Source organism: Dipodomys ordii, unplaced genomic scaffold (assembly GCF_000151885.1).
Source record: "Dipodomys ordii isolate 6190 unplaced genomic scaffold, Dord_2.0 Scaffold227, whole genome shotgun sequence".
Classification (NCBI taxonomy): domain Eukaryota; kingdom Metazoa; phylum Chordata; class Mammalia; order Rodentia; family Heteromyidae; genus Dipodomys; species Dipodomys ordii.
In genome coordinates this window covers 1,481,926-1,547,785 of record NW_012267443.1, presented here as the reverse complement: position 1 = coordinate 1,547,785, position 65,860 = coordinate 1,481,926, and the positions used below count along the sequence as shown (strand labels likewise).

At 36.9% G+C, this 65,860-nt stretch overlaps 1 protein-coding gene across 1 annotated transcript; it reads right to left on the bottom strand.

Moving 5' to 3' along the window:
* Nucleotides 1-28,238: 28,238 nt before the first annotated feature.
* On the bottom strand, nucleotides 28,239-43,249 carry Pdk4 (pyruvate dehydrogenase kinase, isozyme 4). The gene is made up of 11 exons (XM_013035868.1): nucleotides 42,946-43,249; nucleotides 41,640-41,781; nucleotides 40,250-40,321; nucleotides 39,049-39,233; nucleotides 38,752-38,838; nucleotides 38,245-38,322; nucleotides 33,531-33,607; nucleotides 31,303-31,401; nucleotides 30,998-31,108; nucleotides 30,582-30,695; nucleotides 28,239-29,480 (listed from the first exon to the last, which is right to left on the bottom strand). Exons 1-11 carry the CDS (start codon nucleotides 43,073-43,075, stop codon nucleotides 29,337-29,339), a joined length of 1,239 nt encoding a protein of 412 aa, XP_012891322.1. The 5' UTR covers nucleotides 43,076-43,249; the 3' UTR covers nucleotides 28,239-29,336.
* Nucleotides 43,250-65,860: the final 22,611 nt, after the last annotated feature.

The following is a 65,860-nucleotide window of genomic DNA, read 5'->3' as shown; positions in this document are numbered from 1 at the left end:
ATGACATAGTTCTTAGGGTCCAATATACAACTTTGGTTTTTCACTGCACTTTTTTTTCATGTTTTTTTTTAAATTGTGAAAATACTGTACAGAGGGGTTACAATTACATGGGCAAGATAATGAGTACATTTCTTATCAAGCATTGTAGCCTCCTCCTTTGTTTCCCCTTCCCATCCCATCCTCCCTCTTCCATCCAACCCTCCTCCCCCCCACCAAAGTTGTAAAGTTCGTTTTCGACATAACGACTTGTACGTCTCATTGTTGCACCTACATCCCTATTTAAACGATTTGTTTTTTCCTTTCCCCTCCACAAATTATAACAACACCAAATACAGTGAAAGTAGAGGTTATACCATGGGGGAGGGACATACAAAGCAACAAAGGAATAATCTTATAAATGTGTTAGAAACAATCACGTGAAAGAAAAAAAAACATTTGAATACATATCTTAGGGTTCATTTCCCTAACATCAACTTATCTGACCTTTTCTGCTTGACTCAGACATATATTAGTTATTGCAAATAAGGGAAACCATGAGACTTATGTTTGTTTGCGCCTGGCTTATTTCACTTAATATAATTTTTTCCAAGTCTTTCCATTTCCTAACAAATGGGGCAATGTCATTCTTTCTGATGGAAGCATAGAATTCCATAGCGTATATATACCACATTTTCTTGATCCATTCATCTACTGAGGGGCATCTGGGTTTCACTGCACTTTAACAACAATATTTGACTATTCTCTCTTCGAAGCAAATGTTCCAAGCTAACTTGTTAATGCCTCTCTGCTTGTGGCAGTGTGGTCTGAAGGCGGCACTGTGGGAATATACTTTCTCCTATCATGAATCAGAGCCACAGAATTGCAGCCTGGAAGAAAACTAAACAGCAAATATTAAAGAAAACAGATATTCTATACCAAATCCAGACAAATCTGCTCTTTCCTTCACTGGAAAAAAATCTAGGTTTAAGGAAGATCTATAGCCATTAGTTTGTATACAGTCTGGAAAGAACAACAAAAATAACTAAAATATTGCAATCACTTTCTCTCTGTGTAGCTGAAAGAAACAATTTTGTTAGTATTTCCATGCTGGTTCCCTTTTCCTTTTCTTCACATTATTCTTTCTTTCTTCTCTTCTTTTTTACTTTCATTTTCTGTTTCTTGCCTTCTCTTCTTCCTCCTCTCCCCCACTTTCTTCCCTTGTCTTTTTCTTCTTCCTTCTTCTCTTCCTCCTCTTCCTTTCCTCCTCCTTCTTCTCCACTTCCTTCTCTTCTTCCTTCTCTTCTTCTCTGTTTGGATAGGATTTCAATGTGAGCAATATCGATGTCATGTTGAAACTTTCTGGGGATTGTCCACCACTGAGGAGACCAGCAACTGTAACATTTTTAATTTTACTAATAAGCCATTCTTAACTTGGAAATTTTAATACTTGCTTCTCCTTCTCTAATTCTTAAAAAAAAACTTTCTTTTGCTTCCAACTTGAAAGCCATAATTCTGGAAGAGATTGTTTTCATTCTAGCAATAAATTACAAGTGAGAGACAATGGCCAAACAAAAAACTACAAGCAAGGTAACAGGGGAAAAAGTTTCCAAAATGTAGCTGGCATGGTTCTGCCTGCCCCAGTTTAAGGGAAGAGGTCCAAATACCTGATCTGGGTAGCAGATGTTCCATATGTTGGCTGTGCAGAATCTATCCACTACAGGCTCATGAAAGTGTTCCTTTGGGGAAAAGCACCAAAAAATTACTTCCTGAAATAAAAGCATAATAATTAGCCATATAGACTAACAGGGTCATGCACAGATTTTTTTCTCTACTGCATAATCTCTGAGTTTGTTTCTACTTTGGTCATGAGGGCCTAGAGTTGCCTCATAGTTGATTGGAGAGCAAAGAAAACAATACTTCGATCATGCTCAGTACAAGGTCAGCGACATGGTCGTCTTTTATCTTTTGATGCTGGATATTGAACCCAGTGCCTTGCTTTTGCTAGGCAAATGCTCTTCTGCTTCCAGTCCTAGTTTTTGGTAAATTAATAAATTATAAATTATTCTAATACCACACTGATTGGTGTGTATGGTGTAGCCATTCACTGCCATTCCTTTAGTACATGTTATAGCCCACTGACACTTGTAGATACTGTCCACATCTAAATAAATTAACCGAGGCCCTACAATTCTGATATTAAAGTTAGTTTTCAAATCATTGTTAATAATTTTTTGTCCTACACAGGAACAGGGTTGCCTCATTCACTCAACATAAGCTGCCTTTGTATGAATAGCTTGCTTTAATTATTATAATAAATATTAGGAATTATTTAATTTTGAGCTGTCTCAGGTAGCAAAGTGTGGCACAGCATTTTCTATACCCATGGCAGGCAGTGTTAACCTGTTAGTATTGGGATGTTCTCTCAAGTTGAGTCCAGACTCACCCCTGAGAATCCTCCTCAACACAGTGTCTAGAGTGACACACTATCAATTTCTTGGCATTGATAGACAAGAGGAAACGAATTTTTGATTGCTGAGTTTCATTCTCATTGCCTTCCCAGGCTAAGGGTAGACATTCTGCAATTTGAAAGCTGCAAGAAAATTATCAGGCAGGTGATAATTATCAACAGGGGTTTTATTCTTTTGTTTTTGATGAGAAGAAACTGAATTTTAACATTTATTCAAGTAATATATGGAGTTATATGTAAATGTATAGATACAATTATATATGTATATAGAGGTACATACAATTATACATAAATATGCATAGTTAATTAATAATATGTATAACACATATAATACATAGCCATGTACTACATAATATTTTTATTTGCTAATGGACTTCATAAGTAATGTAAAGTTCCATAAAACTATAAGGAACTCAGCCAGACATTGGTGACTTATGCCTGTAATCCTAACTACTCAGGAGGCTAAAATTTGAGGGCCACAGTTTGAAGCCATCCTGGGCAGAAAGTATGTAATACTCTTATCTCCATTAACTACCCAAAAAGCTAGAGTGGAGCTGTGACTCAAGAGGTAGAGTTCTAGCCTCAAGCAAAAAGAAGCTCAGGAATAATACCCAGGCCCTGAACCCAAGCCCCAGGACCAGAATGAAAAATAAGAAAATAAAAATAAAATTATAAACTGAAAACTTCCCATTAAATAATGACTAACCAGAGCTTATGTAAGGTCATAATACCAGGCACTACTCATATATTCATTGTATTATCTCTTAAGATAAAATTAATTTTTGCTGTGTTGAATATGAGGGGGATTATGTAATAGAATGGAAAAAATCCAGTAGAGTACTGGGCATGTTAGTTTATAGCTAAATTCCAGCTAGTTAGCAATCAGGGATTGGGAGGATTGTGGTTTCAGGTGAGTTGGAGCAAAAAAAAAAACAAAAACAAACAAACAAAAAAAACAGTGGAAGTCCATCTCAACAATTAAGCTGGTAGTGATTCAGTCCTGTCATCACAGCTATTTAGATGGAAGAAGTTCAGTCAGAGATGGGCCTGGGCAGAAACACAAGATCCTATCTGCAGTATAACTTAAAGTAAAAAGGACTTAAAAACTTGAATTGATAGAGCACCTACTTAGTAAATATAAAGCTCCTAGTTAAAACCTCATGGTTAAAGAGAGAGAGTGAAAGAAAAGAGAGAGAATGAGAGAGAGAGAAGCAGGGAAAGGGAGAGGGAGGGAGGTGGGAGGGAGAGTATTGCAGATAAGGAAAATGGAAAGTGTGCAGAAACTCAGTGAAGTCAGTAACTATATTGCAAGACCTTAGTAAGAAAGATATGAGATGTGTTATGAGTGGATAGTGCAGAGTATTTTGGAAGAGGGAGAAATAGCACTAGTTTTGAGTCCAGCAAGTTAGTGACATGCCTCATATTTTTGGACCTATCTTGTCCATAACAAGCCTATAATGAAATCTTATGATTTTCAAGTCTACTCTGATGATGCTCTACAATACTTTGATTGCAGTTTTCTTCTATAACACAAAACAATAAAACCTATATAGTGTGTGCAAAAGTCTTAGGAGGTTTTCCTAGTGAACCCTATTCTATTTACTGGAAGTGCCAGGAGTTATCATGGGGGCCTCTCAGGCCAAGATGACTAACACCTCCCTCTGCTCAGATTTCACTGTCCTGACAAAGGAGTGTGAAGAGGTGAGTCAGTGCCTCCAAGCTGGCCTGGGCAGCATGGGTGTTAATCTGTGTTATCTTAGCTCCTACAGGGTGAGTAATCATGGAGAGGAGCTCTCCTGCTCGGAAAACAGGTGCAGCTTTCTAAAGGAGGCCTCTGTGACCCTAACAGGAGGTTAGCTGAAAACATATCTATATTTATGCTTTGCAACTGAATATTTTTGAACCAAGGTTTAGGCGCGTATTCAGGTTCCTGAAAAATTTATTTGTGTCCCAAATGCAAAGGCTTTATGAACTTATCAGCAATGTACCCTGCTTAGACCATGTGATCAGCCCAGCTTTCTCCTGACACTCCAGAAAGACAATTTGTGACACAGAGGAATCAAATAGGCCCTGCTGATTGGCTGTCCATACAAACATGTTTTCAAAGACCTTTATACAATCAGAGGGGAACACACTGTTCTCTCTGGGAAGCTGCCAGAAACTTATGAGAGAGTCCGATCAATGCCAAGAATAGACACTTGGGTCTCTTTCTGCTCAGACAGAGACAGTTCATAGTGCTTAGTTGCCACACTCTCCTTTCCTCCCAAACTAAGTCTGCAGACTGGTTCTCCGCACACTCACTCCTTAGTTAGTTTTAAATGGTTATTATAGGCCACTATTCCTCTGGGCAACTTTGATCTTGCAATCCAAAGCCAAATGTCAATATGTTGCTTGTACTTTCATTTGTTTTGCATCTCCGAGACTCAGATAGTGGACCTTTGAGGTGGAGCCCAAGGAGAATGCCCATCAATCTTTCCTGTTTCAAATAGGTGAAGAGAGTTTGATTTACTGCTGCCCCCCATTAGCCTTTGGCTCCAGCCTCCACATGGAAGGCAAAGGTTACTTGAAATTCAGCCAGTGCAGGCAGAGGTTAGGGTAAAGTCAACTCCTCAACCAAGAGAGGTACTAGGAACCTCTCTACCTCTTACCCCTGGGACGTCCTAAATCTCTGCCATTTCCACCATGGCCCAACTCAGAAGTTAAATCTTGACCAGTATTTCTTCCTCTATAATAATTCTAGGTAAGAATCAAACCTTAATGTTTAGATGAATATTCTGAAAGTGAGTTTTTCAGATATTACTTAGTTTATAGCTTCTTGTTTCCAAGACATTTCAAATTTTGAAGTTTAAAGTTTCTATAGGTACTATTGGTAGTTACTGTTTTCTTTCAGTTTATTCCCATTTGTCACTGTTTTTCTCTACCCTTTGTCTTGTATATAAGTTTATCTGATTTGGTGAGCGGAGGGGAAAGCACAGAAACTGTGGGACACAGGGTGAACCAATGCGACAATGATACTCACTAGATGCTACATTGGAAATGAACTATACAACTTAGGGAGAAGGAGGGGGTTGGGAGGGGAAAAACAGAGAAAATGAGGGAGAGGGTGACACTGTTCGTAAAGAAATGTACTCATTACCAGACCAATCTAACTGCAGCCCCTCTGTACATCACCTTTACTATAAAATTTAAATACAAATAAATAGTTTCTATAGGTAATCAGTCAGCTTTTATATGACTGAAACCGAGAATCTATAGCAACTAAGAGATGGAAAATTTCCTATCCATTCTTATGTCTGATTAAGCAGTTGAAACCAGGAAAGCTCAGAGGAGAATGATCTGTGTGAATGTTAAGAAGGCTGCCATGGGGGGAAAAATCACCATGAAAAATATAGGAAGCGGAGCCCAGGCAGGATCAACATATTCCATGCTAGTTGGTTTCACATGTTTGTGGGTGGAGCTGTCACAGAATTATATCCCAATATGGAAAGAGAAATATGGGGCTCACTCAAAGGTATATTTAAGTTCAATGGAAGGAGCTGTTACAGGACATGACTGAAGCTATCACCACCATTAAGATGATGATGATGATTACACTTTGCTCAGAAATGCTAATGTTCAAAATCAATGTTTTTGAATGCCAGTTCACTGGTTTTTGAGCATTGGCATTCCTATTTACATTATTTATTAATTCAAGCATGGTGGGAAATGATGGAAATCACCGTGAAGTCATAGAGTAACATCAGTTATTATTTGTACTACTTTTTCCTAAGGTATAATAATGCTTATGTTGCAAAATAGTTCACAATAGCATATTAAGAGGGATTTTTTTCTGTCTCAAAACTGACCACATTGTTCAGAAGTTGGTTATTCCTAGTGGTGATTAGGAAACACAGAGATAACTGATATTTGTCAAAAGGCAAATTCATTCTGCTACCCTAGTTATCACTGTCTAGTAAATAATTTGAGGGAACTAATAAACCCCAAAACCCCAGCTTTTTTCTTTTTTTTATTGTGAAAATACTGTACAGAGGGGTTACAATTACATGGTCAAGATGATGAGTACATTTCTTATCAAGCATTGTAGCCTCCTCCTTTGTTTCCCCTTCCCATCCCATCCTCACCCCCCAACATTCCTCCCCCCCCACCAAGGTTGTAAAGTTTGTTTTTGACATAACAACTTGTATGTCCCATTGTTGCAATAGGTCCACCTGTATCCCTATTTAAACGATTTGTTTTTTCCCTACAGTGAAAGCAGGGGTTATACCTTGGGGGAGGGACATACAAAGCAACAAAGAAATAATGTTAAAACCCCAACTTCTGAAGAGTTCTGTGCTTCTTCTTTTTACTCTTCCTCCCATAAGTCAATGTAGCGGACCATGAGGCAGATTTGTTAAGATTAGATTGGGCTGCAAGAAGTTGAGCCTCAAAGCTCATTTTTCAGTTAGGTGATTATTTGTGTAATTGATCTTTTGAACTATCATTTTTGACTGCTTGAGCAATGGGAAAAATGTAAGACTAGAACCCAAGGTATTTCAGGTATTTTCTTAACTGAAAATGAGCAACAGAAGAATGAAACATGCTCCTATCGTCTGAAAGAAAACACTGAGTAAGTCTTCTCTAGGGCAAGTGGATACAACAGAAAGTGCCTAGCTTGAACTGTTAGTATGGAAGGCTACCCTAACCTGTGACACACTAAGAGAAGAGACCTGTAGGTCTATAGGCTGGATTATATGGGAAGCAGGGAAGACTGTAAGAGGCTAACTGGAGCTGATTTCCTATGAAAGATGGCCACACAGTGAAGAGACTGCTTAAAGGCTTTGTAAAGAATCATGTCGTTAAAAGGCTCAACCTTTGGGTGCTTGCCTGGTCTAAGACAGAGATACAATGGCTACTGGTAAGTGAAAGCATTTCTATTCACTTTTGTAAATCCTCTCTCCCTGTCCTCCACATCGAAAGGGAAGCAGAAGATGGGGTGGGGGAGGAAAGAGAGCAAGAGAAGTTTCTTCCACTGGCTTCCAGGCCTAGAGTAAGATAAAGACATTGACATTGGATGAGAAATTGAAGTTTGTTTTGAAATACATCTTTTACATCTTGAAAAAGTCAGAAATCTAGCATCTGCTCAAGATGCCATAAAGTCTTAGGCAGGAGAGATTAAGCTGGTTAAAATCAGAGTGGGAGTAAAAGTAAAAACTTAAAGGGTTTGATCCTTATCCTTGTGGTGTTCACAGTGTTAATAAACTGCTAGCAAACCTAAACATCCAGCATTTCACAAATTTGATTCCTATTTTCCAAAGAAAATAACCATACAGAAAAATTCTACACATATTTTACTATCAAAGAGCAAATATGACATTCAACTGGGAATTTTGGTTTAGGAGAAAGCATAATATGCTCATTTGATCTTCAAACTTCCATTCTCCTGTGAAGGAGCATTTTTTGGGTGGGGGAAATGTTTTAGCAGGTTTTTTTTTTTATTGTTATATGCCTTTGACTATGTTTTATGGTCCTCCTTGCCTACCAGGGATGAATATCACAGGATCTGTGTGATCTGGTTAAGATAAAATGCTACTGAATTCCTATGAAAATAAGTTATTAAGAACAATGTGTCTTGCACAGTGTGCAAACAGCAATACCTTCAGGCTTATGAAAAAGAGATCAAGAGACTCCATGCAATGAAGTCGAAGAGAGAAAACACTGGGCTTAGGAAACCAGCATGGCTCCCACAATAGGAAATCTCATCATTATTTAACTACATTTATTGTTCATTTCCTTAACTGTAAAATAAGTTTTTTTTTTGACAAGGATTGCTCTAAGTTTTGTGACAATCAAATGAGATTTTGTCAAGCACCTAATACAGTGCTAAGTGCATGTTTGATGCTCAAGAAATAGCTGTGGTCCCCTTTCCAGGGTTATTGGATCAGAAGACAAATCTCAGCAGAAAAGAAGAGGATGCTAAGGACCAGAAGGAAGAAAAGAATATTGGAAGAAGAAGAAAGAATATTGGAAATAGTCAACTGAACATTCATTTGCATTTCAGGCAAGCTTGGTGATCAGTCATGTAGAATTATTGAGAAGAGCCGCAGGAAAACATGCTGACATTATCGGAACAAAAGGACAATACTGGAATTTTCAGTGATTTCAAAATGTAATAATATATTTTATTTTTTCCAATTTTTTATTGTGATTACTTGGTTACATAATTAATTTTATAAAATAATATATTTTATAATAAAATAAATAATATAATAAATAATATAATATGTAATAAAATGATAGAATACATGATATCTTTGTATCCATGCTTATAGTTCACTTAAAATGGTGACTACAATTTACAAAAAAAATCACTGAAACTAAACATTTTATGTTTATACATACATAAAATGTTTAAGCCTAAAACATTAAATATTATTTAAATATCAAAAATACATAGTATCTTAGTTTGAATCATCAGGAGAAAATAATGAATAAATGTATAAACTAAAGAAAGGAAAAGTAAAGAATCCTAAGAACTGAAAGTGAGTTAAGTGTTTAGATTTATAGTGTATTCATAAACTGCTTTGCCAAACAGCAATTCTTTTGTACAAATGACTTATAGATAATAAAAATAATGGAAAAATATAGTTTTGAGGATGAATAGTGTCCATCAATACACAATTGCACTATTATATAGAAATCTTAGTTTGGGGAAAGTTTTTCATCACCAGAAAACTTTTTTCATATTTTCTGTAGCCAAGAATAGTGCAAAGATACATAGTAACCAAGTCCAAGTATTTACCTCCATATGTTTTACTTATAAATATGGTTTTTTAGAAGTTTTCATTTTAAAATATAGCCTATGTTAGTTTTATTGATAGGTGTTGTTTTTGTTACTTCAGGCTCAGGGGTCAGCACACTACATGCTGGGTCCATAGCTTCTGCTATGAAATTGCCTTTGTTCGAACCAAACCAATCAATCAGACAAATGAGTTTCCATCACTAAAACATGGCTTGTCTTTCAAGCCACCTGATCTTATTGGAAGGGAGTCTTGTCTTGAGGTGGAGTCTTTGTTTCTTGTCATTCTCTTTTAGGGAGGCTGCGCTTCTTATCTATTCAGGCCAAGTAGAGCTAAGGTAAATTTGATCTGTGAAAAATCTGGGTTAGTGTTTCAGTCTTCTTCCTTTACCAGCTCAGAGGGCTGGAGGGATCCAACAGCTTTTATGTTGGATTTCACTCTCTGGATACTGCTCGAAAATAATTCTGTAAACAATTCTGAACTCAAAATTTTAAAATACAAGAATTATGGTATTACACTAAAAAATATTGGATTTCTGATATTTACCCAACCAATAACATGATACCTTGAGATTCTAGAATGTTGAAAGTTGAGATTGTGGTCACTAATTAAAATCATCTTCTCAAACCATGCACTGATGGCTCACACCTGTAATCTTAGCTACTTAAAAGGCTGAGATCTGAGGATCGCAGTTTGAAGCCAGTCCAGGCAGAGCACTAGCCTTGAGCAAAAGGTTAGGGACAGTGCCTAGGCCCCAAGTTCAAACCCCACAACTAACAAAAAAAAAATCACCATCTCAGTAAGTTTTTCATAGTATATTATGACATTTGCCTTTTTAAGAGTATATCTACTTTGATTTAAAGCAATTGTTTTATAGGATAACCTTAAGTAGATGCATACATCCCAAGGTTCCTTCTTAGATGTTCATAACTTGATATGAATTATTTATTAGCTAAGTACTTAAAAATAGGATTTATTACAAGTCTTAATCTTTTTTTTATTGAAGCTTTGACAGAGGAAAGGGAGCTATTTGTAAGGAGGATAGTTAGAACTTGGAGGAAGGATCTAGGACAGGAAGGTGTATTGATTGTCCCTGTGTGTATATATACATATGTATGTATGCATGTAAAATATGTATGTTCCCTTAGAAAGGCAAAGTGGGCTTGGAAGAAATGCTAATGGAGCTCAGGTGGGAACTAGAAAGTAGACATTTACTTGACTTCCAAAGCCACTTGCATGTTCTTCACTCCAATTCATATTTCAGAACCCTTGAATTAAGGGGTGACTGAGTATTTCTTTAAAAGAGTGTCTATGTTCTGACCAACTTGAGGAAAAAGGAGAAATCACTCCCATGAAAAGTAAACAAGTAAAAAAAAGTCTTAAATGAAAGAGTCACAAATGTATACAGAAAAAAGTAGTGAATGAGACAACCAATGAAACAATAAATAAAATGTGAAGTTCTGTGGTAGAGAATATTTTAAGAGATTTTGGAGAAAGGTTGGATGTGGATTGATAAAGTGAAATTGTCTAACCTTTGCTCTATGCAAAGATCTTGACTTAGACCATGTCCTAAGTAAAGAACTTGACCTCAATCGTATGAGAACTTGTGTGATTTGTGAAGTGTAAGTCCAGAATTGCAAGAGGGGGATGTGGGGATTTGGGGGAGTGAGGACAAGAAACAAATGAAAATTCCTGTGACTGAACTCTGGTCAGCAGAGACAGACAAAAAGAGATAAGGGTACCGGAATGGGTCTCCAGATGTCCTTTCTAAGTTATATTTAACCTTCTAAAATTTCCATCTGTTGAGAAAAACAGGTCTCTCAGCTGTGGACAAAGCCTTTGATGTATGAGCTTTGGAGGGACATTTAAGATCCAAATCATGACACAAGGTCAGCATCAAATCCCAGTGCCTTTAGGGCTTAAAAAGGAAGTGGGGGAGGAGCTAAATTCTGGGGATTTTCCTTCCTGTATTTATATGAAGAGTTTTCCAGAAGGTTTTCAGAGAGCTTCCTATAAATGTAAACTTAACTGCAGTATTCTCCTAGTAGCAGTTTTTTTAAATTGTTATTTTTCTTTCTCTATTGGAGATGAAAAGGAAACTAAAGCTTTTCCAAAATTTTCTTTCAAATCATTTGCCTTTGTTTCCAAGATAAACAAAATATTATACTGAATTAAAACTAATTCCCTGGAATCTTTATTTTCATAAAATATTTAAAAAGAAAGTTACATTTACAAAATATGTAACAACTTAGCACTTAACATTTTCAGTCTAGCAAACACTAGGTAAAGCCTAATGTAGATTTATTCAAACATCCAGGCTTAATTCACAGGACTATAGGAAACAAGCCTGGTACTGAAACCAGTACCTATCTTGTACATTCAAGGCAATTTCTCTACTACTGAGCTATAACTCCAGCCCTGCTAAATGTATTCAAAGAATTTGAATCTTTTCTGCTCCTCTGATAAAATTATCCTGGACATATACTAACAGAAAAGCTCAAAAGCTATGTACATATGACCATATAAGGAGATCTAAGCAAAATGAACCCCAAAATATGGTCACAAGAGGTCTTTTTGTTGTTGTTGTTTGTAATGTACTATGTGATTTTTTTGTTTCCTTTGTATGTTTTCCCCCTGTTGTTACTATTTTTGTTTATGGTGCCCTGCATCTTGTATATACATTTGTCTAATTTGGGGAGGGGAAGAGGAATAACAAAATGCTGGAAGAAGGACACAGGATGACCCATTGTAACAATGATACCCACAGGACCCTATATTGGAAATGAACTTTACAACTTCAAGGAGGGGCCAGGGAAGGAATGAGGGAGGTGGGGGAGGTAAGGGATGGTAGGCAAACAACAAAGGACAGGGTAACAATGCTAACAAGATATGTATTCATTACCTTATCTGTAACTGTAACCCCCTGTATAGCATCTTTTCAATAAAGTAAAATAAAATAAAATAATTTGAATCTGTTCCTTTGTTCTCATTGTACTTTGTATTTTCTGATGCACTTTACTTAAGAGCATGGATTTTCTTGGTGCCAGAATTGCTTTATGGTTATTGGTCAGGTAGTTCATTTGGGTTATGTGCTTCTCTGAAACAGACTGAAGTTGTCACCCCTAGCTTTATTACCCCAGCTGTTATCATTATCTCCTTATTTGGAAATCAAGTTAAGACAGGTGTTAGGGTGGCTGTGGTCTTATAAAAGAGAAGTGTGCTCAAAGAAAAAGCAGGGTAAAACTATGGATAAGTCAAAGAACACTTGAGGCCATGGAATCCAGAGGTAGGCAAGAAATAGATTCTTTTGTACAACTATGGAAGAATCAACTTTTCTGTTACCTTTATTTTGGACTTCATCTCTTCAGAGCTGTGAGACAATGCATTTCTGGAACATTCTGCTGGCAGCCCTTGGACACACTGTCCTGGGGGAAGAACTTCATGGCTCCCATCCCATTACAGGAGTTCCCAAACGGTAAAGTATGGAAACCAGTACTTAAAAATATTAATCTGTCAAAAACAGATTCAGTGGGAACAAAGGTAGGAAACATATCTGAGTGGCTAAATATATCTGTTTCTCAAAAATTTCAAAATTGTGTTAGCCCCTTTCTATAGATTCCCCCTAACCTAAATAGCTGGTTTTGGGATGCTAAATATATTCAAGGCTAGCACTCTACCACTTGGCCCACAGCACTACTTCTAGTTTTTGAGGAGTTAATTGGGGATAAGAGTGCACAGGGACTTTTCTTTCCAGGCTGGCTTTGAACCATGATCCTCAGATCTCAGCTTCCTGAGTAGTTACCTGGCTCAATGGAATTTGTCAAAAAGAACAAACCTAAAGTTTGTATAGAGCAACAACAACAAAAGCCCTGAATATCCAAAACAACCTTGAGCAAATAAGAAAGTTGGAAGAAGCATACTATTGGTTTTACCTGTTTTTAAAATATTCTACAAAGCCGTAGGGATGAAAACAGCATAAAACTGATATAAAGCAGTTAGATCAATGGAACTGAATTGAAAGCTCCTAAATAAAGTGAACAATTCCAGTAAACCGATGTTCAGCACAATTCCCAAGATCATACAATGGGGAAAGGGTAGTATCTTTAGTGACTGATGTTAGGATTCATAGGCAAAGGAACTCAATTGGACTCGTACCTCACATAAACAAACGTGCTCATATACACTTCTATTTTCCATACACAAAAATCAACTCAAATTTATAAAAGTCTAATAAAAGGACTTGAGACATAGGGCTGGGAAGGTGGCTCAGTGGTAGAGTGCTTGCCTTGCATGCATGAGGCCCTGGGTTCAATTCCTCAGCACCACATAAGAAAAAAGCCGGAAGTGGTGCTGTGGCTCAAGTGGTAGAGCGCTAGCCTTGAGCTGAAGAGCTGAGGGACAGCGCCCAGGCCCAGAGTTCAGGCCCCATGACTGACAAAAAGAAAAAAGACTTGAGACATAAACACACAGGAATGTCTTCTTGACATTTGTCTCAGCTAAAATTCTTTGGATATGACCCAAAAGCCTAGGAGTGGAGTATTGGAAAGGAAAAATAGACAAATAAGGCAAACAAAAAACATGTATAGCAAAAAGCAAGCAAGCATGCAAGCAAGCAAGAAACCAGGTTGAACAGACCACCTATAGAATAGAAGAAAATACCTGTACACTATACATCTGCTAGGGGTTAATATCCAAAGTACTTAAAGAAATGGAACAATGATAATAAAACCAAATAGAAAAATGGACAAAGAATCTGAGTAGACATTTTTGGAAATTAAATGAAAGGCCAACATGTAAATGAAGAAATTCATGATCACTACTTGGGGCTGGATGTGGTGGCACATGTCTATAATCCCAGAAACTCTTGAGATGGAGACAGGAGGAAGGTGCATATCCTTCCAGACAGTCTGGATATCCAGACAATCTGTGAAACCATATCTGAAAAATGAAGTAAAAGAAAAAGAAAAAATAAACCAAGAGAAAAAATAAACCATGAAACATGAGGAAAATACAAATGAAACTGACAGTAAGATATAACCTCATAACTTTAAGAATACCTTTCATCTAAAAGATAATATATGCTAGTAAAAATGTGAACAGTCATGCGAAGGAATCAAAATAGATTTTTCAATCTCACTTCAAAATATATATATATTCAGCCAGATGCTAGTGGCTCATGCCTGTAATCCTAGTTATTCAAGAGGCTGAGATCTGAGGATGATGATTCAAAGCCAGCCCAGGCAGAAAAGTCCTCTGTGAAACTCTTATCTTGAATAAACCACTTAAAGATTGGAAGTAAGTGGTGCTGTGTCTCAAGTGGTAGAATGCTAGCCTTGAGCACAAAGAAGCTCAGAGACAGCACCCAGGCCCTGAGTTCAAGACCCACAACCAACAATTTTATATTATTTTTTCAAGGAAAACAAAACCAAAATGTTGAATACCTGCATTCCCATTTTCGTTGTAGCATGTCACAGTATCCAATACACGAAATCAACAAAGAGTTCATCCAAGACTAAATGGATGAAAATGTACCGCAAGAAAATACTATCTAGTCTTCAAGAAAAAAAATAAATCCCATGTTTTCCAGCACATGGACAAACCTGTGAAATCCAAAAAACTCAAAGAAACACAGAGTAAATGAAGATGTTATGATTTTATTTAGACAGGTAGAATAAATTCTCGAAATGTATGTCAAGGTAACTATAAGTAATATTATATTGTAAATTTGTAAATTACTAAGAGATTTGAATGTTCTCATTCCCCAAAACCATTAGTGTTTGAGATGACAAATTAATCATTTCACATTAACATACATGTATATAACAAAACACATTATATATATATATGTATGTATTTCGTTTGCCAATAATATGAAAGCCCAAATTATAACCCAGATTTTGATCTCTGTCTCTTCTCTCTATAACTTTAACTTCTACATATAATTTTAACTTTTCCCCATAACCACATGTTGTATAATATATATATTCATTTGTTAAATAATATGAAAACCCAATTATAACCCAGATTTACCTAGACTTCTGCCTCTTCTCCATATAAATTTAGTCTTACCTAATGCAATAATATTTCTTAATTATCTGCTCCAATGTATAAATTACTATAAAAATTCTTCTTGGTGTTCCCTTTGGAACTGTGCAGACATGTTTAATGCAAGAGGAATAACTGAGAACAAGGCACTGCATGTACTTATTCATGCATTACCTATAGAAGGAGAAACACAGATTATCCTGAGGACACATCGATGTCCATTGGGTGAAAAAGTTTTAAGTTATTCCACTGATTTTACCAAATAACCCTCATTCCTCTCATCATAACACTTTTAATCTTAAGCTTTTAGCTTCCAACTTTTACTCATTTGAATTCTTGGGGGAAGATCTCTCACTATTTTTCCCATCTTAAAATTTAAATCACCCAACTGGAAATGAAATTTTAAGACATTGAGCAAAATAACCAGCATGCATTTTGAGAAGAAAACCTCCAGCAATATGACTTTTAGATAGAAATTAAAGTCTTTATACACTGAGCTAGCCAGATTAAAAGAGCAAAAACAGTTCTTAAACACTGCTTTTTAAAAGTATAAAGTCTTGATGAAACACTTTGCTTATCACATTAATATTCCTTTGGGAAGAAAAAAAATGGCGAGTTGTTCAGAGTTATTCAACTTAGCCCTAGAAAGAGTTTAAAAATATGTTTTGACTTTCAAAGATACTTTTATAGACTTGTAAAGCAGCCGGTCTTTTCTCTAGGCGATTGTGTACACATAGTGCAATTCTAATTTTTATAAAATACTCCTCTGATCGTTCATCCCTTTGGTCAAAATCAATAATGGCTTCTTATGCTGTGTGCACATGTCTATATTTTTAAGACCTTGATAATATGTACCTGTCTTACTTAAATTTGATTTTACATTTCCCAGTAGTGAACTTTATCATTATCTTATTACATTTATTTCAGCTGCAATACACATAGGCTCACCTATAAACACACATAATGTGCTCTGAATATTTTCTGGTCTTAGAACTTTGCTTAGCATCTTTCCTCTTTCCTATTGTTTATACGCTTTTATCTTATAATCTAATTTTCTGTAAATACCACCTCAAATTCTGTTTTCTTCTGAGAAGCTTACCTTGTATATCACTTTCTTACTTTTTTAGCATGATACTACCTAGCAGTTGGCTAAATATCCTTATGCAGTGCTTGTTAATTTTTAATGAACACAAAGTCTGGGTTATAGGAAATGGCGCTGTGGCTCACGTGGTAGAGTGTTCGCCTTGAGCTGAGTAGCTCAGGGACAACGCCCAGGCCCAGAGTTCAAGCCCCATGACCAAAAAAAAAAAAGTAGAAGCAAAGTCTGGGTTATAATTTTATTGTTATTATTGTTAAGAAGTATGTAACTACAATGCATCTTGATTTGTGTCTTCCTCTTTAATAGTCTCTTCCCTGTTCGGCCAACCTCTCCCTTACATTGTAATTTTGTGGTATAATACAATGAATTATTGAATGCATTCTTCCTCCTTGTCCCCCTCTTCATTGTCTACTCCTTTCCCTTTGGTCTCACCACCACCTTTCAAGTACCCATTTCTTGGGTGCTAATCTTGTTGGGCTTTGACTTCATCTTTCTAAAAAATCATACCATTGGGAACTGCTTGCATGCCCCCCAGTGTGTTTCCTTACAGATTTAGAAACCAGGCAACCCTTGTTTCTCTGACTCTGGCTTACTTCACTTATATAATTTTCTCCAAGACTTTCCATTTCCTTAGGTACCTTCCTTTTTTATCTCCCACAGGCCTTCCTGGCACATAATGGGATATCATAAACAGACCTTCCATGTCAACATCCTCTTTCCACTACTGTGGAGAATCTAACCAATGACTCCATATGAGTAACCTATATGAGTAACCTTTTTGGCCAAAATGCATACCAGCCACCTTTTCCTGGTCTTTTTTTTCCACCATGTCACAGCTCCTCCACTTTTTCATTTTAAAAAAGTTCTATAACATTGCAGTTTATATGCCAACCTCCTTGTCATTTTCCCCTCTATCTGCCAATATTGTATTAGAGCATGTTTGATCAATTCGTGTGCTCCACAAATACAAACACTATGCTATCTGAAGTAAAACTCAAAATCTTTATTTTCTTTCTTAAAATTAATAAAGGTTTGTTGCATTTGTTACTATTTCAGAAAGGTTTTCACCATTCAGCTGGGAATCATTTTTGAGACTTAGTTCCTCCTCACTATGTATATCTAGTCATTCTACAAGTTCCTTTAGAAGATTGTTTATTGTGCATGTACTTTAAAAATTGACATTACAAATGATATGTAAAGGGCAATTTTTTTTATTGTGAAAATACCATACAGAGGGGTTACAATTACATGGGCAAGGTAACGAGTGCATTTCTTATCAAGCATTGTTGCCTCCTCTTTTGTTTCCCCTTACTATCCTTTCCCTCCTCCCCAACTCCTCCCGCCCCCACCACCCTGACATTGTAAAGTTCATTTTCAATATAGTGTCATGTTCATCTCTTCGTCACAATGGGTCAGACTGCATCCTCATTTAAGTTTCTGCAAAATCCCTTACCCTCCCCAAATTACAAAAATATATATACAAGGTGCAGAGCACCAGCATCAAATCCAGTGAAAACAGGGGTTATATCTTGGGGGAAGGACATACAATAGAAACATAAGAATCACATAGTGTATAGTAAGTACTTTAAAAACACTAGCAAGAAAGAGAAAACAACAGCAGCAACAACAAAAACAACAACAACAAAAAAAACTCTTGTGTCCCTGTCTTGGGGTACATTTTGCTTAACATTATCTCATATGCTTGTATATACATAGCCTTTGATCTACTCTGCTTGTCCTAGACATGTACTAGGAACTCCAAACAAGGGAAACCACAGGACCTATGTTTCTTTGGGCCTGGCTTACTTCATTTAATATGATTTTTTTCCAAATCTTTCCATTTCCTAACAAAATAGGCAATGTCATTTTTTCTGATGGAGGCATAGAATTCATACACACACACACACACACACACACACACACACACACACAATTTCTTAATCCATTCATCTACTGAGGGGCATCTGGGTTGGTTCCATATCTTAACTATGGTAAATAATGCTGCGATAAACATGGTTGTGCTGGTAGCTTTGGTATGACCTTGTTTGTGATCCTTTGGGTAAATATACTAAAGTGGGATTGCTGGGTCATAAGGGAGCTCTATGTAAAGTCTTTTGAGGAACCTCCATACTGCTTTCCAAAGTGGTTGAACAAGTTTACACTCCCATCAACAATGCAGTAGGGTTCCCTTTTGGCCACATATACCCTCCAGCATCTGTTATTAGATTTCTTGATTTTAGTCATTCTAGCTGGGGTGAGGTGGAATCTCAGTGTTGTCTTGATTCGCATTTCTTTTATGTCTAGAGAAGTTGAGCATTTCTTTATGTGTCTATAAGCCATCTTCTTTCCTCTTCAGAGAAGTCTCTCCTTAAGTCTTTAGCCATATGAGGCCCTTGTCTGTTGTATGCCTAGTGAAGATCTTCTCCCGGTCCGTGAGCTTTCTGTTGATCTTGCTAGCTATGTCCTTTGCCTAGCAGAAGCTCTGGAGTTTCATGCATTCCCATTTGTCCAACCTATCTAAAACTTCTCAACAAAATCTTGGTCAATTGACTTCAACAACTCATCAAAAGAATCATACACCACAATCAAACAGGATACCTTTCAGGGATGCAAAGCTGGTTCATTATACGCAAAACAATATAATTCATCACATCAACAAAAGCAAGGATAAGAACCACATGGTTATCTCAATAGATGTATTTGACAAGATCTAATACCCCTTTATGATGAAGGCTCTGGAAAAACTAGGAATCCGTGGAACATTCCTCAATTTAATAAAGGCTATATATGACAAACCTACAGCCAGCATTATACTCAATGGTGAAAAACTAAAGCTATTTCCTTTAAATTCAGGAATGAGACAAGGATGTCTGCTCACTCTACTCCTCTTCAATTTAGTATTAGAATGTCTAGCTACAACAATAAGACAAGATGCAAACATAAAGGGGATCCAAATAGGGAAAGATGAGTAAAACTCTTCCTCTTTGCAGATGACATGATCTTGTATTTAAAGAACCCATGAACTCCACTCCCAAGTTACTTGAGCTGATTCAAAACTTTGGCAAAATAGCAGGATACAAAATTAACCCTCAGAAATCAATGGCTTTCATATGGAACAATAAAAGACCACGAACAGAAAAACAATCCTTAGTAGAAACAACAGTGTTGGAGGAATATCAATTCCAAACTTCAAACTCTACTATAAAGCCATAGTAATCGAACAGCTTGGTACTGACACAAGAACAGACCTGAGGACCAATGAAATAGGACTGAATACCCAGAAATGAACCCACAGACCTACAGCCACCTAATCTTTGACAAGGTAACTAAAGAAATAGAATGGAAGAAAGACAGCCTTTTCAGTAGATGGTTCTGGCAAAATTGGTTAAACACTTGTAGAAAACTAAAGCTAGATCTGCATATTCACCCTCCACCAGAATCAACTCCAAATGGATCAAAGACCTCAAAATAAAAGCAGACTCCATGAAAACATTACAGGATGGAATAGGAGAAACTCTAGGGCTTCTTGGCACAGGCCAAAATTTTCTTAGTAGAGACCCAGAAGCACAATAATTTGCACTTCTCTAATGACCAATATGCTATATGTAGGTTACCAATAGCCAGTTCATGAGACCATTAGCTATTTACATATTTTTGTTGAACTACTATCTAGTCAAAATTTTTCTAGCCCTTTTCCTTTTTATCAGATTGTATAATTTATTATTAGTGAGTTCTAGGAACTTCTAGTTGATAAATTCTCTCTCTCTCTCTGTCTCTCTCTGTGTCTCTCTGTGTGACTCTGTCTCTCTGTCTCTCTCTCTCTCTCTGGCAGTAGTACTGGGAATTGGATTTAGGGCCTTGTGCTTGTCAGGTAAGTGCTTTACCACTTGAGCTACCTTTAAGCATTGGTTACTATTTTCAAAGTAGGGTATTGTTTTATTTCTGGGCCAGCCTTGATTGATGATTGATATCCTTCATTGTGTCACCACTGAGAATGTCAGGTGTACAACACTGTATCTAGACATTGGTTGAGATGGAGTCTTTTTAACTTCTCTTTACCTGATCAAAAAGTAGCTAGGAGTAGTAATAGCTGAAGTAGCTAGTATATAAGCTTGAACCACCATATCCACTTCATATATAAATATTTATTCCATTATGTTTTATCTTTATATTCTTTAAAAAAGTACAAGTTTATAATTTTATCCATTCCAACTTATCAATTTTTAAAACAGTTCATTTTTTTGTTTCTTTTGTGAAGTGTCTAAGAAATCTTCTCTAACCTAAGGACTTAAATATTTTTTCTTCTATATTTTCTCCCAGAAACGGGTTTGAGTTTATATTAAGGTCCTTGATCCATGTGAAGTCGATTTTTATATCTGTGTGACTGAGAGCTTGCTGCATTAAATGTGGATATCTGATTGTACTAATATATATTTGCTGAAAAGATTGTCCTTCCTCCACTTATTTCTTTTTGCAACTCTGTCAAAAATTCATTCTCATTATATGTGTGGGTTTATTTTTTAACTTTCTATTCTCGCCAATTGATTTTTTAAAATCATGGTGCCAAAATCAAATGGTCATTATTACTATAACTTTATAACAAGTTTTGAGGGCAGATACTGTTGTCTTTTGAGTTCTCTTTTATTGAATTTGTTTGGCTATTCTGGATCTTTGCATCTCCATTACAATAATAGGATGAGCTGGTCAATTTTCTCTGGAAAACCTACTGAGGTTTTTATTATAAATGCATTGCACCTAAAGACCGATTTGAAGAAATTGATGTTATAAAAATAACAAGTCTTTTGATATCTATGCACGATATATCTCAATAACTGGCACACATGTCTCAATTATTTTTTCAACACTCTAAACTTTATTGTCTACTAATGTTCATCTACCATACCAAGGAAATTTACAACAATAATTAGATGTAACCATCCATGCTTCCTTTGCTGGAATTAAGTCAGGAGTCAGCCTGGTAAAGGAGTTAAGAAGTTTATGCATTTCTAAAAAGTTGTTAAAATAGCAAGGAAGATTATAATAGAGACCACATATGTTGCATTAGGTACAATGTATTTTCTGTTTGCTCTCTTCTAGAAAAAAACGTTACTGATCCTGAATCCAGACTACTCAGCACATTATGAAATATTTCATACAACTGAGCAATTAGTCGATAGTTTCTCCACTCTCCACCAATCCTATATTAAATCTTCCTATTCTGTTACTATTTCCAAGCCATTTACTATCTTCAAACCTCTGACCTTCTCATCTTCCCCTCCTTTCCTAAAGATAAACTTCTCAAGGATGTGATCTTCCCAAGAATATATACTATATAATCTACCCACAGCCCATACTATTCTTATCATAATAGAGGTTAAGTTTCCTGTAGCTAGGAAAAATCTAGGAATTGCACAATTCCTTGATCATGAAAATGGACAACCCATTAATGATCTATAGAGAAGAGGAACTCTGAGCTGCAAGTCTCTGGAGTTCTTCAAATCTGATCAGAAAGCATTACCTACATGCTGAGCCATCAGAAGCATGAGACTGCTAGGCCAGTCCTTGTGTCCACTGACTGACATGTAACAACTCTCTGAGGATTGAGGTACTTCACTTACTTGTTCAACAAGCAATCACCAAAGATTTCTAAATCTCACATGCACACAGGCAGCGGGAATACCATAAACTACAGAATGTCTATTCTTAAGCATAAAAACGAAGCATGTAAATATTGGTGCTTTAATATCTATACGTATTAAGATGATTCTACAAATAAATATAAGACTATGGGGGCAGGGACAAAGTATTTGTGGTCTGGTAGTAATGACGACATCAGCAGTCTTTGCTCTAAGCTCTGCCCCTTCTAAGGTGAAGCAGTGAGAGCCAGGTGACACATTATACTTGCTGGAATCCATATTATAAAGAATTCAAAGCAAATCTGTTTGTGTAAAAGAGGGAATGCTGCTGAGGCAGAGAAACTTTTGCCTTCTATTGTACACAAACTCTTGGAGACAGAATAAGTAGGATTCCATGTTCTCATAATTTAAAATGTAAATGAATGTCTACAGGCTAGGCACAAGCCAAGGTTTTTCTTTTTCTTTATCTTTTTTAGTATTCAATTTTTTTATTGTGAAAATACTGTACAGAGGGGTTACAATTACATGAGCAAGGTAATTGGTACATTTCTTATCAAGTATTGTTGCCTCCTCCTTTGTTTCCCCTTACCATCCCTTCCCACCTACCCCCACTTCCCCATGCCAAAGTTGTAAAGTTCATTTTTTAACATAATGTCTTGTACATCTCGTTGTTGCAGTGGGTCCACCTGTATTCCTATTTAAACAATTTGTTTTTTCTTTTTTAAAGTGTAACTCTTGGAATGCCTCCATGCCTAGAGTTCTCATCACCTCTTAACACATAAACACATAATTTCACAGTTATTGGGAAGATACAGGAACTGGTTTATTCAAGTACATATAAGTATGATGTTTGTTTTTTTACCTCCTTGATATTTGATTTAAAAACACTTCAAGAAAAAAAGAACACAGTTCAAGAATAGCCAGATGCTGGTGGCTCACACTTGTAGTCCTAGCTATTTGGGAGGTGGAGATCTGAATAGTTCAGTTCAAAGCCTGGTTATAAAAGTCTCTGAGACTCTTACCTCCAATGAATCACCAAAAGCTAGAAGTAAAACTCTGGCTCAAGTGGTAGAACTCTAGCCTTAAGCAAAAAGCTCAGGGACAGTACTCAGGCCCTGGATTTAAGCCTCTGGACTGTCAAAAACAAAGAAAAAAATGAACAAAACAGTTCAGAAGACAAAAAATAAGGCTAGGGAAAACAAATTTTAATCTAATAAGGGAATATTTATAGCCATTGAAAAATATAGTTGAAAAACTCATATTAATGGTTAAGAAATTGTTTATTCAAGTTCAACAGCAAATTTCATCCTTAAAATAAATTTACTGAAGTTAGTGCATGGTGAATGGAGATCCAAATGGAAACTATGTGGATAAGGTAAAAATTAGAATGACTTCTGTCTTTGTACAAAATGAAAGATATATTTTTAGTTACAAAGAACCATTATTAGATATTCTAAGGAAAACATTCCAACATGCCAGGATACTGTTTTCAAAGGCTTTCACAAAATAATGTCTTGTGTTTGTTTTTGTTATCATTTGGAGGTCTGTTTTCATGAGATGAAATATAATATTTAGTGGAAGAAAGACACTGCCAGGGAACAACTGAGGCCTAATTGTTTTTCTAATGACTTAAGATGCTTTTCATTCATTCCACAAACAATTACCGAGTGTGCTGTGGATAAGTGCTGTGTTAGATATCTACATGTTTGTTTCTAATGTTCAGTGTGCAGCCTTCTCAGTGTTCAGGCAAATGTAGCTTTGAGGTGCTCACAAAGAATCCAAAAGGAGTTAACAGATTAGGTAACACACAGATACCACCATCTACCTGGCTTTTGTTGATACAAAAGAGGGCAAGGTCTGGGTCTCATGTCTGCCTAAACAAACATCAGCAATGTCAAAGACCATTAAAAATCTAACTGCAGTCTGGCAATGGGATGCAATGGAGTAAATTCTGTATCTTCCATGCATTACATACTCACATTGCAGAACTTCTTATCAAAAGGAACATACATTATTTTTATTCCTATCAACTAATTAGTAAATATTTTAACATAAGGATCCATTCTCCAATATATCCATTATCTAATACTTATGTAGCATCTTTGATCAAATGTATAATATTTATATAATATATACTCTATGCCAAGTATGGGAAAATATTTACATATATTAAGTCATTTTAATTTTCACAGCAATCCTACAAAGAAGAGGTGATAACATTATCTGCATTTCACATATCAGAAAACAAGCAGGCTACATACTCTCCCGTTGCTGCTCAGTGGCAGAAACACGAAACTTAGGCAGAGTCCACATGGCTGACAGCTAATTTAGCACCGACCTAGTTTTTATTCAACAATCAGCATTATCAAAAGCTCTCTTTCATTATTTCAGTATCAAATTATCATTTATATACATTTTTGCATTCCATTTTGAAAATACATTGACAGAAAAACATATATCTTGTGGTTTTAGCCAGTGAGACAATTTTGATCATCTTGCCATTCTAGTAAATAACTCATGGATGCCACAAACAATACATCTAGACTTCCAGATTAATCTCCTCTTGCCCTAACTTTACTTTCCAGTGGTCTCCCCAGAAACTTTATTTAATGGTCCTACCATTTATCTATGTAAATGTCCTCTTTTCACCCAGATAGTAGCCTGATAGCACTTTTGCTTCACTATATAGACTGAACAAGAATTTCTATTGTTGACTTGTGCTGCTGTTAAAGTAATTTAACTTCTCGTGTGTGTGTGTGTGTGTGTGTGTGTGTGTGTATTCATGTACATATGCATACATATATATATGCACATATATACACACATATATATGTATATGTAATAGCTGTATATATGATAGCTGTGGTCTGTGTGAACATAAACATGAATCCCTTCAAGATGGACAAAAAATGCTGAGGATCAAAAAATAGTTAAGATGAGTTTCTTTGGCTTAAGCCTAATAAAATAAACTCTTTAAGAATTGTTTGGAGTTGGATGCATGGCTCAGTTGGTAGAGTGCTAGCCAATGAGCAAAAACATAAGGTACAGAAGTTGAGTCCCAGCTTCAGACCAAAAAAAAAGAAAAAGAAAAGAAAAGAATTGTCACATTGTTTTCCCAAATGACTAAAAAAGCATTAATCAAGATTTTATGTTTAGTTTTATAAAAAACAAGTTGTATTTCTGATTTTATGTCTCTCTATGATGTTTAATACCAACCTTGAGAATTACGTGGTACATTTTATAATGGTCCTGATCAAGTGAGAGGTTAGTTGAGATTAGGATGTCCAACATATGGAGGAAGGATTTAAGATGGGCCAAGAAGTTTAAGCAACATTTAGGAAAAAGAGAAGAGATGAAGGAAAATTTCAATAGAAGTAAATAATATTTCCTGGATGTTTAGAAGACATAATGCTGAGGACAGTTCTTTTAGAGAGAAATTATAAGGTTGGCTATTTAGGTTAGATGTTTAAGCAACTATAAATAATATATGAATAACAGCTTCTTACAAAGAAGCCAGTGATGGCTGGCTCCTGGATTTTCTTTTTTTTTTCTTTTTATGCTTGAGAACTGTAAAAACATCTCAAGAAAAGATAGTCTTCATTCCCATTAAGGAATTATAGTATATAGAATTAGAATAGTATCATAAACCAAGGTAAACAAGAGGAATAATATTCATGAAATCTAAAACACTACCTCATATGCTTGAGAAATTTCCTTAAAAACATTACTGTAACTATTGTGTTCAATCTCTTATGAAATATGTGGCAATAACTAATAGCTAAAGACAATTAGTAGGGAGTAATACTGAACAAAAATCAATTGGAAAGTAATTGGTGTTGAACTAGACTTTCAGATTTATGAAATATTGTGAAAGTTCTTGAATAATATTTCAAGTATAAAATCCTACAAATGCATGTATCATTATTTAACAATGAATTTCAATCTTCCTTTAATGTCAAGGGTGGAATAGTATTCCTCAGTCAGAAGTACAGTAATGTCTTCATGCATGTATTTATCCATGAATGATTATTGGGGGCTTAAATAACTGTTTGTAAATGATAAAAATATTAAAAAGTGGTAAGTTACAAAAGAGATCATGGTAAAATGTTAATGAAGACAGAACTCCACTGCTCTATGTAGTCATGGGAGAGATTCAGTGACTTCTTAAATGGACTCCTGTGCTTTTATTAAAGTCTCTCAACTCTTTAATCAAGACAGATGAGTGACTTTGTGGTTCCACATAGCTTTTGGTGTTGGCATAATCTAAATGCAAATGCAACTCCTGAAAGTGTAATGGAAGAATGAACAAACTATCAAATTCTGCTCTCTCTTTCTCTCTCTCTCCCTCTCCCTCATCTCCTTCCTCTCCTTCTACCTCTCCTTCTCTCTCTCTCTCTCCCCTCTCATTTGAACCCAGGATATCATGTTTTCCAGCTAATCACTCTATCTTTTGAGCTACACGTTCAGCCTTTTGTTTTGGTTTTGATTTTGAGATAGGTTTTCATTAACTTTGCCTGGACTCAACTCAGTCTTGTTAACTTAAAAATTAGTAGTTTTGGGGGTAAATATATTGATTACAGACAAAAAGATGCATGTGGAGATCATGGACAACAAAGTTTTATGCTTCTGGAAAAATGAAGGAAGGCTCTGAATGTGTGCCCATTGGACTTATTTCCCTTACTCTGATTTCTGTTCCTCCCTCCAAAAAGTTTTTGTTTTTTATATGTAGAGCCTTACTAGTGAGAACACTATGAAAATGGGTAAAGATTGTAATCTAAAGATGAAAAGGATTCAGTTAGTAAGGAAAGGTACTAAGGATAGCAAAATTGATGCATGCTACAACTGAATTTAGTAATTTCTATCCTATTTCTACCTTATTATTATACAGATATTTAATCCAAAAGTTATTTGCTACCACAAGTTACCTAAGTAATTATTGTGATATGCCCCCATATTTACACAAATATCACACAAAGTGGAACTTCAAATACACAATATAAGAACAGAGGTATAATATACAATACAAAAATAATTACTGAATAAACACACAGAGGTAAACACATTCTTATATTGTGTGTTAGCAAGAAATTTGCAAACACAAAAAGGAGAATCCAAAACTCCAAAACCTGCCATAAAGCACTTACCTTCTGATTAAAGTTGTTGTTCTGTTTAAAGTTGTTTTTTATATTGCATATCAGATGTAAATAAATTATAACAATATAGGGTGAGGAATCTCTTTAACTCAAAGTATTTATTGTAATTTGAGGGAAAAAACTTCAAAAGACCGCATCCACTATTATAATAAAAATATTTATTATAAAAATTATCATATCTCTGTACATTGGCTAAAGACAAAAAAAAACACAACTCATACATTAATAACTTAAGTAGGCCTGAGCATTCACCATGCATCTACTGGAATCCTAAGGGTCTTCCATAGATTCACAAATACCAGGGAAGGCCAGCTCTATTCAATTGACCAGTTAATGAAGTTGAGATACTAACATTATTTTCTCTAGTATTTTAGAGACAGTTTACCATGTTTGGGTAAATCAATATGTCAACTGCTTTGTCTTTGATAAATACAAGAATTTACATGCAGAAGTGTTTTTTCAATCTCCAATTTCAATAAAACTGAACCAATAAGTAACCTATTGCAAAGTGTTGTAAAATCAATAAATGCATGAATCAAAGTTCTGCCATCAAGAAAAGCCATTGTAAAGGACTTTGGATGACAAAATGGGAAATCCAAAACACACAGTTGAAGCTTTTAAGCACTATTGCACCAGGTTGACACAAAATCAAATACAAATATCAAGTTAAATGTATAGTACAGTACAGATTCTTTTACAGTGCAGAAAAAAATCCTAGTTTTTTTTCTTCCTACATGTCAGTTGAAACATTAATTTAACACAGCATAATTTATTATTTCACAAAGCCCATTTTCTGTAATAGTAATAGCCATTTAAGAAAGCCACAGTGCTCCAAAAGACATCAGTTCATTCTCTTGCCAATAAGTTCTTCATGAAAATACACATGATTCCTTGGGATAGTTTGTGGGGAAGTAGAAAGGTGCCTGCCTTCTGCTTCCATATCTTCCCATCTCCTTCTCTTTTATTCTTTCATTCCTTCTTTTCTAAGAGTAATCTGCATGAGTGACCAGTCAGTCTGCAACTTTCATCTTAATCCTCTCAAAATACTAGCAAATTACCACCTTGCTTTCTTTTTCTTTTTTCCCCATTCACTGGTGCTCGAAGCATAAATGCAGCCTGGCATGAGAACTTCTTACTTGGCCTATTTGTTTAAAAAAATACTCTAAGAAGTACTTTGAATTTTCATGTTCTTGAGCCATTTGAAACCCAGAAATTTATTAATGAACAAGTTTGTGTTGGAGTATACAGAATACAAGTAAATATATTAAAGTACATCTTCTCAAGCCTAGAAAATGTATGCTTTTCAGTTGCCATCCGTCAGGTTTAGAGAACAGCCCCTATGTAATGCATTAGATTCTCTGAGTACATGATTTCTTCCTTTAACACAAGTCTTCCCTATCTGCTACTTAATTTAGAAACAAGTTAGGGAAGACAGAGTTCTAAGCTCACTTTGGCAGTCTTTCCCTCACTCTAACCCAGTACACATTGAACAATTCCTCTGAGATTAGGCACCTGGCAATAAGCATTCAGTTATTGCTTGAAGCATGAACAGGAAAAGCAACTCATAAAAGAGCTGTACTGATCAGAAGAGGCTTTTTTCTGATATCTCACATTGGCCCCGATGCCTTGGTTGCAACTTTGAATAAGATGTTTTATTCATTCCCCCACATTCAAAGTGAACAATATTTTAGTCAGTATCTTTTCCTCCCCAGAGCCTATAAATATATGCGAAATGTATTTTTACATACATTTCTAATCATATGTGTAAACTAAACTCTAATCTTGGCATGGCAGGAAAATGCTGGTACCTTGACAACTGAGATTGGTTAAATCTCAATATATTTTGATGTCTAAAATATGAGCCTATTGCAGTTGCTAATTTCTGTCTTCATGTCTGCTCTCCTCCCCATGCTTGTTGGCAAAGAGATAGAAAGGAGACTTGACTACTTCAGGATTTAGAGTAACTCACAAACTATTCTATGCTACCAAACAAGGAGCAGGCCACACATATTTCCTGTAGTTCTGCTCTGTCTTCTCCTGCGTCATACATCTCAACTCCATTCCTCATTGGAACAACATTTTTGTTGTTTTCGTGGAATCAGGAGCTCACACAAAAAGATTCAAGAAGCAGCATTACCATAGGCCCACTTTGATCCCATAAAGTGTCCCCAGTGTCCCTCTTCACATGGCCACTTTTTCCTTTCCCAGGTTCTTTGGTTCCCTACTTGGGATACACCAGTCATCGGCCTCAGAACACATCTGATAATGTTTGAAAGCTGACTTGTTAAAGACAGGGAGTTTTTCCACAGACTCAGAAGATAAAGCCTGAAAGAAGGGGAAAATAATCACACCAAAGAAAGTATACAAACACATTCAGAAGTAAATATTGAATATTTAGCTATATTAATTTAATTGATTGGGTAGGAAATCCACACCAATGCCCACAATGCACTAGCTACTTAAAACAAAACTGAAACATAAATTTTGTCTCCATCCAGTAGGAGCAAAAATGGTACATGGGCAAACTTAAATTAGAGAATTGAATTTATGCTTGATATTTAAATATCACATTTGTTTGTATAGGCTGATATGGGTAAGAGCTGAATTGCAAAGTAATTTTTTTTCCTGTGAAAAATCTCTATCTAATTAAGTTTAGAGTCCTAATCTAATACCATTACTCTATTAAGAAAATCTTTCTCAGTAGTGTAAAGATTTTTTTTGCTAATTTCAGAAACAATTTCAGATATTCCAAGGACATTTGTCATTTAATTCCAATACACAAAGGAAAGCTTTTAAGTTTAATATTTAGTCACTACTATCTGTAAATATATTTGCAGTTGAAATAATTGGCAAATGATTAATAGAATCAGGACAGTTAGCAAACAGATCAAGGCCTTTTCTTTTTTTAGAAATAGAAACAAATCAAAACATGGGCCAAGTTTTAAAAGTTTAAACAGGAAATACTTGGCATCCCAATGACTATGAGCAGTCCAGTGTCCTTCCTCTGGGTTTCTAATAAGGTCACTTTAAGGTTTCAAATGTCTTGATAACGGTTATGTTATTTCATTTTTTAATGTTACCACATTATTAACATATTATCCACAAAATTAATACCACAATAGTTTATCTATTTTCAGAAATGCCAGGAGGATTTGCCTTAAAGTTCACAAGAGCATGTCCTTGCTCGAAAATTTTGGTAGCCTGCTTGTTGGTAAACAATTTTGCTTTACTTGCTGAAGGTAGCATGGCCTAGAGTTCTCTTTGGGCAGCAAGCATGTGTGTGCACACAGATAGAAAACAGAATGACTTCTGCTCATTGATTGCATTAACTTGGGTTGGGGAACTCATTGTGGGTCACAGCACTGAAAGCTGTAAAAGAAGACATTGTTTACAAAACATGATTTTTCTACTACATTCAAAGGGTACCTTTAAGTAGATGATTGCATCTGTTCCATATCCTGACAGAGAGTACAGATTCAGATCTCCTTGAAAGTACTTGGCATAGAGACGAGAAATTGGCAAGCCATAACCAAAACCAGCCTAAAAAGGAGAAGATGAGTCATTAATGAAGAAGAAGAAGTGATCATTACAACATAAAATGTAGGAAAGAAAGAAAGGTCATCCCTGGTACTGATTTCCTAGAACTTATATAAATATCTTCTGCTTCCAATTAGAAACCTTGGTGAATTACTTCACCCTATTTATTGTCTTTAATCATTTTTTCCTCATCTACCTCATACCTAATTAATTTGGTTTAATTTGCCTGAATATCTCCTTGTAATCCTTGCTGAACATTTAGCACTATCTGACTGGGATAAATTTAGCCATCTTATTGGTCTCACCAAAGGAGCATTCCGGGAATTATCCATGACAGGAGTTGGCGCTGTGGAATATGTGTAACTAAAGAGGCGATCAGTAATCCGCAGAGGAACACCACCTCCTCGGTCAGAAATCTGAAACAAGCAAGCCATCAGTCATCAGAGGTACATGTGGAAAACAAGATCTATATAAAACAAAATCTATCTAAAAATATCTTTCCTTCATTTTATATGATCTTGATCAATTGCTCAAAGCTGAGCATCTTATTAATACTGACCCCTTTTAGTTCACTCAAGAGAGAACCAAAAGAAAAATGGAGAATGGTTACCTTAATGGTAAGGTCTTCTTTCCCCAGGACGACAATCACCTCAATTGGTGTAAGGGAAGAACAATTTTCCTGGTGTTCAACTGTTGCCCTCATTGCATTCTAAAGAAAACAAACCCATAAGAAATTCAATGACAGAAGCCTGAAGAACCATAAATAACTTTTTTATGTTTAAAATAAAGGCAGCAAGAAGGTAATTCAAAGTTTCTATTTTTTTAAGTTAGTGGTAAAATGGCTCTGTAAATAGCCATTTATGAATGTGTCATGCAGGATGTATAATGAAAAATATTCATTTACTATGTAATATAGCTCCTGGGAGTAATGTCTAATGGAAAAACAGTTCTGCTAGCTGTCAAGTTCTTATTTGTAAGCTTAATTTAAATGTAGAAATTGGTTTTTATAGTCCATTTCCTAGCTCTCCCTTTTCTGTCTTTCCATTACATTTTACATCCAAGCAGCGAAGACTATTACATAACAAATGAACAGTGAATCATTGAACCAATTTATTGGCTTTTATAAAATTTGCTGTAAAAGGTTGTTCCTATTTAAAAGGACAGTCAATAATTCTAAATTAAATTTCAATTTGCATTTGATTATCATCTTAACTTTTACCAGTGACAGCAAAATAACTCTATGAGTTGAACAATTCAATTTAAAAATAAACCAAATCAATGAAAAAGTACAATTTGTTCTTTTAACACAGAATAAGCCAAGCTTTCTGTTTACTGGTTGCATGTCTTACTAATAAATTCTTGGGTATTTAATGTATTTTCCTCACTAGCTAGCTTATTAAGTTCTAGTCATTAGTTAAAGTGAAATTTTAAAAAGCTGAGATGTTTGTAGTTCAATCAATGTCACTACTAGAATAAATTAGGAAATAATACTTTCTGGAATTATGTTAGAATTAGAGGCAGATTTTACTTGTTTAGGATTTTTTTCCTTTCCAATCCAGAATACTCTTTGGAAGAATCATAATGCTTCACATATTTCCTAGTGGGTGTGTTTTATTTTGCTATTATTATTATTATTACTATTATCATTATTAGGGGTTTGGGAGTTAACTTCAAAGTTTTAGTAAAATTTTAGACCCCATAGAAGAATATTTAGCATCTGTTTATCCAAAACCAGAAACATGGGAATACCCTGAGAGTTTTGTCAGAAATTCAAATTCTCACAGTTACCCAGTCCAAATGTCTAGGCAGAGCTCATGCATCTGTGTCTTAACAAGTCCTGCTGATGATTCTAGTGCCCACTAAAATCTGAGGAGCCTTGTTTGTTAGGATTTTTAAGCAACATGTGGACTATGAGCTATAGCATGACAAGTTAGCTCATTAGAAAATCGGGGTCTAAGGCCTTAGGCTAGACATACTGCATCAGATTTTTCATTTTAATGAAGTTTCTGTATGCACTTTAATGGAGATCATTGAAGGAACTGACAGTCCTTCAAGCAAACTTTATGCTCTCTCACCACCTACAATGACTCTGGAATTTGGAGCTGGAACACCCTGTAGGTGTCAGGGTTACAAATCTCATTCACTGCAACATTCACCTTTTGACCATTCTAATGAATACATAAATGATTAGTACTTTGCTGGACACCTGGAAAAATAAAACATATCCTCTCAGCTCTAAGACATTAAAACATCACGAATTACATTGTAGCACCATGAATCATATTGTGGATTCTATTTTTTTTTTCCTGGTCTTGAACTCTGGGCCAAGAAGCTATGGCTGAGCTCCTTTTGTTCAAGGTTAGTACTCTACTACCACTTGAGCCACAGCACCACTTCTGATTTTTTTCTGTGATATAATTGGAGATAAGAATCTCACGGACTTTTCTGCCCAGGCTCACTTCAAGCCATGATCTCACCCACAGTAGAAGCTGGGATTATAGGCATGGGCCACTGGTTCCATTTGAGGATTCTTAAATATATGTTGATACTGTAGTGTTCTAGGTATACTTTTCAAATATTATCTGTGGTGCTAATTAGCTGTGTGCTACTTTTGATCAGGAGCAAAGAAGTTTTACTGGGAGAAGATACTGAAGCTTTTGTTTATTGGGGAGTGATAAATAAAAATACAACTAGTGAACACAATTTTCTTGGTGACACTGTGGTTTGAATTTGGGCTGACCTTGCATTTGCTATCAAATACTCCATGACTTGAGTCACACCCCTAACACTAGTGAGCACTTTTCAAAGATGTAATCAGAACAACTGTGGAAAACATACCTTGAAGAGTTCAAAGAGCATATGATGAAGGTGAGAAGGAACATAAACAATATGAATTGGCTGGCCTGGAAATTTTCCTAGAAAAGTAAACCCATTTAGAATCAGGAAACAATACTTTGCCACAAAAGTGAATTTCCCTATCTATTTGAGCAGTATTTTAGATTTCAACAGGTTTGGAAAAAATCCTTACTTTCCTCACCTGAAAATCCTGACCCAGAACTTTCATACCTCAATTGTAAAGATGACTGGCTTATTTCCAAAGTATTCCATTCTCTGCCTAGTGCTCCTAGGCTAATGTTTGCATTTTTCTACAACTCTATAAAGTTGAATGAGGTGTGAAACAATGATGATACAAATTAGGTTATAGGCATTACTTGCTTATACTTTGAATGAGTTTATACTAGACAATTTCAATTTAAGTCACATGCATGCTAAGTTAGAAAACAATAACTGTGCTAATAGAATAATATTAACTTTAGTACAAGCTATAATTTTTTATATTTTATGACACAATGAAATAACACATCTGATTTACTTCCTTGATTATTTTTCCTGATTTTTCTTCACCCCAACATTGTCTTATATGCTAAACAGATATAAAATTCCCCAGCAGCCTAGAGAAAAACAATGAAACAAAGACTTCTTGGTATTGTTTGACAAGAAAAATATAGCTATTCTTTGGTGTCCCAGGTCTTGGCAAAGTCTGAATCAGAAAACACAAAGTCTACGACAATCTCATCCTTATTTTATCAGGCAGTTCGGTTTATCTGCAAGTGTTATGCAATGCTGCTTATGTTTTGAGATATTTTTCAATCTTTCTTTGTGCTACTTTTAGTTCAATATTTATTTACCTTTTTATGTTCCAGTCTATGAGTTATGCTATACTTAATCTGAGCTACTTGATTTTAACTCTTGCCATTCAAAATAATTGTTTTTTTTGTATAAATGGTATTAGGATGAAATATTTAATTAGAGTGAAAACGAGAAATTGATTCCAATCTACCTATGTTCTTTATTTTGAGAAATAACATTTTTTGTCAATTGTAGGGTTTGAACTTAGGGCCTGAGTGTATCCCTGAGCTTTCTTGCACAAGGCTAGCACTCTTCCACTTTGAACCACAGCTCTTCCAGTTTTCTGGTGGTTAATTGGAGGTAGGAGTCTCACAGACTTCCGGGCCTGCGCTGATTTCAAACTGCAATTCTCAGATCTCATCCTCATGAGTAGCTAGGATTATGGACATGAGTCATTAGCACCTGGCAAGAAGCAGCAATCTTCTCAGGCAAAAGAAATAGGGCTTTGCAGAACCACGTGGTTATCTCAATAGACGCAGAAAAAGCATTTGACATGATCAAACACCCCTTTATGATGAAGGCTCTGGAAAAACTAGGAATCCATGGAACATCCTTCAATATTATAAAGGCTGTATATGACAAGCCTGCAGCCAGCATTATACTTAATGGTGAAAAACTAAAGCCATTTCCTCTTAACTCAGGAACAAGACAAGGATGTCCACTCTTCCCACTTCTCTTCAATCTAGTATTAGAATGCCTAGCTACAGCAATAAGACAAGATGCAAACATAATGGGGATCCAAACAGGGAAAGAAGAAATAAAACTCTCCTTCTTTGCAAATGACATGATCTTGTATTTAAAGAATCCAATGGATTCTACTCCCAAATTACTCAAGCTGATTCGAAACTTTGGCAAAGTAGCAGGGTATAAAATTAACCCTCAAAAATCAATGGCTTTTCTGAATGCCAAGAATGAGAAGAGCGTGGCTGAAATCAGGAAAGCAACTCCATTTGTAATAGCCCCACAAAAAATAAAATACCTAGGAATTAACTTAACTAAAGAACTGAAGGACCTCTATAATGAAAACTTTAAAAACCTGAAAAAGGAAATCAAATCAGAACTTAGGAAGTGGAAAAACCTCCATGCTCTTGGATTGGAAGGATCAACATGGTGAAAATGACAAGGCTATCTACAAATTCAGTGTGATATCTATCAATATTCCAACTTCATTCTTCAAGGACATAGAAGAAGCAATCCAAAAATTCATATGGAACAATAAAAGACCCCAAACAGCAACAATGATCCTTAACAGAAAGAATAGTGCTGGAGGAATATCAATACCAAATACCAAATGCTACTACAAAGCCATAGTAATCAAAACAGTTTGGTACTGGCACAAGAACAGACCTGAGGACCAATGGAATATAACTGAAGACCCAGAAATGAAAGCACAGACCTACAGCCATCTAATCTTTAATAAGGGGGCTAAAAAAATAGAATCGAAGAAAGACAGCCTCGTCAGAAATGGTGCTGGCAAAATTGGTTAAATACCTATAGAAAACTAAAGTTAGATCCTTATATATCACCCTGCACCAGAATCAACTCCAAATGGACTCAAAGTCAAAGCAGACACCCTGAAAACATTACAGGACAGAATAGGAGAAACCCTAGGCACAGGACGAAATTTTCTCAAGAGACCCAGAAACATAGCAAATCAAAGAAAGGTTGACAAATGGGACTGCATGAAGCTGCAGAGCTTTTGCATGGCAAAGGACATAGCTAGCAAGATCAGTAGAAAGCCCACAGATTGAGAGATGATCTTTACTAGCCATACAATGGCTACAATGGACAAGGGTCTCATATCTAAAATATACTTGGAACTCAAAAAATTAAATCCCCCAATAATAAATCCTCAAAGAAACAGCTGCCCAATAAATAAGTGGGCTAAAGACTGAAAGAGAAACTTCTCTGAAGAGGAAAGAAGAATAGCCAATAGACACATGAAGAAATGCTCAACCTCTCTAGCCATAAAAGAAATATAAATCAAAACAGCATTGAGATACCACCTCACTCCAGTTAGAAGGGCTATAATCAAGAATTCTAATAACAACAGATGCTGGAGGGGATGTGGCCAGAAGGGAACCTTAAAGCATTGGTGGTGGGAGTGTAAACTTGTTCAACCACTTTGGAAAGCAGTATGGAGTTTCCTCAAAAGACTCCACATAGAGCTCCCCTATGACCCAGCAACCCCACTCTAGTATATTTACCCAAATGATCACAAACAAGACCATACTAAAGCTACCAGCACAACTATGTTTATTGCAGCATTATTTACCATAGCTAAGATATGGAAGCAACCCAGATGCCCCTCAGTAGATGAATGGATCAAGAAAATGTGGTCTATATATATATATATGTATGTATGTATGTATGTATATATGTAATAAAATTCTATGCCTCCATCAGAAAGAATGACATTGCCTCATTTGTTAGGAAATGGAAAGACTTGGAAAAAATTTATATTAAGTGAAGTAAGCCAGGCCCAAAGAAACATAGGTCCTATGTTTTCCCTTATTTGCAATAACTAGTATATATCTGGGACAAGCAGAAAAGGTCAAAAGCTATGTACATATGACCAGATAAGATGATATTAAGTGAAATGAACCCAAGATAGGGACACAAGTGTTTTTTTCTTTCCTGCTATTGTCCCTAACTTATTTGTCCCTCATGTATTTATAATGTACCATGATTTTTTGTTTCTTTGTATATTCCTCCCACATGGTATAACCCCTGTTTTCCCTGTATTTGATGTTGGTGCCATGTATCTTGTATATGCATTTCTCTAACTTGGGGAGAGGAAGGGAAAAAACAAAATGCTTAAATAGGGATACAGGTTGACCCATTGTAACAATGAGATGTACAAGATACTCTGTTGAAAAACAAATTTAGGTGGGGAGGTGGGGGGAGTATAGCTGTGGAGGTGGGAGGGAAGGGATAGTAAGTAACAATGCTTGATAGGAAATATACTCATTACCTTGCTCATGTAACTGTAACCCCTCTGTACAGTATTTTTACAATAAAAAAACACATTTAAAAAAGAAATAAGACTTTGCATACATCAGGTGATCATTTCAATGTGGGAAGACTTTGTCCCATGAGATACCCTGGAAATGAAGTTCTTAAAGTATGTTCTGCTCCCAAACAATAGTATATGCTGGTAGCATAATTTTTGAATTTAAGAACTTTTATTAAAAAAATTTAAGAACATTTAACATAAGATCTACCATAGACAAATTTTAAGTGAACAATACAATATTGTTCAGGATAGGTACTCTGCTGTACAGCTGATCTCTAGAATTGATTCATCTTGGATGACTAAGGTTTTATACCTGTTAAATACTGACTTCCCACTTCTTCCTCCCCTCAGCCTCTGGCAAGCACTCTTCTACTCACTGTTTTCTTGATAACTACTTTGAATATTTCATTTAAGTGGAACCCTGCAATATGGGTCTTTATGTGACTAGTTTAATGTATTTCTGTTTAATTAATGTATTTCTGTTTCCAAGTCTTATGGATAATCCCTTTAGGAAGATAGCTAGTGGTTCTCCTTACTGCTGGTTTCCTTTTCCTTCAAATTTTATAGCAGCAATTTCTCCTTGATATATTGTAAATCAGGTACTGCTTTTAATTTAAAATTACTTGTTCAAGCTGATCAACCATCATTATGGACTGAATATACACAATCAAAACTTGCATACCTATAAAGGATCCTTAGCCTTAAAACCTTTTATGCAAACACTAGGCAATTTCAGAAGAGAGAGAAAAAAAAGAACTCCAAAGATGCTTTGTGTTATATCAAGTAATTATACTGGCAGAATGCTGAGTTTTTGATAAGTTAAAACATATTTTATTTATAGCTTACCATTCACTTGCGTGAGCTTTAATTCAGGAGATGTTAAATAATACTGATCGCAGAGCATCTTTGAGCACTCAAAGGCATCTAGAATAGATTTTTCATAACAGTGAAATGAATTTACACCAACCATAGTTCTCAAGTGATCTCATTGTATATATTATTCTTAATCTAAAATATTCCCTAGAGTATGGGTTTGTGTCGATGAAAAAAGTCTTTTAAATATTTTATTGAAGAATAATATTTCAGTGAGGTTGTAGCAATAGAAATGCACGTGTTTCAGCGATCAAATGCAGCACATGAGAATATGGCACATGAGCTATTCACGTTTAAATTTTTTATAATAATACACATGAATGTTTATACTTTTGACTCTTGAAAGCAAAAGACTTTGATGGCAATATTTATAAAGTATAGACAGAACACCCTGAACACAAATCCATTCATAGAGTCACTTCAATTACAGACACATCAATCATTTGTATAAATTTTCAATAAGGAAAATGTAGACATTACCTTGAATAACTGCCACCACATCACAGTTTGGATCAATGCTTCCAATATGGCTTGGGTTTCCTGTTTTTGAGTCACTGAATATCAGAACTATTGAAAAATGAAAAAGAAAAAAGAAGCTTGTTATAAAAGTATGCATAATGATTAGAACCATCACCAACAACAACTGTGACCCATTGAAAATTAGAACTGTTTACAGTTCCATAACCCTTTCTATATACAATTCCATGTATAAGTCCTACTAAAAACTTATAGTAGGGCCTATACCTGCATCCATGTCAATATGAAGTGCGCACTTACTGTGCTGGTTCATCAGCATTCGAGTAGAAATACGGTTCATGTAAAAGCGATCCAAAAAGTACTGAAGGTTTTGATTGGTGTTTGGGTCCACTGTGCAGGTGTCTTTATACTCTATGATTCCTTGGGCCATTGTAGGAACTACATTATGATGCCTGTTTCGAACTTTGATGAGAGTGTCTGCAAAGCTAAATTATTTTCACAGTTAGTGAAACTTAAGTAAGTTTTGCCCAATTTTCTATCTTAGATTGCTTCAAGTTCTTTTTGTGGCAAGCATCTAAACAGATCAGATGATAAAATGGAAGCATGAAGCTTTGCTAAAGTTTCTCAGTGCACATTCTGCTATTGTGGGAGAGATAATTTCATTTTAAAAAGTTTTTGTTTTAAGTTACATATAAAACTACTTGTTCTAGGACTGGTGCAGCCATCATAAATATTCATGAGGCCTTTTCTTTAAAAATAATTAAAATCAAAAGTAATTCTAGAATGTTGTCATTTTTTTAAAAAGCTTGAAATTGTCAGATTTAAGGAAGATCCTGAGTTAGATACTTATAAATTGCCAAGTATTCTGAAAGTATGTAATCTTCAATGACATAGAAAGCTATCAAAATTAAGTCAAAGTAAATACTCCTGTAAATCTAATCATTGGGTTAAATTTGCAGTAAAAATAAATTTCTTGAAAGAAAACAAGTCCCCTGTATTTGTTCATAATAAGTATCTATTTCCAAAGCTGTATTTTTCTCTTCTAAAAATGAAACAAGCCAAACTTTGATATCTGTAAGGAGATAAGAATGTATTATTCAGGGTTGGCACTACTTTACTTCAAATCTAGCAGTACTTAGTGTAAAGTCCGCTCTGGGAAGGCAGGGCAGGCTCCTTCCTTCTCTTGGCTAAGTTTCTGCCCAGTACCTGTGTCACCAAGGTAACTGGCACACCTGGAGGTTACATCCTGGGCCGCCTGGGGTTATGCCTCCTTCTGACTGAGGTGGAGGGGTAAGGGGGGAGGGTCTCAGGCCCTGAAGTCACATCTGCATGGGCTGGGGGGAGGGGTGCAAGCAAGCAGTTTGCTAAAATAAAGTTCTCTTCCTGCCTGAATACTGCGTGGTGTTCTCTTTATCAGCTATCTAGTTAAACCTACCTATCTAATTACCTAACACCTAGGTATATGTAGAAATAGCCAAGGTTTTAAACACGTAGAACTTACTCTGATAAAACTTTCTGGTCATCTGGGCTTTTCTCCTGGAATTCTACTAAATCCATCAAGCTTTGGATATACCTGCAAAGTGACAAATAGTAATTAGATGCAATGTCTGAAAATAAAATGCTTTTTCAAATAATTTTAAAAGGAGAAGATAGGTGCTGGTGGCTCACACCTGTACTCCTAGCTACTCAGGAGCTGAGATCTAAAGATCTAGGTTTAAAACCAACCCTGGTCAGGAAGTCTCTGAGACTCTTATCTCCAATTAACATAAAACTGGAAGTGGAGCTGTGGCTCAAAGTATTGGAAGGCTAGTCTTGATTCAAAGATCTAAGGGACAGCACCAGAGCCTGAGTTCAAGCTCCATGACCCCCACAAAAAAGAAGTGAATATTACATTTCAAACTAAAACTTTCTTTCATAATATTTGGAAAATAGTATGTTAAAATGTTAAGTTTTTCTTAGCCCTCAATTTTCTAACTTAAAATTTAATCATTTTTAAACTCTCCCAGGACTGTGGTGATTTTCTTTACCATTTTGTGTTTTCATTTCTTCTAGAAAAGTTACTTTGAAATTGCTTTTAAAGAGAGTTGCTATTTTTCCCTTGCTCTATTTATCTATAGAACAGGAGGAGTCTTGAGAGTGGAATTGAGTTTTGAATATTAAAAATGTTTCAGATTGCAATCATGTTGAATCAGTGAACAGAAATCTGTGTAGTCAATAGGTTTTAGAAAAGTTCTAGTCCATGTCTGCGACAGTACACGTTTCTCTGTTCACTGAAAATTGCCTCCTTGGAGTGATTACCTACTGTATTTTAGGTATCAGTACCTTTATTTTTAAGATGAGATTATAGCTATCACTTTCTAAGTGCTAGTTATATGCCTGGTACTACTGTAAATTTTAATGGGTTTTCCTATTTTCTTGAACTCAAAGATCAAGAGGCATAAACTTCATTCTCAGTAATAAGTGAGAGAGCAGCAGAGCCAGGATTTGAATCCAGAACTCATTTGATAGTCACTCTTAAGTATCAAAGCTTAATCCCTCTGCACTTAAGCTACGTAGTAGTAATATGAATTGATTTTAAGTTCAAGATTTATTTGAAAGTACATCAAACTCTATTATTATGTAAAGTACAAACTTATATTTCAAGTTTTCTTTGTAACTTAACATTATATTGTAAAGAAATCTACTTTTACAGAATATATAAAATATCTATTTTATAGCTTTATAACTGCCATATGATAAATTACCCTAAATTAATTTAAAAATGATTTGCAACTTTGAAAAGTACTGTTCAGACCACCTGTTTTCCAATTATGATATTTACATAACGTAAGAAACCACTCTCAGGTAACCATTTTATAACTAGAGAGATTTCAAAATGGTGCATTACTTACCAGCTTTTGACCAACTGCACTGAAGAAGTATTTAATAATCGGTTAGGAAGAATATCAATTTCCTTCAGAATATTGGCTAGCCTCACAGGTAACTCTTGTCTCAAAAATGCAAAAGAAGTTCTTTCACATGCATTTTCTGAACCTATAATAAATGAAATTCTTTCAGTTTTTGTCAAAAAGTATATCCAAATCATACACTTGAAAATCTTTATCAAATTTTGAACACATAAGGTATAAAATTATATTTCTCAGTTCAATCACTACTAAAGAGTTCAGAAGCAGGTAGATTCCCTCGCATAATTCTCTCCCTTCCTTCCTTTCCCTTTTCCTTCCTTCCTTCCTTCCTTCCTTCCTTCCTTCCTTCCTTCCTTCCTTCCTTCTTCCCTCCCTTCCTCCCTCCCTCCCTCCCTTTTATTCTTCTTTACTTTTAAAGGGATATAAAAGAATTATTGATTTCAGAATAGAAAAAGTATTAATTATTTTTCTTTTCTGTCTTTTTCTTCTTCTTCTTTTTCCCCAGAAGTCACCCTCAAGATATCAGAACCCCCCATGGTCCTTTACTGAAAACAAAGGGCAGAGTCAGTCACACAATATCAACAATATGATATACTTACCGAGTCTACACATGAAATACGGAGTAGGGATGGGGTGAAGGATGTAGAGTGGAAGTTTTGAGGTTTCCAGACTACTGATAAACAACACCACTTTCCAAGTTTCCTGAGAACATTACTACAACCACTCTGTAAATATTTTTGGCAGTAAGCTAAATATATGGAAAACTAAAATGGTAAAAAGCCAAAGGGGGGCCGGGGGAACGCCTGGAGTGCCAACAGATAAATGCTGTGTGTGGAGGCCTAGAGGCCTAGAGGCTGACTAAGGGCTAAAATCGACTGATCTGAGTCCATTTTTATCACATTAGGAATCTTTCCCCAAGAATGACTACGTTGTGAAGGAATGGAAAACGTCTCTAGTGCGTTGTTAAATAAATGGTGTCTGAAAGCAAAATATATTTTGGCTCCAAGATCCAGGCAGACAGAGTATGGTGAACGCAAACCATCCAGTATCAACAGGTGGCAAGTGATTTGGAGTCACAAATTGTCAGGAAAGAAGTAAAACAAAGCAAAACCTCCCCCAAAGCAAGGTGTTCAGGCGTGGAAAGCTCCACGCTGAGCCTTGAGGGAATCAGTCAAGTGACCCCAAGTTGTTTGAGCCAGGACCCCCAGCCCTTCCCCGATCCCCGGGTAGAGTTAGCGCAGCTTCCCCCCAGCCCCAGAGCCACCCGCCCGAGCCCCACGTCGGCTCTCACCGAAGTCCAGCAGCTGCTTGATGGACAGCGGGGACGGGCTGTAGCGCGAGAACCGCTCGACCTCCAGGGGTACCAGGCCCGCGCTGCTCAGAGAGCTCGCGCTGCGCATCACAAAACGGGCCGCCTTCATCTCGCTGCCTGCCGGGCCTGGCGCGAGCAGCGGCTGGGCTCTGGAGCCGGCTTGAGCGCAGAAGGCCGGTGGCAGCAGAACTTGGGGCTGAGGAGCAGGCGCGGTGCGTCCCGGGGCAATAACAGGTGCGGACTCAAGGCTGAGGGGCGGGGGGGCGGGGGTACCGGCACTGGGTCCGAGGTGCACTGGCTGGAGACTCTGGTCTGCCCACCACTTGCTCCCTTTTATTTCGGTGGCTGCTCCTCCCCGCCCCCTCCACCCCCTTCTCCCCTCCCCCGTCCCCCAGCCGGAGACACGTCCTGAACTTGGGGCCAAGCCAATCAGCTCAGAGAAAGAACTTTCGGCTCCGCCCCCTGGCCAGGGTCACCGCGGGGGCCGGGCACCGTGACCACAGTCAGTCGCCTGCTACTTTTGCTCCGAGCACGTAAGGAACAAAGGATGGGAAAAAAGGGCAGAGAGGAGGCAGCTGGGGCGGCCCTGGGCTCTAGACCGGCGTCCTGGGACCGGGCAGCTCGCCGCGTGGGCTGCGGCGGGCGCAGACTCGTCCTTGTTTACAAGGCTGAGGCTGTCTCAATGTCACGCATTCCTGACTGGAAACTGTTTCCAAGAACCGCGGCTGGGGAGAGCTCATTGGTGCTTGCCGGGAGCGGGACTTTTACAGCATTCAATCCGCTGCCTCGCAAAGTTTGAGCTTCCCTGCCATTGGATCATGAGAGGAACCAATAATTTAGGCGGGCTGAGGACGTGTTTTGGGGGGGTTGGTGGTGGTGCAGGGACCGCTTGCATATTGGTTAATATCTATATAAAATGATCAAATATAGGCAGGTGTCCTAGCAAATGATTTCTGGGGCCTTATGCAATGCAAGGACCCGTGATCCCCACCCTGAAAGGTCCCTTTGTGTGTTCCTCCAGCTGCAAACAGCACACCTCAGGAACTGGACGTTCCTTTTGTTTTGACTTTAGGATCTGGGGCTGCCAAAAGGCATTTCCTCCTGTGGTGAAAAGACCATCCATTTGTTTCTCTCCAGTAACTCTATTAATAGAGTTCTCGCTCTTAATTGAAAGTGAAGTAAAAAAGAGGGACTAATTTGTCTGTTTCACCCACCCTCTTTTTTCTCCCATCAGATAATTCATGCCCTCTATTCATCTATCTGCATAAAATTCCCTTTCCCCAAATCTTCTTCTGAAGAATTCTAGTCGTCAATTGTTCCCCACTCCATCATTTAAACCAAAATGTCTTCGTTGCTCGGTCTCCTTCCAAATATGACCTTTGCTACTGACAGAATTATAGGATAGTGTACTGATTTAATGTCATACTGTCTGCTTTTGATACTACTTTTTCTGAAAGCTATCAGGTCAGGCACTGCGTCCAACACATCTTCATGATTCCCACCTTGCCTGGTCACTTACTTGGTATTTATTTAACTAATGGCAGTTGAAACATATTATCCTCTCATCCTAAACTTCCCCATCCCTACAATCTAAATAGACTAAATAATGAAGCCAGTGTTATAGAAGGCTGACAATGCAAGAAGTTAGTTACAAACACAATCTAATGATGGGGGAGGGGTGGTATTCTGGAACTCACGATGTCACTCTTTGTCTTCTCATTCACTCACTGGACTGGATTTACCATTTCTATCTTTAGTGCAAACTCACCTGAGAGCTGAACTCAGTCCGTTGAGTCACTTACTTACCGTATGTTGTTGTTGGGTGATTAAAGGTCAGGTGGAGTCATATGATATTCACAGATGACTGAAGGCAAAATGTGAGGTCACCAAAATGTTGTCATCATATAATTTCATTCAATAATACTCACTTGGTTACTCTCACAGTTCGTTGTCTTTCTTCTGTCACTTCTGTGACAGAAATGTTATAATTGGCAACATGGATGGTATCTGAGCTGGAATGCTCATGCCTTGTTTACCCTGTTGGCTAATGTGACACATATTACTGTGATTAAAGGGTGCCCTGGGAAGAAAGTGGAACTTCTATTCTCAGGGTGACTACAAGTTGAGGAAGTGAACCAATTGGAGCAAAGGTACACCAAAAATACAATTTGAGGTCAATCGTATGGACAAATCCTTGTATTTGAGTAAAGGCCAATAATAAAGGCTGAATGAGAAGGAATCAAAACTATCCCCTTGAAGATGGTGTTGAACACAACACCTTTACTTGAGACTTCTGATTATTGAAATTTTCAGGCACACTTTTACCTACATTAAGTAACTCTCTGGCTTGCCTGGCAAAATCCAATAATGTAAGGCTGCTGGTAGAGTTTTGAGACTGCAAGTCACACTTTTGCCAGAATAGCCAATTTGATAATATGAATCAGAATCCTTAAAAAGAAACTGATTGCCAGGTGCCAGTGGCTCATGTCTGTAATCCTACCAGCTGAGGAAGCTGAGATCTGAGGATCATGGTTTCAAGCCAGCCTGGGCAGGCAAGTCCATGAAATTCTTCTCTCCAATTAACTACGTGCACAAGTATGTGTGTGCATGCACACACATTTTCAAGTTTGGGAACTTATTCCAAAGAAGCAATTAAAAATACATCTAACAGGAAATCTAACATCATGATAGAAAGATTAATATATTTGATTCTAGAAAATTTAAGATTAAAAGTTGAACAGGAAATTTAGAGAAAATATTTACAAAACAGATATTCAATAGGAAACAAAATAGTTTTATCTGTATCTTCATGGAGCTGATAGACTGATAGAAGTAATAGGTATTACCAAAGCAGTGAAATTAAAATAAAACTAGAGTATGGAGATGATCATGTGAATAACAAGCTAGAACTCCCTCTTTTAGGTAGTCAGGGATAAGGAATATTAGTGAAAGTATATTGGTGAGAGAATACGGAGAAAGAGATTATGTAGGGTTTAAATCATTACATTACCCCTGTTTCTTACAGTGTGTACTAACTTGGCAGGTACTAGGCATCAGAAACTGGACTAGGTGCCTTGGAAGATGTAATATTATCTGTTTGAAAGTAAATGAATAATGAAAAATAGTCTTTTTTTTCTTTCTACTTGAGAGACTTTTATTTAAAATCCTAAGGCAAAAGTTCTCATTAAATGAAAAATCAAGAATTCATAGAAAGATACCATGTTGACTGTGGACTCTGGTGATGACAGAGATAGTGACAGTGAGTGGCAATGCTATTGGTGCTCAGGGGTCTTTGAAGAAGACCTATGCTGGTGATCAGGGGTTCTTATATCTGAGAACTAACATTTTGGGTGACCCTAGAAGGATGAGTAAGATTTTGGTAAATTATTGGTAGGTAGTGAGGAAGTAATGTTTACTGTGGTCTGAGTGTTTTCTAGAGCACTCTGAGAGAAGAGGGAATGGGAAAATGTATTCACTCAAATGAATTAACAATTATACAATTCAATTAGACTACATTTTATCCAATGTTTTATGTACAGCAGGCATGATAGGTGCTTGGCACAGAAAGATAAAAAAGACACAGTTCTTATCTTCCAGGAAGGAATAAAGGCATATGAAAACTCTGAAAACAAGAATGTGATTCATACAAGGAAGAGGGGGAGTCAGTGAGTTCAGTTAGACTTGTTTGGAGGAGGTGGGGTGTCATATGAGTTATAAAGGTTGAATAGATATTGATAGGCAGGCCAGGAGAAAGGGTGTTGGAACGGTGGGAAGGGGAATACAAAGAGTTGTTTTTATTGTCAGAATCTCAAGGCTTTGTCAAATTTGAGAATGAAACAGAATTAAATTCTGTACTGATTTCATTAATAAAAATCAAGGCTATTGAAGAGTCAACAGGAAAGGGATAACTCAGGAAAGGATAACTGATAACTCAGGTGGTAAGTGTGTTTTGGGAACACTTTGAGTTAATGAGAAACTGTGGGAGTTTTATGACTAAGTATTAAAGCGGGAAAGATGAGAACTCAAAGGCCATTAAGCCATTACTGAGTAGAAGGGTGAGATTCAGGCACCAGTTTCTTCATACAAAGCTCCTCTCTCCTGTTCATTCTCCAGCTCTGACTTGCTTTTATCCATGTACGGTAGTCTCTTCTAGAGTAGTCCTTTCTCTCATTCTTGATCTCCTTATACTTCACTGAAGCAATATCACAGCAAACCCACTTCATCCTTTTTGCCATGATGGCTTCAACATTATAGGGAGAAAATAAGCCAAGCTGATATAATTGGGGAGGTCTTAACTTTTTGTGGGTAGACAAGAATTTTTTCTCATTCCCAATAAAGACTTGCTATTCCTTTATCCTCCAAGAAAGTTCACAATTATGACTGGCTTTTGCTTTTGAAAAACATAAAGAATGGTGAGCAAGTGAAATGAACAGTGGACTAAAAATAAATAAATAAATGTATAAAAAGCAAATAAAAACATACTCAAACTAATGAGTGACTAGGAGAGTAGAAAGGTAGTAATACCTCATTATTCTACCATCTACATGACTGTTAAATAACACTGAGTGGCTGAGAGCATCTGTTGGCCAGGTTTGGGGAAATGAACACTGTCTATACTATTTGTGTGAGTAAATATGTTAACATTTTTGAAAGGCAATTGGCAGAAGTGTTAGAAATTTTATGGATAGACATACAAGTCATTATGTCAAAAATGAACTTTACAACTTTGGTGGGGCGGGGAGGAGGGTTGGGGGAATGGGGGGAGCATGGAATGGGAAGGGGAAACAAAGGAGGAGGCTACAATGCTTGATAAGAAATGTACTCATTATCTTGCCCATGTAATTGTACCCCCTCTGTACAGTATTTTCACAATTAAAAAAAAAGAAATTGTATGGATAGTTATCATCTGTCTCATTCATTGCACTTCTCAAGTCCTATTGTATAGTTTTTACCAAGAAAGAATGTGAAGATTTCCCATTGTAGCATTACCTGTAAGCACAAAAATTTGGAAACAAACTTGCATACCCACAAGGTAGTGGATGATAATCCACAGGTGTAAATAAATGATACACTTACATACTGAACTGCTGTGCAGCTACTTAATGAGTGAGCTATCTTTCAGCAGTCTTAGAGGTCTGCCACTCAAAGCTTGTTTCAAGGAAGGGCCTGCTATTTAGGATGGCATATGAGGGAGGAAGAGAGGGAGAGAGGAGGGTGAAAGGAGAAAGTATGAAGTAGTAAATATGGTAGAAGTATTCTGCATACATGCATGAAAATAGAACAACCAAAACTGTTGAATTTGTTACAAGAAGGTAAGAGGGAATTTGAGGATGCACAGAAGGAATGGATTATGTAAATATGAAAACATCACAATGAAAACACTTCATATAGATGATTTATTCTAATAATACATTTTAAAGGAATAGTTTTCTGTTATTTGCAAAGTGTGCAGTAATGACAGTTCTCAGCTGCAGTGTCTTTAGGACCTATGCATCGTTTGAACTGGAGCTGCCCTCTTTTGAAGCAGTTCCCAATGATAGATAAACACATAGAAAGCCATTTCTCCTCAATGTAGGACACCTCTGATGGGGTTCTTCATTCTAGCTACTTGGTCAGATCAGAATGGATATTTCAGCCTAAGTCTGGCCTACTTCATTCTGCTTCCCTCTTTCCTTCTTTATGTACTGTGTATACATCATTAAGCCAACAAACCAACAAAACTTTCCCTGTTCCTCAATGTTCTCTCCTTAAATGGAAAATGAAATCAGTATGACTTTTACAGATTTCCCTTAAGCAACCCAGGTAGAAGCTTTGGAGCAAACATTCCCCATGAAAGGAGTCTTACACTGGGCAAAGATAGGATTTCCTGCCCCCGAATGGATAACTGGTATTTACGTACTTGGTACTTGGCATTTGGACCTCAGCCTATGGGGTTAGAGCTGTTATAATGGGAAAGGCTAAGCTTAGGTCCCTGAAACTTTCCCAGGATAAGATAGGGTTTTTGTTTTGTTTCATTTTGTTTTACTTTTTGAAAGTTTTTTTTAAATAAACAGTACACTAGGTGTACAAGGCAGTTTTCATTGTGATATTTTCATACGTGCATACAATGTACCATATTTTCATACATGCATACAATGTACGATATTTTCATACATGCATATAATGTACCCCATCAAACTCATGTTCTTATTGCTCTCTGTTATTCCCTTTCTCCTTAGTTAAAATTTTTCAGTTGGGTTCATTGTTCAATTATCATATGTTTATATAAGGCATTTCAATCATACTTACCTTCATTCGCTCTCCTATCTCCTGCTGAAAGCTCCTCCTACAACAGAGCCTGTGTTACTCTCCAGTCGTTCCATTTTTAAATTTTTTTGGGGGGGTCCGGTTGTGGGGCCTGAACTCTGGGCCTGGGCGCTGTCCCTCAGCTCTTCAGCTCAAGGCTTGCACTCTACCACTTGAGCCACAGTGCCACTTCCGGCTTTTTTCTTTTTGCTTATATGGTGCTGAGGAATCGAACCCAGGGCCTCAGGTATGCAAGGCAAGCACTCTACCACTGAGCCACCTTCCCAGCCCCATTTTTAAATTTTTTATTGACTTTACGTAGTTGTGCATTTACAAGTTGCCATTTAGCAAAGTAGTTTAAGAATATATCTTGATCAATGTCACCCCTTTCAACATTCTCATCCATCCCTCCTGTACCCACTCTTTCCCTCCCTCTTTTGAATTTTTTCATATATACATTGGATTGTTGACTGTATTCTCTTCCTCTGTTCCTCTTCATTTTCCCACTCCTTTCCCCTTGACCCCACGCTATCTACTTCCAGTACCCACATCCTGGTGTTTTATTTTGCTCTGACTCTTACTTTGCCTTCGTTGTGAATTACACTATTTGAGTCCTCACAAGAAGATCTTTATACATCCAATCTACCTGAAATTTAATGTCCTTTAACCATCTTTGCAACCCCCACAGAAGCATTCAGTTTGACAGGTGTGAGTTCAAATGACCTCTTGTACAACATGGTAACTATAGTTAACAATGATGTATTTTATACTTGAAATTTTCTGAGAGGGGATTTTAAGTGTTAGTGTCCAAAATAATTATTCAGTATGTAAGCTAATGCATATACTGATAAGCTCTGTTTAGCTATTCCACAATGTACGATGCTGCAAAACATCATACATATGCCATAAATATGTACAATTTCATCAGTTAAAAATAATAAAAAGTAATAAAGGTTGGTGTTCAATTGATGCTATGAAGACATTGATTTAGTGAATCCATAAATTCTGTTCCTACCAAACTTCAAAGTTTCTTGCACTCTCTTGTCTGCTTAGCAAAGAATGAACATTGACATCATCTATGTTAATCAATGCAGAAAATGTCCATTTTGTTATGCATTAATACATATGAAAGAGAGATAAAAAGGTAAGTGTACATGTGAATCTGAATTGAAGCATGCACCAAGTCTGAGAAGGAATCATGTGAAAACCTCAGTTATAACATTGCAGATGGACAAGAGGAGACATTCTCACTTCTTACTTTATAATGCCAAATGATTTTCCTCATGATGCCTGGGCAGGGCTTCATATTCTGAAGCCAGTAAGAGCACTTGACCAGTGCACAGTGTGTGCAACACACTGCTTGGGGATAGGATGCTCTCATTCACTTATTTGCCTTGTGATTTTCTTCCCTCCAGGTATTACAGGTTGAAAAATAGTGGACTGAGGCAGCTAAGAACTTGATTATTGTTATTGCTAACTGTGTCACTGACAATCACTTTGTGATTGTATTTTCTGTGAGTGCGAAGCGTTGAGAAGGTAAGATGGAGAGCATTTCTAAAAAGAAATGAGGAACGATTGGCCAGCATTTGGTATTTTGGCATGCTGTCACTGAGTTTGAAAGAAGAGCTGCAACTCTGAGCAGCCAAACAATCCTAGGTAACTTCAAGGGTCAGAAAAAATTATCCAACTTTGTTTCGTGAACTCTAATCCCAGCAAACTTTGACTCACACTGCATTTTATTTTCCCATTTCTACGGCCATGTTGTCTATCTAATGCGATCATTTCGATGCTTCATGTTGGAGTTTCATGTTGAAACTTCATTCCGAATGTGAGGGGACTTTGGGGGAAGTTATTACATCATGAATACTCTGCCCTCATGAATGGATTAGTGTCTTACAAAATAGATGAAGGAACAAGCTTAGGTTGTTGCTGCTTCTCTCCTCTTCCTCCATGTAAGGACAACGCCACTACCCTCCAGAGGACCCTGAGACAAGGAATTATCTTAGAAGCCATCACCAAACAAACAAACAACAAGAACAACAACAAAAAACTTGCTAACTTCATCTTTTACTCGCTAGCTTCCAGTACCATAAGAAATAAACCTCTATTCTTTTGTGATAGGGAACACAAAAGGACTAAGGTACATTTTATTGCTCAGGACTTGCTTATCTCTGAAACTCTGAAAGAGGCTGGTGATGCCCTCACTTTACCCCCAACACATCCTCTTTTTCTATTTTGTTATTGCCTCACTATCTCTGATGTTGCTCTGTCATTTATAAAGACCTTTTGATTATAAACCATATTCCTATTGCTCCCAAAATGTTGTCCATCTTCTAGTATCCATTTCTTTTTTCTTCACCTTAGACCTGTTCATTACTTTTTTTTCATTCTCATTCTATTCCTCTATGTTCTACTCTGTGGTCTATTAGCCAATAGAGAGTTATCTTGCATTTTCCCATGGTATTTTTCTCCCTGAGCTTACTATACCACAACATTGCAAAAGATAACAAAATGCCAGGTCTTCCCTGAACTTTGTGTTCCTGCTGAAAATTGTCTCATTAAATATTTAGGTTCCAGAGTGAACAGTGCCTTTTAGTTTTAGTAGTTAGTGAAGTGATTCTGGTTTCTATGCTGTACCATTAGACATCAAAGTCTAACTGGATCTCTGTTATAATACTCTAGTCGTTATTTAATCTTCTGTCATTCATGTCTACCTCTCATCCCATCCATATTTAATCCACACCTCATCCATATTTGACTAATTTATTCCCCAGACTGTTTTAGGCATCCTCCAGACTTAGACACTTATACCCACACCTGCATATTCTCTCTCTTTCTCTCTGTCTTTCTCTGTCTCTCTGTTTCTTTCTCTCCTCACCCTCATTCCAAATACATGCTGCCTGCTGGAACTTAGGATGTCTTCACACTCCTTACATCCTCAATTTCTTCTGTGAGTATTCTGTTGTATTCTTGTCACAAATTAAGGACAGACATCAGGTTTCATGTAGTTTTTAAATGTATGTGACTTTTCTCAACAAATCATTTCAGGTTATCAAAGTCAGACAGGTATTCTCCTCACCATCTACCATACCTTAACTATTACTCACTCAACACCTTGCCTCAAAACATTTCTCCTCCATTCCCAAAATCACAGGTTTTTTTTTGAAGAAGTCATTAGACAATACCACCCACTACTTTTCTATTACTGCCATTTATAGACTGCTGTGAATGACCCAACTTTATTTTCTTTCCTGTCCATTAACATTTTCATTATCATATCTCTCCAAAATCCAATTCAACCATTTCTGTGATCATATCCTAAAATTTACCTCCACAAATAATATCACCAAATGATTGAATACAAGAACCCCATTCCCTTTATATCACCTCCCGTTCTTTGAGCATTCAACTCAACTATTTTCTTCAAATTCACTAACTCAAACTTACTGAGACTCTGACCCTCACTGTCCTTCATTTTAAGTCCCCTCCTCTTATGAGGATTCCGTGGCACAACACTCCAATTACATACTTGGGAAAACGTTTAACTCTCTCCTTCTGTTTTACTTACTTGGCAAACTAACTTGATTTGTACTACTCTAAATATATAGAGTGAGTACAAATTTCACTTCACAAATTCCTATTGTACAAATGCTGATACTTTCTTTCCCTTGTCTTGCTATAAGCCAGGTAAATGTCTATTTTAAGTTCGTTTGGCTAATCTAAGATTTTACTGTTCTTTGTCTCAAGATTAAAAATTCCCAAAGTATCAGGGCAGATGGGTATATGGCTGTGCCAACACCCATTGAGATGGTTCCCATCAAATATTGTCCCTGATTATTGGTTCAAGCACATTTCTAACCCATAACTTCATTCCATCCAAAGACCTATTTGGGTCTGTCTTTTTCTCTTTGTGCTTATTTAATTTGGATGTTACTGAAACATACTGAAGGTACGATTCATATTTCTTCCACTTCTATAGCCTGGTAATGTATTAATTAGCCTGACCAACACATTGGGCTGCTTCTACAAAGCTGGCTTAGGCCTGTTTTCCTCCATCTTCTGTGTAGCCATTTGTATTCCTGCTGCCTTCCAAGGGTCCTGGTGTAGAGAATGAGTTTCAAAAGGATAGGGTTTTTATTTTTACTGAACCAATGGCTTTTTGCTTACTAGACAAGTACACTATTACTTAAGCTAGACCCAGCCTTTTCATGTCATTATCATCCTCCTCCTCATTGTCATCATCAACTTCTTTCAGGAAATACTAATCATCTTGCCTTTGCCTTGAGTAGCTGGAATTATAGGCACCATCCTCACACTCATGGTAAACTAAACGTATATATGTATATATATAAACACACACACATATATATTTATATTACACATATTTATATATAAAGGGGACTTCAAATATATTATTAAACACATAATGACTCCCACTATTACTTTTGAAATCAGATGAGATTCTCTCGTTATAGGGCACAGTATGGAATAAAAGTTGGAGGAGAACTGATAACAGTTCAGATGACTCTTGAAAGGACTCATTGACCATAGAAGCCATACATAGGTTTGTACACCTTAAATACATGGTAAAATATATTTCTTAAATCTCCCTCCATCCCTCCCTTCCTTCTTTCCTTCCTTCTTTCCTTCCTTCCTCCTTCCATCCTTCCTTCTTTTCTTCTTCCTTCTTCCCTCCCTTCTTCCTTCTCCTTCTCCCCCTTCTATCCCTCGTCCTCTCCCGCCCTCCTTCCTTTCTTACAAGGTATTGTTAAGTAGCCCATGCTGGCCAGGAACTGAAATTCTCCTTCTACTGCCCAAGTGCTGGGATTTCTGTTGCATCACTACACTTGGCTTTAAATTACTATTAAGTATTTTTGGCTTCTTCTGTGAGCCCAAATTGGGGAGTTATAGGATTTTAAAGAAATTGAAATCCTATATGGATAGTATTTTGTCTATTTTATGTATAAATGTATTCAATACAATCAGACATCAGATTTCTCATAATTGTATTTTTTAGGTGTTAGAACTACCAGTATTTAGATTTGCTTCTTAAATACTTTTCTAAATGTTACACAATGAAATGTGCATTGTTTGTTAATTATAGGAAAATAAATGTTACTTTAAAAGCTAAAATGGAAATGTGTAACAAAAGGAAAGAAAGACAAGTTTGGTAAATGCATGCTCAAACCAAGCATTTGACTTTGGGTGACAGTGACTCATGCCTGTAATCCTAATATTCAAAAAGTTGAGATCTGGAAAATTATAGTTAAAGGCCAGTCAGGGCAGAAAAGCTCACTAAACTCCATCTCCAAAATAACCAAGTAAAAACAGAGTTGGAAGTGTGGCTCAAGTGTAGAGCACCAGCTTCACAAGTATGAGGCTCTGAGTTCAAACCTCAATTCTGAAACCCAAAACAATACACATCTAAATCTAGCCATTTGATTGACTTGGAAGGCAAATGAGGATAGGGAAATGTTCCTGCCTTCTCTTCCAACCCCTTGGGCATGCCAAGAAGCTTAAAGACTCAGACTAAGAGGAGCCTGCAACAATCATCCTTTTCTCCTACTTATCACTCCTGTGCAGTGTCTTCTGGGACAGATCTTGCGCTGTGACTGGCTGAAACTTGGCTCTACTTGCCTCCCTGTCAATTCAAGTAGAATTCTCTTGCTTGGAAAGGTCCAGATTTTGACCTGGCCCAGTCTTGCTTTAGCCCTGTTGGCATCTTGGATAACATGTCTGATAATCTATATAATAAAAAAAAACCCACAATCAGGTATTATGTCATCTGGAAGACATTTTCACAAGAGGAAGTCTTGTGATTCCTTTGCTTACTACAGGGCAGGATTAAGAAAAGAAAAACCCTATATATCTACATAGCACTGAATGATCATTTCCCTGAATATTTATCTACAGGTTTGGCAATAGAAGGAAAGACAGCCAGTGTGACGCAAAAATGGTTTTTGTTTGAAAATAGTAAATTAAGCAAGGTAGGTAAAAGCAGTTAGGCCTCTATATTCAAATGTGGCAGCCAGACTAATAATAAATAATCACATTCTTTCCTGTCAGGTCTAGCCTGGCCTGGTGATACTTCTCAGCACATCTGTTTAGATGTCACAGAATCAGTGAATTAGGTTTAGGAGATACAGCTCCTTTTTGGGCTGGGGGTCCAAGTAGACCACAAGTAGGGTGCTATGACCTACAGCAGCACTCCTGCTTCTCCCTCTGAGACTGTCAATAGCAAAGCTTAGAGTGGTGAATAGATAGGATAAAATGGAGGCAGAGGAGCTGTCACCCAAGTCATATAGCTAGTACAAACCATAGGTTTTCTAAATCTCAGTTTAAATAGAAGTCTTCATCATTTGCCACACTCTCCTAGGGCTTGCCATTTCTAACTTTTATTTTTTAAACATTAATCTTTCTGACACTTTAGAACCAAGAATGTCTGTTTGCACTCTTGGCTGAAACCAGGCAACAGTATGAAACTGAACTTCAAACAAACCAAACAGATGCTGATATTCTATGGTTTGCTTCCAGAATGACACTGATTTCATATGACATCCTTTCACATACAGGACATTGACTGGGCTCCACCAGAGAAAATAAACTGTCTTTAATTTAAACAATATCCACACTGATGCCTGGCCCTTTTCCCCTTTAGAGCTTGTGGTTTGAACATAAACTTGAGGATCTGACCTGATAAGTTTGGACAACACATGTATGTTTCAGTGACAAAAGGGGCGTGGCCAAGTTTCAACAGCCAGTGTGAAGTCCAAAGATTAAGTTCAGATAGGAAAGGCTTTGGGGCTCCCTTTTTAATTTTTTTTCTCCCCACTAGACACTATGTTGACAGGGAACTATACAACTTGTAGGTGAGGGCAGGAGGGGAAAACTGGGAGAGAACGAGGGAAGGAGTGACACTGTCTTAAAAGAAATTTATGCAACTGTTACCCCTCTGTACATCAACTTTATAATAACAATACGTTTTAAAAACAAATGATTTCCCATCCCTTTCACACTATCTGTCTCTTCTACCTCTTCTTTTAATGCTCAGACTCCTTAAAATACACTTTGTCTTAGAACCAGGGATTGCCTTGCTAGTAATTCATTTGTTTCATTTCTTGTTTAGAAGTAAAAATAAAGTTACTCTGACCCACAGTGTTAATCAGTATTGTTTTGTGGAAAGAAACAGCCAATCTTGCAGAAGCAAAGCAGATTCCTGTCCTCTCTCAAGTCACATTAAGTGGGTGAGAGGTTACTAGTCCCACACCCACAGCCTGGGCTAGATGCCTGGCAGAGCAGTCAACAGGGGAAGTTTAGTAGGTGAAGGGTCATCTTTGTGTAGCAGCAATAACTTTCCGTGGCTCAGCTCTCAGGCATCTAGGTTCATGGAAATAAAGCTCTCAAGGGGAAAGGTCACACAGACTAGAGGCGATCTTATAATAGCCCATGCCTGATCCCAGCTGTGCTCAAGCCATGAGACTAAGCTGGCTCAGGCGTCCTGGCCTTTAGAAATTCTGCTGTTCAAATGGAAACACAGAGGGTACATACAGTGCTTTACAGGTCACCCTGCACTGAGCATAGCAGTCTAAAACACAGTCTAGTTACCGGCAAATTTACATTAGGTAAATACTAAAACCAGTACTCAGAGAGAGATTCTTTTTAAAAAGAGTTTCTTTTTGATAAAAGAATGTACAGATTTGTTTATCTATCTGATTTGTTTATCTTTCATTTTTATTGTTTCTTAGTACTGAAGATAGAACCCAGGACCTTGTGCCTGTTAGGAAATACTCAAGTACCCCCTGAGCCATATCCAGCCCTTAAACATGGCTGGAAATGACGTCAGATTAAGAGAGAATTTCTCCATGTGGTAGAACATAGTTTTTAGACAGTGTGTTGAAATCAATTAGTGGGTGATGGATCCATTTAATGGTTAACAAATGGTATTAAAACTGAATCGAGGAAAAAAGTCATACTTCTGGTAACTAAATTTTTTTAATTAAAATTTTGTTCTAAGTCTGGTGCTAGTGGGTCACATCTATAATCCTAGCTACTCAAGAAGCTGATATTCTTGGGATGGAATTTCAAACCTAGCCCAGGAAGGAAAGTACATGAGAATCCATCCTCAAAATAGTTAGCAAAAAGCCAGGCTAGAGTTGTGGGTCAAATAGAAGAGTACCAGTTGAGCAAGCAATCCTAGTGAGCATGATGTCCTGAATTGAAATCCCAGTGTCGCCCCCCCCCCAAAAAAAATCCTCACATCTGTCTTGTTCATGTTGAAGATTACTGCTCTATATTCTAGGAACAAAGGCTTGCTGTTTTGAGCCCTGCAAGAAACTACTTGCTTTGTTGTTTTATAAAAAATAGGATCCACTAATTCCACAGGACATTGAGACCTTTGGGAAAACTGCCATGCTATTATTTTCAAAAGTACCTTCAAACAACATCCTGCTAGGATGTTTCCAGAATTAATGAAATGTGAGCATTTCCTGAGTAGCTAGGATTACATGAGCCCCCAGTGCCCAGTTTGATTATCTTTTAAATAAGTAAAGTGTTTCTGAGTTGTGATAATACTTCTCTGGGGATGATGGATGTTATATTTTAGGATGTAATCAAAGAATCTACTCATTACAATTTGAAAAAAAGTAGGAGGTCACAGTATTAGATAAATTAACAACATCTTCAAACGACTGCAGTTTTTATATCCACATATTTTGACACAACTTCTCAGAAAATTCTTCTATTTTTCATCTGCCTCTGCATTGAGGGGGAGAAAACTAATATAATCAACTCTGTCCTTCATAATAGGGTAGCTGATGCCTTAATCTACCCATCTCAATATTCTGATTTATGAAAGAATTGCTCAAAACTAGTTAACAATAAGGGTGTGCCTTTCTTTCCCAAGAACAGATTTTCTATGTCCTGGCAACCAAAGAAAGAATTAAGCTAATTTCTCTATGAACCTTGGAAAAAGTGGCAACAAATAATGGATTTGTCCTTTAAGAAACATTTCAACCAAACATCTTATCAGCTACAAATCCATTTAAGGCAATTCCACACCAGCCATAGGCTATTTTTCTCATTAAGGTATGTTTAAACTGTTGGATCCTGATGGCATAAGAGACATATCAGACAAACAACACCTTTGAGAAGAATTGGTGAAGTATTGATTTTTCATCAGTCAAAAAGTTTGCTAAGCAAATGAAAAATAATTTGCCTTCACAGTGACATTTTCCTGAGGTCTTCCTGGTGGGCAAAGCATTGCTTTTCTTTTAACACCCCAATTTCAATTATCCAAAAAGTCAAGGACATGATGGTAAATTAGAGGTCACACCAGAGTGCGAAATTCATTTAGGTTTGAATAGATTTTTCATCTTACTTCAACATCCTTACTCAGTCTACGACCACAATTTCCTGATCTGATGTTCATTCTATAAATGATGGGTAGATTTGAAGATTTTTATTAAAGTTTCTATTTCTATCATGAAGTGAATGTGTTCCTTAGAAGGAAACAGTATCGTGTAACAGCTGAGGGTATAAAGATCCTGAGTTCTATATTTCTTTTGCTATTCATCCAGCTACCAGCCCTTGGAGGGCAGGGCAGGGGGGAATCACTTCATTTTTGTGTCTCAGTTTCATATCAATAAAGAAAATCAAGTGTGGTTATCGATAACCTCTAACATGCATCCTTAGGTCGACTAGTCTCCTTGTCTGCCTATTATTGACTCACTGAATGAGTTGGAATGGTAGTTGCCTCTCTCACATTGAGGAAGAATCTTTGACTCCTTCCAACAGAAACAGCCTTACAGCATCTCAGACCAGCCACCACCTCAGTGTTGCTGGGCTACTTCAGGTGACATAGAACTCTATTTGGTACAAGACCTATTTCCTTCTGGTCATGTAAAGATTGTTCTTTACATTAAAGACATTGATTTCACTCCATCTGCTTCATTTTTTTCTAGTTTTGGAGTCTTGAAGAATTAAAAAATAAACCTAACCCTTTCGTTAAGGTTTGACTATGAAGTATTTCCCACAGGTTTATGTAATGAACCCTTGATTTTTAACTTGTGGTTGTGGTACTATTTTGCTTATTGGTGGACACTTTGGGAGATAAGGCCTTCGTGGAGGAAGCAGGCCCTGGAGATTTGTGTTTGAAGCTTCTATCTGGGTCCTATCCCTGTGGTACTCTCTGACTCTGAGGTTTCTGCTGCCATGATGTTCTGCCTAAATACATGGTGTCAAATAGCATGGACTGAACCCATTGAAACTTGAGCTAAAAGAAATCTCTCCTCCATTATGTTGTTTTCTCAGATACTTGTCACAGTGATGAAATAACTGAGAAATATTACCTCCTTTAGTCCTCCATCTAATAACTAGGAGTTTGGTCTGTCTCATTGCTAGGCATCCTGTAACACCGTTATCCTTTTGGTGTATACCCACCATTGCCTTTTATCTGGGAAGAGCAAGTGTTTACTTCTCATGAAAGATACTAGGATCTCTCTTTTCTCTTCTTGCCCCCCCCACCCCCCGCCTCTCTCTCACACACACTCATTCCGGTAGTATAATTCTGCCTGTACTGATACATGTCCCTTTCCTCCCTTCAGATATCTCTCGTCAGGGGCTGGAAGGGTGCAAGGCCTAGATGGCTTCTGCTGGGCTTCAGACTCCCCTGGGCCCAAACTCCCTATTGACCAGAGCTGATCCTTCTGCTACTTTTAGTTAAGATAGACTTAGGAACAACTTCAGACTTTGAAAAGTAGGCCTAGAAGGGTGATTGTCAAGATGATTAACTCGCATGCTATTTCCAAATGTATTTGGAGTTTAATATTCTTATGTATTCCTTGGATTGTACCTTCCCTTGTCTTTGGATATTATTCTCAGCCCTTTGACCTTTCATTTACAATAATAATGTCTACTTCTTAATAATCTTGACACTGTTCTTTCAATCATGTAGACAAAGTTTGAACTGACTTTTGTTGTAACAACATTATATTTTGGGTTGAATGTACTATGAGTTAAAATTTCAATGTCTGGTTTTCTTTTCCACAAAACACTTACTGATTTTTCAAACCCAACAAAGTTTTATTTTAAAAAATCATCAATTTTGCCTGTCCAGGTCTTAGTGAATTCAAATTATATCATATTACCTATCCTCAAAACCAAGCCAACAAAAACAAAAACCTAGTTGAATGGAGCTATGGTTCAAATAGCAGTGTGACAGCCATGAGTTAAAAAAGCCAACTTAGATCATGAGGTCCTGAGTTCAAGCCCTGACATGCACAGATATGGACACAAAACAAACAAACAAACAAACAAAAAACTATCTTCTGTGATCTGAAAAACTGAAATTTATTTTTGCCATTGGGTCAAAGTTGTTGGAGGTCAAGGTCCAAACTCTTTAGACGATGCTTAAGTACTGTTTTCTGGAAGAAACTGCAATCAAACATCAATTTTGCAAGATGCAACTGAAAAAAGGTGGGAAATGTTGTGTGTTAGATCACTCTTTATGAGACTTGAAACACATATATATTAAGTACAGTTGAGATAGGAACTACTCTCCAGGGTTACATGTATCAATTAATTTAACATTTCCCAGTTTGTATTCTATTAGGTATACCTTGCTCAAATAAGTCGAGATGTCAAAAATTAATTTTTATTTACTGTAGGCCTTTCAGAACTATGTTTAGGGTGATATTTCTAATGTTCATTCAGTCTTTTTACAGTCTACTGGACCACAGGCACTTCCTTTTTACAGAGTATCTTTCAAGAATACTCTGTGAAAATGATCTCTGAAAAAATGCTAAAATTATGTCAGTGAATATTTGGGGCTATGATTATTAACACCAGGTCCATGTCTGCCTAGCTTTCTAATATCAGAGTTTGTGAACCAATTTAATGAATGATACATATACACCAGTAATAAGCAAACATTCAGGCTACATAATGGGAAAAATAAGAGTTTAAAAAGTCAACTTTACAGTGTCCAACTCACCTTTATTATTATTTACAAATAATATAACATGATCCTTTTAGTGATTATGCCCTGATAAACCAGTCATAAGTTGAAAATATTATGTTGAAAATGATTTTAATTACCTGATCTAACTAATGTCATAGCTTAGCAACAGGGTGTGTTATAAGGTATCAGTTCTTTTCCCCATGATTATGTGGCTGCCTATTGCTGCCTGGCATTTATGTACCAAAATGTGAAGTATAGTTTCTATTGAATGTATATTGCTTTCGTGCAATCACAATGTCAAATATTGCTAAGGTGAACCATGCAAACATTTATGTATATTTATATGTATGTATGTACTTTCTCCTATCTCTCATTTGCTTTTTCATTACATGAATGGTATCTTGTAAAAGGTGAAAGGATTGTATGTTCTGAAAAGAAACAGTATAAATGGTATCTTATGATGACTGGAAGTTTTGAATTTTGAAAACTATTTCTTCAAAATGTTGCTTTTATTTAGCCTTTCTAAGGAATCTTTCCTTGTCTACTTTCCTACAAAGGAAATAGTACATATTTCTCCTTATAATTTCTTGGCTCCTTTCAGCCATGTATTGAGATGTCTTATTACTATCTCTTCCCTTCCTAGTCACAGACTCATCAATTGTGAGGTGGTTGAAAAATGTCTAGTTCTTGGTTATTTATACTAACCAATATGATGGACAATGGTTAGGCCCAATTTACAAGGGGGAGAGAGAACACTGATAATACATAAAATCTTACGCTGGAAGATTATTCTGAAAGGCTTCTCTTAACCAGCTTGCAAATAAAATGTCAAAATCACTTTGGGGACATTCTTTGGGGCACCATTACCTTTGATCCCTTTGCTTCCTGTTCACTTGTTTTCCATCTGATCCTAACAATTAGACTGAATGTTTTTCTGTCTGGTTAACCTATGATGAATAATTGAATGGATGAGCCAGTTGAAGCCAGGTTGCCATTTTCAGGTTTTTGCTCTACTACTTCAGATTCTATATTCTCTCCTTTAGAGAGGCAATCTTTCTCTGCTTGAATGAGAATGGGGCTTCTCTGAAACTTCTTGGGTGAGAGTGTATTCTGGACAGGGGAATGAGGAATTATGCTTTCCTATAATTTCTTCTCTAGCCTTTTAGATGGGTAATTAGTAACAGAACATTGGTTTTCTTAGATTGTTGCTGAATAGCATAAGCTTGGCTAAAGTAGTCCTGCTGGCATTCTAGAGAAGGGTTTCTTTCACTGGTGTTTATCATTCAGCTGCTGATATTCACACTGGGTGAAAATTGGCATGACAGCTCTCGGCTCAGTTGCAACTTAGAAGAAAACAGATTCTGCTTTGCTTAAATTGTTTTCGATTGACTGGGTAAGAATAAATTAAAGGTTCTTGTAGGTAATAGCTTCTGAATTTAATTAAAAATATCATCAGGCAGCTGCTTTCTTTCTTTTTTTTCATGAAAGTACAGAAATGATTCTGAGCTACTTAATTGATTTTCTTTATGAAGTTTTTTTTTTTTGACTGACAGATTGAGCCTAATTCTTCCTCAACATTTTTTCACCCACTGCAATATAAGGATAGAGAATGAGAATCGGAGGAAAACTGTGATTACTCTGCAATGCTAAGAATCTCAGAGTAATAATCTTGAAGACCAGTGAATTCATCTACTTGACCATTCACTCAAACATTGATGTATTGATCAAACATTTATCTCTTAATTTGTGCAAGGTCACTGCATAAGCACTTAATACTTATCACACTTGGGAGCTTTTGTTTACAAATGACCTTAGTTTGCAAGTCTATTGGTTTCAAGCAGTTGGCAGTCATGTCTGTTTCATTTACTGCTGGATAATAAGTACCTAGAATGGTGCATGGTGCACAGTGGACTTTCAATGAGCATTTAGTGGAAAAATAGAAGGAAGAAAGGAAGAAAGGTAGGGCAAAAAAAAGAGTTCAGTAAGGGCAGGAGTTTAAAGACATAGATTATAATGTTTTCTTTGCTTTGGAAAATATGAAATGTTAGACAAGCAAAGACCCATGTTATTCTATTTTTATCTTCATTCTTTGAATGTCTAAGGAAGATTCCACAAGAATCCCCAAAGATGATGTTCTCTTCCAAAAGAGTATATCATAAGGTGTCACCCTGTGCAATAGGTAGTTGCACTGTTTTCTTCATATTGAGAATACTATTCCACCTCCACTCACAACTAGCTATGAGATTGTGAACAGCTTGCCTAACCTCACTGGGCCTCAATTTCATCACCTCATCAATGAGGATATTGAAAGAGGATATTGAAATAGCAGAACTACCTATTCCATCGAGTTTTGTGAGAGTAAATTTTGCATCTATGTGAATGCACTTTATGGCCAATGTTACTAGAGAGCAATTTGTGCAGATTCTTGGAAAAAGATTCGGGAAATTTTTGCATGGTTCAATCCCAAAATATTTTATTAGCTGACAAGAAGAGACATTCTGAAAGAAAGTAAATTTCAAGCCTGGCATTTTATATTGTTGTAAGGTGAATTATCCCAGAAGCCACAGTTTGGAAGATGGAATATTGGAGTCTTTATTACAGTTGGCAGATGGCAGACAGCGAGTTGTGACAAAGGCTTGCAGCCCCCAAATACATGTAACAAGGTTAAGAAATAGGCCAGAGAGTAAAGAAAGAACAAAAACAATACCAATGAACCAATTCAGCTCCGATGAAGAGCTGAGCTGACTTGGAATGCCATGATGTCTGGAGATGAGCCAGGAAACAGGACACAGGACACGATCATTGAGACACACGTGCCATGGCCTCTGGTGCTGGTCTGGGCCTAAATAGGGTCAGCGCAGGAGGCAGGTCCACAGGAAATTCCCAGTCCGGGGCACTGACAGTGTCAGTAACCTATCAGCCAAGTTCCGGCACCTGCCTCCAGGCATCTCAGCATGCCCATCACCTGGGAGGCAGGGGCATTTTCTTCCTCCAGCATGAAGTCAAGATGCTAGACCCTACTATCCACCATGTGGCCAATATGGCACAGGCCAGACCTGATCTCCTTACTTCAATATAATTTCATTTTTCTTAATGTGAAAACCAGTCAAAAGTGTGTGCTTCACATCTTGTCTCTACCGGTAATTTTTTCAAATAAAATAAAATTTAAAAGATGCTGGGTATGATGTCACATACTTGTAATCCCAGCTACACAGGAGGTGGAAGTAAGAGGATTGCTGTCCAAGGCCTATCTGGGAAAAAGCATGAGACCCTATCTGAAAAATAACTAAAAGCAAAAGGGGATAGGCATATGGTTTAAGTATCAGAGGGCTTTCCTAGCAAATGTGAAACCTTGAAATCAAACCCAAATAACTGCCACCTCCAAAAAAACAAGGTGTAATACAGAAAATAGTTTGTAAAAAGTCAAAAATCCAACCACTCTAATATAACCATTATTAACATACAAATGCTACTACAGAGACACAGATGAAAAAAATGGATACAAAGGTAGACTCAGTGACAGAATATATGTTTTATATAAAAAAACTCACTACACACAGTATTGTTTAATAGCTTAATTTTAATAGTAAAAATAAAAATGCTTTGGACATTTTCCACCTAATCAAAATTCTTAGTGGAAATGTAAATGATTCAGGATATAAGCAAACAAAAAATATGCAAGTCACCTTTAACCTCACCGCTTTACATGGGCATCTTCTTTTTAACTGACGGCACAGCAAGATTTTCCCACCCTGATTTAAGTAGAAGGACTCATTTTGTTGTTCCAGTCTGATTTTGTAATGTTTTACAGTCAAAATGATGCTTTTAAACAAAGCAAGTTTTTCCGTTCACCACAAAGTGAGTCTGCATGTTTACCAAGCCACTGACACAAACCCTACCTTGGCTTTATAGGTTTGCAAAAGTGTTTTTAGGAACAGTTAGCCAGTATTTGGAGTCAAACGTGAGATTTAAACTTGCACGACACAGTTTCTATGTGGAATGCCCTGAATGCCTGTATCATGGAACCTGCTGTTCCCTCTTCCTGGAACTGTTTCTGCAGTTGTTTTTGTGTTACTTTCCCTCCTTATTCAGATGTCTGTAGAAAGCATCTCCACACAGGAGCACTTCCTGACCAACTAAGCTACCATGTCCTACTTCCCTGACACTTGTCAATGTTGTGTTTTATTATTTCCCTTTGCATTTACTGTTAGTTGACATTTGGGGAAGCAATTAGATTTTAGAATATTAATCGGGGCCTATGTGTTTTGTTTACCTTTGACCGATACACAGTAGATGCTCAATTTAGGATGAAAGAAGTGCCTTTTGAAATGTACCTCAACAAGGTAGTTGATCTCCTGTTATTCTTTAGGAAAGATTGTTGGTCAAGAGCAAGAGGTATTGCTTCATTTAATGGCATCCGCATGGAGAATGCACTAGACATACATGTTTATTTTGTCCCACTGAGGAGAGTTTGGAGAGACCAGATAAAAGTAAAGGCACATGAATCCAGAAGATTTTTTTGGAGCCCTCCTTTTTTTTTTGTAGGTCATGGGGCCTCAACTCTGGGCCTGGGCGCTGTCCCTCAGCTCTTCAGCTCAAGGCTAGTGCTCTACCACTTGAGCCACAGTGCCACTTCTGGCTTTTTCTGTTTAT

What these genes read in the sequence shown, in the direction of transcription:
- Pdk4 (XM_013035868.1), bottom strand. Translation starts at nt 43,075, where the DNA reads ATGAAGGCGGCCCGTTTTGTGATGCGCAGCGCGAGCTCTCTGAGCAGC. An exon ending in GACCAGAAAGTTTTATCAGA is followed by an intron (nt 39,234 to 40,249) that starts GTAAGTTCTACG and finishes AAAATAATTTAG; the next exon opens with CTTTGCAGACACTCTCATCA. An exon ending in AATGCTGATGAACCAGCACA is followed by an intron (nt 38,839 to 39,048) that starts GTAAGTGCGCAC and finishes ATTTTTCAATAG; the next exon opens with TTCTGATATTCAGTGACTCA.